The sequence below is a fragment of the Phoenix dactylifera genome, unplaced genomic scaffold, assembly GCF_009389715.1.
Source record: "Phoenix dactylifera cultivar Barhee BC4 unplaced genomic scaffold, palm_55x_up_171113_PBpolish2nd_filt_p 000760F, whole genome shotgun sequence".
Classification (NCBI taxonomy): domain Eukaryota; kingdom Viridiplantae; phylum Streptophyta; class Magnoliopsida; order Arecales; family Arecaceae; genus Phoenix; species Phoenix dactylifera.
In genome coordinates this window covers 133,959-206,047 of record NW_024068131.1, presented here as the reverse complement: position 1 = coordinate 206,047, position 72,089 = coordinate 133,959, and the positions used below count along the sequence as shown (strand labels likewise).

The following is a 72,089-nucleotide window of genomic DNA, read 5'->3' as shown; positions in this document are numbered from 1 at the left end:
ATTTGATTGAATTACACCAATCTTTGGTTTTGGCATATATGTGAATGTTGTACCTTTTAGGCCTTGCATGATCTTTAGGGCACTGTTCTAGGGCTCATGCGGCCGGTCGCGTGCCGGACCCGGGAGTTGGGTTCGGGGCGTGACACATAAACAATATGAATGAAAAGATGCTTTTTATTTATTCAATAATAAATAGTCAAGTACAAAATTATGTCCCTAGAATCAAAAATATGTCAGCCAAATTGGCTTCTAGGGCATACATCTAACAGAAACCCTTTTCTTTCCCTTGCGTTGGATGAAGCAAAGGAGGAGGGAGGAGGCCGCCAAGCTTCTTTCTTCTCCTCTTCTTGCTTGCGGCTGAACCAAGGAAAGGGGAGAGGGAGGCCACTGCACAAAGGGAAGAGGGCTTCTAATCAATACCCTAGGTGCCTCCCATAGCCCTTTATAAGCAAGTGGAGCTCCTAACTTTTAGGAGCTCCTTGATAACCTTCCAAGAGGGGCGCCGACCCCTCTTGTTTGCCGCACCAAGCAAGGAAAAGGAGGAGGGGCATGTGCCCCTCCTTCATGGTTAACCTAATCCTCATTAAGTAAGGATTGGGATGCCCTAATGTGGCTAAGCCCTAATCTAATTAGGCTTAGTCCAAGGGTGAACCAATTTTGGGTTTGATCCATGCAATGTCCTAATCCAATTAGAACTCAATGAATCATGACTCAATTGAACCCTTCAATCCTAATCTAATTAGGAGTCATTAGATTAATAATTAATTGGGACTTAAGAAATTCTATTCCAATTAGGACTTATTTAATTTTAATCCTAATCCAATTAGGACTCTAATTTGAATCCAAAGTCCTAATCCAATTAGGACTTCTAGGAATCTTATTCTAAGTAGGAATCCAAATTGAATTCAAAATTCTAATCTAATTAGGATTGTTGGAATTGTATTCTAAGTAGGACTCCCAGTCCTACTCTAAGTAGGATTTCCAGTCCTAATCCAATTAGGACTCCCGAAATCCTACTCCAAGTAGGATTCGTGTTTAAGTCCAATTAATTATTCCCATTGTTCCTTCTTCAACTGATCATCAATCAAATTGATTACTCGTAATTCATAATCACATTTCAACCATCGGATCGGTCAATACTTCTAGTGTGTGTGACCCCATAGGTTCTATTCTGACTGGTAATGAGATATATTGCGATCTCTATCACAATATCATTGAAAACTCCTTTCAATGGGTTGGAACGATTCCAACTCAACTCATTAGGGTTTATCGATCATCGAGATAATTCCTGTGAGTCTCACCATCCACCAGTGACACCTAGCAGCATGTAGTGGCTACCCAGCAGAATGGAATGATAAACCTCTAGGTGCAGTTATCGTACGATACAGTCCTTCTACCATAGATCCCTACAGGACGGAGGTCATGGACAACTCGTCAAACCCCATCGTCTGTCATATGTCAAGATTTATTCGACTTAAGTTCGAGAGTGGAAAACTCTTTCTCCACTGTGCATACTGCCCCGGCCGAGGTCTTACGAACTCAGTCTTATAAATCACATAGGATCTCTCCTTATCTACCAAGATCGATAGATTCCATATATGTGCATACCCTACTCCTACAGTGAACCTATCACAGCCAATCTATACTGCATGGACCCGTATGTCTAGAGACCATGTATACGTGCAGTCAAACTACAATAACCTCACTGTGAGTAGCCGAAGCACCGCAGGTCAAAGGACCAGTCACACTACCGCAACATCAAGCAAGTCACTGACGAGTGGATAGACATCCAAGTGACTTCTTGTCTTGGTCACGCTCAGTACCCTTGTTCTTAACAAGCACCTGCACTATTACTTCAGTGTCGCCATACTGTGGACTCGAGTCTCGTCCATCCATAAGGAAAGCAATGTGTGCACTGATCGGATCGATCACCGTCCTCGTGATGATCCATTGATTAGGAGCATTCAGAAATTAATCACCAATGATGCATGGCTCAAATTCTTAACTCTTAAGAATATGCATCATCATCTTATTAATTCTTGGACGATTCATAGACACATAAACAATATGAATGAAAAAGATGTCTTTTATTTATTCAATAATAAATAGTCAAGTACAAAATTATGTCCCTAGAATTAACAATGTGTCAGCCAGATTGGCTTGTAGGGCATACATCTAACAGACTCATTGACTATGCCACTTGAAGAAATCGTACTAGAGTCAACTCAAACTTGTCCTTTTTGCTTAGAGGTCAACTCAATTGTCTCAAACAGAATTCTTTAGACTTCATCTTTGATCTCCATGGATTGGATTAAGCTCATTTTTCTTTTAGAACATATCCAATAAAGTGTTTATGAAGAATTAAGGATAAGGATTTTGCAGCGCTTCATTTCTTATGATTTTTCTTGACTTATAGAACTTCACAATTAAGCCAACATCATTAGTATACAACATTAACTCAAGTGTTTTGTAATCATCAAAATTCATCCTTTAGGGTTGACACTTAGGTTTACTTATAGGTGAGATCCTGAATCTTGTAGGATCATATACTAACAAACTTAGAGTCACCTTGGGACGTGCCGTAACCGCCTAGCACATGATAGAATTGTCGGAACCATCTAAGAGGGTGGGCACCAGCTTTAATTCGCATCTCTGGTTGTTATCTGGCGTGAGAGGGCACTGATCATCTTGGAGCCAAGCCGACAAGTCATCTAATAGAGCTAGAGGAGCTCGACCAAGGAGGTCACTTGCTTCTGCTTTGCTTAGCTTAACTATCCAATTGTCGCCAAAGCTGGGTTCGATTTGGTCATATCAAGGAGGTGTCAAAGTTGCCATGTTGGCTGTGAGTTGGTTGAATTTGATCGCGCCATTTTACTATGCTCATTGGACGCCACATCACTTGCCCCCCACTTCCTTGACCAAGCTAAGATCAAAAGCTCCGCTCAAGGAAGTAGTTTGGTCTAATGCTCTCAGATTGGCATCTTCGTTATCTATCCCATTGACATCAGCTTCTAATTGCCGATACACATCTCGTGATTTCAAACATGCTGCCGAAACATGCGACACTTGGAATCCCATGTTTCAATCATGGAGAATTGCTTGAAATCCATGGCAGATCATTTGGAGTTTTAAGGATGTTACCTCATATGCTATACATGGGCCATGTGACATTTCTTATGCGGGGAGCTCAGAGGCGATGATCTGCATAGGAGCTTTGTGAGTAGGGGCTGTCATCGGAGTCGTACACTTGGCAGCATATGGACCATCCACTTCTTTATAAAAGGAGTGCTGGCTTTCTTCCTCTTCTTCTTGATCATTGTCTTGTTTGGCTGTAGCGCCTAAGACTGGCATTTGGAGACATTTTCCCTAGGTAGCCGTTAGGAAGTGCTTCCTTTCTTGTTGTAGGTATGTCTTTTTCATCTCCTGCTTTTGTTAGGTTGTCCTCTAGGCAGCTTGCACCTAAGATGTTGACCCTAAATATTTGATTTTGACGATGCAAAATATTTTAATAAAAGTTACATAAGCAATTGCCTTGAGTACACTTGAATATTTACAGAAAGCCAAGAAGAAAGCCTCCGATAACTCTCAAATTAAGATTAATTATCAAAATCTCTACACAAAGAAACTCAACTCTAAAAAGGCCTTGAAGCAACCCTTGAATACGCACATGCAGATATAGAAAATTTTAACTTGGGCTATCTCAAGAATCGACCCTTAGATTGCAATGAGTTGACCATGACACACTGATACAGACTGATCCACTTTCACGAGTTGATTCCTATATATCACGAGTTGACCTTAGAATAGTCTTATAGAAAAGACAGAGCACTAAAAATTTTACCATTTTGGTAAGTCGGCCCATGAAGAACACGAGTTGACTTCAGTCAAACAAGAGTCGACCTCAGAAGTAAACGAGTAGACCCTGAATGGCCATAAAGAAAATATAGAGAACAATACAATTCAATCTACTGGAGGTCATCCCATGAAGATAATGAGTCGATCCCTAAACCAAAAAAGTCAACTCCATAATGGTCGTAGAAGAAAGACAGAGCGTAGAAAAAATAACAGCAAGTTTAAGTCGACCCTGAAGATCACAAGTCGACTCCTGGAGATCATGAGTCGGCCTCTAAAAATGTCGAATCAATCCCTCTACACCTGACAACAGTAATGGTTAGTTTTTCTGTAAATCAAAATGGTTGTTTTTATCACATAATAGCTCTTTCAACTTGTCTAATGGCTAGGAGAGTCTTCCAACCACTTCTAAGTGCTACAAATGCAAGAGAACACCAAAAGAAAGAAAAAGAGATAAAAAAAAGAATAAATTGAATAGCCAAAGAAAAAAAGAGAGCTTCAAAAAGAAAAATATTCAAGTGCATTCATAAAGGGCTAAAAGATCACATCCTCTACCACTAAGAGAGTTAGTGAAGTGCATTCAAGTTCAATCAAGGCCAACCAACTGATTCAAAGCTTCATTGCATTTATCTTTAAGGAGCCATATTGTTAATTACTCATTGCAGCTCATATACACTCATCGAGTTTTATTCCTCTACATTTCACTTAAGGTTTTTGAAAAGCCCAATTCACACCCCTTTTAAGCTGCATAGCTAGGCCACGTAAGAGAACTAGGGAAGCCGAGTCAGGGGTGGTTGGTCTCTCTGAGGCTAACCTCGACAGGATTAGAAAGAGTTATAGCATCCCAACCTTCATAGGGCTTAGGTCGCCTTTGCCTGATGAGGGGGTCTTCGAGCATAGGGCAGGCCATCTACAATTGCACAAGGATATCCTTAAGGCAAACTCATAATCCATATTCACCCATTCATTGTAAAGGTGCTAGGCACTTATAGTTTAGCTCCCACGTAGCTCGTCCCTAACTGTTGACAAATGATTATGGATTTTATTTGTTTTTGTAGTTTATATAATCTTAGGCTTGGTATAGATATTTTTAGGTCTCATTTTATTTTTAAAAAAACACCTCATTGAGGATGGCTAGTGGCATGTAACCACGAGGAAGAGAATCAGGATTTTATCGGATAACCCTACTTCCATCCATGGATGGAAGGATTGTTATTTCCTGGCCATCTCCTCTTCCGGCCTATGGTCTCTTTCGACCAGCTGGGGGCCTGTTACTAATCCAAGAGAATTTTCAAATTCAATGTGGACCACTTTGGCCACCACGAGCAGAGCTGGATAGGGTTTAGAAATGAAATCAGCCACATTAAAAAACCAAGTCGCAAGCCAAACTTTTGGAGGCCATAACTTGTTCATACGATGTCTGATTGAGATGATTTTTTTTATATAAATTGAATAATTTTTTGAGATATACAATGTGATGCCACACCCATGATGGGGCGATACTCCTAGCGATCGAGCTTAAATTCATCATTTAGGGCCTAATACAGGCCGGTCAAACTAAAAGTTTTTTTTTTGGGTAAAACTTTAATTGGGTGTAGCTTTCTATCCAAGAAGAATCAAGCAAAGTAATAAAAGGTAGAGTTGATGTAGAAGTCAAGATCTACATTCTTAAGAATTTTATCTTTTTTTTACAATATTTTTACTAGCGATGTACATTGTAGAAAAGAGAGTTCTATTAGAATTAGAAAGAAAATTCTAATTCAAATTGTACAAGGACGGACCTCACCAATGAATTAGAATTAGAGGCTATGTATCTCGATTTTTTAATCATCAATGAAAAAAAGAGGGCTTAAGTTCTGCTTTCACAATTCTTCTATCTTTTTCTAGTTTTTCTTTTGAGAGATTCGAGTTTAGGGAATTGAAGAAAATCTTTTTTCTCTCCGACTAGATCAGTTATGGGCATGCACAATAGGATGCACTTATTGGAGCACTAGGAGAGCGCTAAGGTTTGATCAGCACTTCTCGACTGAGAACCGGGTCTGAGTTGGCTTCGTCGACTCTGGGTCTTTAGGTAAACCACCATCAATTTGGTCTTTTTCTTTATTTATCCTTTTTACCTTGGTTTTGTAGTATCTTACCTTCCATGCTCCAAATTTGGGATATAACATGGCCATGCTACCGTGGGGTACCGCTCACGATAATACGAAGCCAATCATAGAAACCTATATTAAAATTCAGCTCTTACAAAATATAATAATAGTGCTCCAATGTCTTTCATTAATGGTATAGAGCTTTTAAACCCAAAATTCTCAAATGTTCAAAAAATCCATAATCTTATCATTTCATAAAATCATCAAATAATCAATAATTAGCTAACAAACTAAAATTCTGCTGCAATGCTTCTTAACACAAACTTCAAGACTAGACCATTCCTCATTTCTAGTGACCCTATTCATCTGAAAAAAATAATAAGAGGATATGTAGCTATATATCTCAGTAAGTAAATCTTACACTACCTTATCAGATCAACCATAATTTTTCACATGAATCAATACATCAGTTAAAGAAATAACTTTTATTGCAAAATAAAATATTTCATAATACGATATGATAAAGCAAGTCATAAAGCTAATCATGCATGCATAAATTTTGAATATTTTTATAAACATGGTTGTAAGCATATTTCACAAATAAAATTTTAAATCTTTTGTCATTTTTTCATATCATAATTTATAATAATTCTCTCAAACTAAATGCTAAGTTTACCTTATACTTGTGACAAGGCCGTAATCAAAATCATGCCAATTACTATAACCCATTGGCAAGGACTGTATGCCAGGCTACTATAACCCACTGGTAAGGATCATATGCCAACTACGAAAATTTGTTAACGAGGGTCGTATGCCAAGCTACTATAACGTGCTGACAAGGGTCATATACCAAGCAACTATAACATGTTGGTAGGGTCATATGCCAGGCTACTATAATTTGCTGGCGAGAGCCATACTAGCTATCTAAAAGCCTATAATCATATTTCTTAAATCATATTTCTTAAATTATATTTTTTTAAATTATATTTTTAAAAATATATGTTCTTAAATCATACATGAAGAAATAAGTTGAAAGACACTCAATGGATTTATAGAGTTTGGAGTCCATAAATTAGTCTTTGATAGTCGAACAACCATGAAATCATTTTTTTAATAACAAAAATATGAATTTCATAAACATGGAGTTCATATTTCATAAACAAGTTATTAATATTAAAATATTCAAGAAATCATTATTTTGAGATAAATCATGAGTTCCATTATATCATATGCTCGATATTTAATTTTAAGAAAAAACATGAAATCATTAATGCCAATATCATCTCATCTTTTATACAATTTTAAGTATAAAAAACAACCAGTAATCAAAAACTAGTAAGGAATATCAGTGTTACTTACAAATTTGAAAACTATTAAGGAGTGTAAAGCTTACTTGCTTCTTTATGCTTTGAATCTTCAAAATTCAATTAAGCGAATCACTCGAACCTATTAAAATTTATACAGAGTGCAATTAATTCCTATTCAATAACTTAGATAGTATTAAAGTTTCAATAGAGAGCATGGGGATGATTGGCCAGTGTTCGACAGCTTTAGTCGATCGGATCTAAGTGACCTGATCAATGAGTCCTAAAGTAGGGACTTGATCAAGGCTAATATTATTCGATAGAGATCATCAATAGTAAGTTTCAGGGATACTCAACAAGGGTCGAGGTGATGGGGCTGACATGCCGCTAGGGTACTAGTGCTGTTCAAGGCTTCCTTCACTGGGTCAACTTGGATCCTTTTAGGAGAAGGAAGACAGGACCCTCTATTGGGAACCATGGATCTACTAGAGAGAGAAAGAGAAAGAAGAGAGAGAAGAAGAAGATAGAAGAAGAGAGAGAAAGAGAGATGCTTTACCATTTCTCTTAGAAGAGGGACGAGAGGTTGAGATTGCTAGAGACTGTTTCAAGGGTCATGGTCGATAGTTGGAGGTGGTGACTTGATGGCAAAAAAACAAGAAAACAAGAAAAAAAAGGGCCTGAAAATAGGAAAACAAGAGTTTCCTACATTTTTTTGAAATAGGGGCTCTACCCCCCTTTTTTTTGATTTGGCCTTTGAGCCTTATTTTAGCTACAAGGCCAAGCTACAGCTGGCCCTTACATTACTGAGATGATTTTTGTTACAAAGACAGAGATGGCCCCATGTAGGGAGGATTTGATGAAGGCTGCCCAGAGGTAAAGAAAAGGGCAGCGAAAGCCCCCTTAGCCAGGCCTTCCTTCAAAAAATTGAAGCTGTTTCTTCTTATGCCTTGGGGGGAGCAACGACTCGAACAATATCCTACACAACCATGGGATGTTTAAATTTTGTTAACTCGTGAGGAGGGTGTGCTAGAGTCCTCCAATTCTAATCTCATCCACTAAGTGAGGAGTGAGGTTCAAGCTTCACAATAGGGGGCCTTTTGAGTCTGAGGCCTGTAGTGAGAGGGCCTTAAGATCTAAGGTTGAGGTCCAAGTTCTGAGGTGCCAGAGTCAAGCTTGAATTTCTTGAAGGCTAGGTGGACCGATTGGTGACCGAGAGGTCCATCACAGATGACCCCAAGATAGATGATGCTATTTTTTAGATGAATTTCTCCCTCCAAGACTAAGCTAAGATAGGGGAGATGCAGACCCTCGAGCTCGGGCTCATGACAATCCATGTGGCCATGATAATGAGTGTCGATCTTCTTTATTGTACTTTTGTTCAAGTGATTGAGGTTGAAGTGATCTGACAATTCCTTTTGCAGGCTGCTTATGACATCAAGGCTCTAAAACACTGCCTATAGAGTATGGATCCTTAGTTGGATGAGGGTTAGGCTGGGACAGAGCAACAAATATAGAGACTGAGAAATCTAGGAAGGAGGATGAGGAGCAAGACTTCCACCTTGGGCACCTTGAGAGGGAGAACTTCTTCCTGAAGCCAGAGTACCCGTCAGGAAAACATAGGGTGTTTGAGTTCTATCGCGAGCAAGCCAAAGTCCTTTTCCTAAGGGAAGACTCAGTCTATTGGATGCTTGCTGCGATCTTGAACATCTGAGGCAGGAGTTTTAGTGGCATTCATTCATCGAGCATCCTCTGGAGGAGCCAATGTTCTCCATGGAAGAGATGGAAGCCATAGTGGGGCCCTTTGTTAGGGAGCCTTTGGTCGAAGAGCCTACCACCGAGATGCTAACTACTGCGGAGCTAGTTGCCAAGGGGCTAGTGCCCGAGGAGCCTTCTACACAGGTGGTGATTGTAGAGCCGATATCAGAACCGACCATCGAGGTGGTGGAGGCACTTGACGAGGGAACCATTGAGGGTTGAAGTTCCTCTTTAGTTTTGTTTTATTTTCGTTAATGTAATCCTTGGCCTTGGATCATCTTCCTACCTTCTTGTAACAAGCCTTTTTCTAAACATTAATGAAGTGTGCTTTTCTCGTGCATGCATTTTGCTTTCCCTTTTTTAATGGATGATAGAAAATCTTTGCTAAGTATAGCAAGTTTCGATGACCAAGCAGGAATACATATGAGTATTTAGGCAAACCTTTGTTTGGGTTGGTCCCTTAGGACAAGCTCGCACTAACAAAGTCTTTGAAATCATCTTGCTTGATGAAGCTTTAAGCTTAGTCATGCTTTGAGTCTTGCTTTGGCCATTGCACTTTTATTCCCACCATGGTGGTCTTCGTACTGCCGTGGTTATCTTATGCCTTTAGGTAGGCCTTCGGTCCTACTCGCTAGGGGATTAGGCTAAGGAGGATCAGGATGGGCAGTCTTGCTTCCACCATGGTTGATGGCTATAATGGAGATGAATCTCCTCAGACACCAAACCCAGAGGGTTGCAAAGTTGGTCCAAACATAGTCCTAAGCTTTGGATAACTAGGTTACCACTCTAGTTGATCGTTGCAATAGAAATGGATCTCCTTGGAATCCAAACTGTCGAGCGGCAAAGTTGGTACAACCACAATTTTTTTTCTTGGGAGGCATAGCTCATGGTTGATGAATGCGATGGAGCTGAATATTCTCGAACCCCATATCTAGAGGAAAGCAAAGTTGGCCCAACCAGAGTGCCACTATGGTCGAAGGTAGCGATAGAGATGTATCTCCTTGGACCCCAAACTCCGAAGGACGACAAAGTTTGCCTAACCATAGCTTTCGACCTTGGGTAGCTTGGTTACCGTTCTGGTTGATGGATGTGATAGAGACATACCTCCTGAGACCCTAAACCTTGGAGCAACAAAGTTTGCCCAACCAAAGATTTGTTCTTCAGGACAGCCGTGCTACCTTGTTTGTTGGTGGTTGCGGAAGGCCGACATTCCTTATTCGCATGCTCCTTACAGTGGAAAAGTTTGCCAGACTTTCTCTACTTCACAAAAATTTTGAACTGCAAGAAATAAGAAAGAATTGTTCTTCCATTAATGGGGTGAAGTGGAGGATGTACATTCTTGAAATAAAGAGCAAGATTTTAGTGATAGTAAATCTTCAAACTTTTAGAGTTTTAGGTCTGAGGTAGTGGCGTTCCTCCAGCTAGGTTCTGGCTATCGATCCAATGGGTCTTTGGAGGGTTCCGTCAGCTAGAGCTTCCCCTTCAAAACCAAGCCCCTAACTAGATTAGTTAGGGCTTGGATTTGCTGTTGAAGCTGGTCAAACTGCTCCGTGGTCACCAGCATTCTAAGGAATGGTTGAGGTGAAGGAGTTGACAACTACAACAGAGGAAGGTGGGATTCTTTTAGGGTGTCCTCTCTCAGTGAATAGATGGGTTCCTCCTTCTTGGTGGCATGGTTTTTTGTTTGCTTTCCCATGGCGCCAAGCTATTGCCGTTGATCTCATATCGCTGACTTAGGATGCCTCTATGGACCTTCAAGATAACAAACAATGTCAGAGGACTCACCAAAGCTTTGCTTCGGTCGGGCCTTTCGATACTTAATTTAAGAGAGAGTGGTTGAGTGGGAAGGAAGGAGGAAAAATAGAGAGACAAAGTCTTGTTTAGTTGAGGATTGGCTAGTTACCATTCATGGAGGGTCCTTAGTTTATTTATAGCTAGGATCTCGAATCTTCAGAGATTATATCCTAACAAACTTGGAATCATACTATAACAGAACCGCCTAGCACGTGATAAGATCATTGGAACCATTTGGGAGTGTGGCGGTAGTTGTAATTTGCAACTTTGAACATTGTTCAAGGTGAGAGGGCCCTGGAGAAATGGGGGAGCTTGACTTTGGAGGTCAGTTGCCTCTACTTTGCTCGGCTTGATAAACTAGTCATTGCCGAAGCTTGGTTCGATCTGGTTACATCGAGGAGGTGTCAAAGTTGCTACATTGGCAGTGAGTTGGCGAATCTGATCATGCTACTTCACTATCCTCATTTGATGCCAATCAGACAGATAAAAGAAATGAAAATATTCAGTACAAACAAGCTACAAAAGACAATAATCAAATTCAAGTAGTAGTTTTGCTATAAACAATTCAATATCTATAAAATAGATCAATTGCAAAATCACTATCCCAAAAACTTGTGAAAGGCAATATCTATGAGAAAGATGAAAAGATGACCAAACATAAACAATGAGAGTATCATATCATATTTACATATAACAACTATATATAAATACCATTAATGTATAATACGAAAAGATAGATAACAAATACACTAAAACACCATAATAGATATAAAAAAAAATTAATGAAATAATTACCTTACACAATCACTGCTAGGTAGAGCTCCAAGCCTATACCTCATAGGTCATCCTTGTCTGCAATCATTATCTTGTATACAAAACAATAAAAATATAGAATAGAAATAACATTTCTTCAGTACATTCTATTAGTTGAACCAATCATAATAAATAAATAAACTATAATGGTTTCTCGAAAAAACCATAGGTTATCCTAACCACAATCGCATGAAAATAATTGATGCATGATATCTATTTTCAAAACTAATGTTGGAATAGAATAAAATGCAAACAATAAATACAAAAAGCATGCAAAACACTCATCAATGAAAATCTTATGAAAAGAAAAATATAGCATTTGGTTTTCTATGATATAATCTAACCATATGTTAATATTAGAACAAATAATCGGAAAAGATGATTGCTTGCATAAACTCGGCATCCAAAATGTTGTTGAGCTTCCAACTTGGATATAGAGAGATAGACTTGGTTACACTTGGTCAAGCCTGGAACCGGTCTCCTCTCCATTGTTGGATCGGCATACATCCTAAATCTGGGTAACTTTGTTAATAGCTACACCTGCCGTTGCATCCAAGAGAGAGAGCATTAATGGGATGGTTTGCGCGCCACCCATGCCCGCACCAATCAATTGAGAAGTGCCCATTCCTAGTTCTTTCTTTTTTTCTCTCTCTCATTAGACGTCCACTCTCTACTCCTTTCTCTCTTAACCCCTTCTCTTTCTCTAGTTTATTCTCCTTCTTCCCTTGCTCTGCCTCCCTCTCTTCCTTCTTCTATCATTTCACTTTCCTCTCTTTTTCTATTTTTCTTGCCTCTCTCTCTTCCTTTTTTCCACAGCTCTGCCTCCCCATCACTCTCCATGGTAAACTCTATTATGAAAGCCTTTAGTTGATTTGGAGTAGCAAAATGGAACTCCATTAGATTAACTTGTGTCCATTACTTCCAATGTAACAAGGAGAGGACTTATGTTTTAAAAGATGAAACTGACCAAAAGAATAATTGTAGGAGGATTGCAGCTTAGTTTTGTCAAAATCCTTCAAGGTTACAAAAAAGGTGACGGATGGGAACATGCATGTACTATAGAAAATTGCATAAGCAAATCAAACTACAGTGAGCTTGATTTGGATCTTGATCTAGAAAACTATACTAGTGAGGATTCTTCCAGTGAACAATAATATGATGATGAGCTTGAAGGATCACCAGAGTATTAGATCATAAGCTTATAATAGATATATGATGAAATGCATAAAATTTTGTTGGATCTTTTCTATATTGGATATCGACACTCTATACTTGTAAATTTTGTTGTAATGGTATCTTTCGAGAAGGCATCAAGTCTTGGATAGTTAATGCACAATTTTTTTCCAAAGTTGTAAATTCATTTTTTTTTCTTAACTTTTGCTCTTGGGTAATTACTTACCATGTAGCAATATAATACAATTTTTATCCTGAATGAGTAAATACTAATTATCCATGATAAATATTAATAGGCTAGGAGTAAACATTAATAGTACCTAAGTGAAAAACTCAAGAATTAGAGTATTGCTATCTACTTGTTTCCTTCCAAACAATGGTAAATACTTCCATTAGAGGAATAAACATGGACACATCTAGGGTGAGCAGTTAGTGATTAGTTGATCTCTTCTCATTGTTCTTAGATTGGAAGGAAGATTGTAGTACAAATAAAAGGTTGAGATGATTGCAGGATGCATTTCTTAGGGTATGTTCTTTTAGAAGGCTAGGCTTGTAAAAAGAGAGAGGGATTAGTTCAATGGCCATGATTTAATTCGATGGGATCTAAGGGTTAGGATGGAATTGAGGTCGTAAGACTCTATTAGTTAATGGATATGAAGAGAGGATTAAAAAGAGGATTAAATACCAAGTTAGTTGAGGTTGTCTTGGGAGTGGTGCCTTTCCCTAGTAATCCCCTTGGCTTTACCCTTCCTCTGGTTTCCTTTTATACCTTTTTTGATTCTTTTAGATTAGAGTTTTCTATTTTTCTCCCTTGTTTAAAATAATAAATGGTAACTCCATTACCGATGGCTAGCCCTCCAAGGGGCATTTATAGATAGAGTGGAGCATATTACTATACTCTCTCTAAATATACAATGCATGTACTTTTGGATTAAATTTAGGCATAAAAGATTCTGAAATTGATGGAGATTGATAATTGATGATCAAAGAGATAAAGCAACAAGAAGATAATATTTCTCATAATAGATTGATAATTAAGGATGTAAAGAATAAAAATTTCCTATTTAAAAGCTACAAGTTCTTCCACGCGAGGAAGTCAAGAAATTTGGTGGTTCAATGTTCAGCAAAATATGCTTAATTCATAGCGCATATTATAGTGTAGATGGAAAAATTTCATCTCCAGTGGATATTTTAAATAAAGAAGCTATAAATGCATTTCCATGTTGTATTCAAACAAAACTTTGTTATTCTACATTAAAAAGTATATATAAATATATGTGGAATATGTATATATGTGTGTATATATTCGAGAGTTTCTATATTCAATTACAAATCAAAGGCTTAATGGAACCTAATGATTAAAAGCTAATGATTCACCAAATGCAGTTTATCTCACTAAAATTGGGTATATATTTCGAGCTAGAACCCTACTCAGGGCCAAAAGAATTTCAAGGATTCAACTTAAGCCTAAGCCCAAAAAATTTTGTTGGGGCCTAACCAAGCCCAAACCCATGCCCAACCCTAAAGCCTAATTGGGCCCACCATGATCTAACTCGAGTGATGACAGAGGGTTGTTGCTGGAGTGGAGGACATGAAGGGAGGAGGGCCACGAGGGTGCTAGTGAGGAGGCCGAAGTTCCAAGCAAGGATAGGGCCTACTAAGCTAAAACTAGGGAACCAATGCCCCATCATGGGGCTGTTATTAGGGAGGTGGGTGAGATTGCTAGCAAGGAAGGACCTCCTAGGAGGATACGAAGGGAGGAGAAGCAACCAAAGATGTTGGTGTTTTTGGGGCCAGGTTGATGCTAGGAGGTGGAGCGCCACCACAAAGGTATTGCTGGTGTTGTAGGGGGTGCCAATGTTATCTATTGTTCTCTTGCCACTTTGGCTATGGTCTGTTCATAGACCACAATGATGGGGAGACCTAAAGAGGAGAGAAGGGTCTAGATTGATGGAGATAGGGCATGTAGTATATTACATTGTGAGTGAAAACTGTAAGAACATGTAGCTAGGCGAAGTGAGGACTTGGATTAAAACTTAACAAGTTAATTAGGTTAGCCACTTACCTAGGATGGGTTATGGGTTTAGAGATAGGATTCGACTAGGGCAAATATTCGATCGGATATGGCTCGGATATTGGTATATCCATATTCTGTTAGAAAACCCCGATCATGCCGCTGAAATTCAAAAATTTCAGATGTAGCGGAAGAGGCATGTGCGGGATCAACCGTTCATTGCATGAACGTTGTTTAAAAACCGTTCGTAGATAGATAAGGATTAAAAACTTTTAAATAACATTAGAAGATCAGATCTTCACCTTTGTGCAGGTAGATGATCACCGCAAACTGATGATCGTGGTTTAGGATGAAGGTTCGCTTGAAGCCGTTCAAGTGCCCGGCCTCTACGGGTATCCACACGAAGCAGAAAACCGATCCAAGCTTTCTATCTCCCCGGGGTGCTAGCTCCCTTGCAGAGATAACTTTGATGGCTGATCTCCTCTCTTTCTTTCAACTCATGAATGTACTTGAGAGGAGGAAGAAGAAGGAAGAAGAAGAGGAAGAAGCAAAGCCCCTGCAGCCTACTTTCTTTTTCCTGCATTGGAAGGAGGAAAGGAGGAAGAGGAGGGCGCCATGGCTTCTTTTTCCCTTCTTCTTGCTGGCGGCTGAACCAAGGGAGGGAGAGGGTGGTCACGTGATGGAGAGGAGGAGGGCTTCACTTATCATTAGGGCACCTCCTTTCAAAGCCTTATAAAGGCATCTAGGGCTCCTATTTGGTTTAGTCCAAATCATGAATCAATTGGATTCAATCTATGCTAGTCCTAATCCAATTAGAACTTGAATGAACCATGACTCAATTGAACTCTTCAATCCTAATCCAATTAGGAGTCATGTTGATTCATTAGATCAATAATTAATTAGGACTTAAGAAATCCTAATCCAATTAGGACTTGTTTAATTCTAGTCCTAATCCAATTAGGACTCTAATTTGAATTCGAAGTCCTAATCCGATTAGGACTCTAGGAATCCTACTCCAAGTAGGAATCCAAATTTAATTCAAAACTCCTAATCTAATTAGGATTGTAGGAATCCTACTCCAAGTAGGAATCCTAGTCCTACTCCAAATAGGATTTCCAGTCCAAGTAGGAATCCCAGTCCAAGTAGGAATCTCAGTCCAAGTAGGATTCCTAGTCCTAATCCAATTAGGACTCTAGGAATCCTACTCCAAGTAGGATTCTTGTTTTAAGTCCAATTAATTAATTCTCTTTGTTCCTTCTTCAGCTTATTATCAATCGAATTGATTACTTGTGATTCCTAATCACGATTCAACCATCGGATCGGTCAATGCCTCTAGTGTGTGTGACCCCATAGGTTCTACTCTGACTGGTAGTGAGATATATTGTGATCTCTATCACAATATCATTGAAAACTCCTTTCAATGGGTCGGAACGATTCCAACTCTACTCATTAGGGCTTATCGATCATCGAGATAATCCCTATGAGTCCCACCATCCACCAGTGACACCTAGCAGCATGTAGTGGCTACCCAGCAGAATAGAATGATGAACCTCTAGGTGCAGTTATCATGTGATACAGTCCTTCTATCGTGGATCCCTACAGGACGGAGGTCATGGATAACTCGTCAAACCCCTTCGTCTGTCATATGTCAAGATTTATTTGACTCGAGTTCGTTAGTGGAAAACTCTTTCTCCACTTTATATTACTGCCCTGGCTAAAGTCTTAGAACTCAGTCTAACAAATCACATAGGATCACTTCTCTTCTATCAAGGTCGATAGATTCCATGTAAGTGCATACCCTACTCCTACAGTGAACTTACTGCAGCTAATCTACACTACAAGGACCCATATGACTAGAGACCATGTATACGTGTAGTCAAACTACAATAACCTCACTGTGAGTAGCCGAAGCACCGCAGGTCAAAAGACCAGTCATACTATTGCAACATCAAGCAAGTCACTGACGAGTGGATAGACGTCCAAGTAACTTCTTGTCTTGGTCACGCTCAGTACCCTTGTTCTCTAACAAGCACCTGTACTATCACTTCAGTGTCCCTACACTGTGGACTCAAGTCTCGTCCATCCAGAAGGAAAGTGATCTGTGCACTGATCGGATCGATCACCGTCCTCGTGATGATCCATTGATCAGGAGCATTTAGAAATTAATCACCAATGATACATTGCTCAAATTCTCAACTCTTGAGAATATGCATCATCATCTTATTAATTTCTTGGACGATTCATAGACACATAATTAATATGAATGAAAAGATGCCTTTTATTTATTCAATAATAAATAGTCAAGTACAAAATTATGTCCCTAGAATTAACAATGTGTCAGCCAGATTGGCTTCTAGGGCATACATCTAACAATCTCCCACTTGCACTAAAGCCAATCAGTCATATATCTAAGCCCCATCTTCTTAAGGTGGGCTTCAGACTTTTGCTGACTTAGCTGCTTAGTGAACGGGTCTGCCACGTTATCCGCGGAGTCTACTCTCTGCACCTTTATATATTTCTTCTCAACATAGTCGCGTATGAGGTGGAAGCGCCGCTCTATATGCTTGGACTTCTGATGAGACCTTAGCTCCATAGCTAGTGCTATGGTGCCAATGTTATCGCAGTAAAGTGTTATGGCATCTAATGACATTACACCTAACTCTGCAATGAACTTTTAACCAGAAGGTTTCCACTGCACCCTTAGATACGGCTTAACATTCAGCTTCTAAGGTAGAATCTATAATGATCGGTTGTTTGGAACTCTTCCAATTTACTGAACCACCATTGCACATATTCTGATGTAGACTTTCTATCATCAATATGTGTGCATCCTTCTACCTTCAACTCTGATCTTCTCCCAAAGACCAAGAACATGTCCTTAGTTCTTCTCAAGTACTTAAGACTGTTCTTCACAGCTATCCAGTGCTTTTTGCCTGGATCTGATTGACATATGCTCGTGACATTCACAGCATGTACTATATCAAGTCATGTACATAGCATGGCATACATGAGGCTCCCTATTGCTGATGCATAGGGGATCTTGCTCATGCGTTGAATCTCTTCAGATGTGTTAGGGCACATCTTCTTGGAGAGATTAATTCCATGCCTTAGGGGTAAGAGACCCTTTTTAGAGTTTTCCATGCTGAACCTTTTCAGCACTTCCTCTATGTATATCTTCTGTGATAGGCCAAGCATCCTTTTAGATCTATCTCTATAGACCTTTATTCCCAAAATATAGGATGCTTCCCCAAGGTCTTTCATGGAGAACCTTTTTGACAACCAGACCTTGACCGAGGTTAGCATGGGAATATCATTCCCTATCAGTAGGATGTCATCCACGTACAGTACGAGAAATACGACAGCGTTCCCACTAACCCTTTTGTAAACACACGGTTCCTCTTCGTTTTTGATGAAATCAAACGTTTTGATTGCGTCATCGAAACGAGTGTTCCACTCCGAGATGCTTGCTTTAGTCCATAGATGGACCTTTGCAGCTTGCAGACCTTGTGATCTCCATCACTGGAAGTGAAACCCAAAGGCTGTTCCATATAGATGTCTTCATCAAGATATCCATTCAGGAAAGCTGTTTTCACATCCATCTGCCAGGTTTCATAATCATGAAATGCTGCAATGGCAAGCAATGTTCGGATGGATTTCAGCATGGCTACAGGTGAAAAGGTCTCTTGATAGTCAATGCCCTCGTGCTGGCTATACCCTTTCGCCACAAGCTTTGCCTTATAGGTCTCTACCTCTCCATCCGAACCTATCTTCCTTTTGTAGATCCATTTGCATCCAATAGGTACAATACCTTCTGGTGGATCTACTAAGGTCCAGACTTGGTTGGAATGCATGGAGTCTAACTCTGACTTCATAGCTTCCAACCATTTCTCGGAATCGACATCAGATATCGCCTCGTTGTAGGTTTTGGGATCCTGTATGTGATCCCTATCTCCCACTAGGAACATTTTCTCGGTATCCTCTTGTAGTATACCTAAGTATCTATCGGGAGGATGGGAGACCCTACTAGATCTGCGAGGTGGTTGAGGGACATCGTGTACTGGCTCTGTATGAATGGGTTTGATAGGATCCATGACTCGTTGCTTTTCAGAGACTTTCTCTTCAAGCTCAATTTTCCTCCCACTGCCTCTATCAAGGATAAACTGTTTTTCCAAGAAGATGGCATGATGGCTCACAAACACATTGTGATCCTCTGAGACGTAAAAATTGTATCCTAATGACTCTTTAGGATATCATATAAAACGAGCACTTATGGTCCTAGCCTCTAGTTTGTCCGCCTGTAGTCTCTTGACGTGGGCCGGACATCTCCAAATCTTGAGATGACCAAGACTTGGTTTCTTACCATGCTATATCTCATACGGTATGGTAGGAACGGTTTTAGAGGGAACTCTATTCAACAAGTAAATAACTGAAAATAGGGCATCTATCTAAAGAAACAAGGGTAAATCGGTGAAGCTCATCATGGATCGGACCATATCCAATAGAGTCCGATTCCTCCTCTCCGACACTCCGTTGAACTGAGGTGTACCAGGAGGAGTCCATTATAAAACTATACCATTCTCCTTGAGATAATCACGGAACTCTCCATTAAGGTATTCACTTCCTCGATCTGATCGAAGAACCTTAATGAGTTTTTGTGCTTTATTTTTCTACTTCATATCTAAGCTTTTTGAACCTTTCAAAAGTTTCATATTTGTGTCTCATACACATATCCATACCGTGAGTAATCATCGGTAAAATGAAGTAAAAATTACAACCCCTAGCCTGCACATCGAATGGGCCACACACATCAGTGTGTACTAGGGTAAGTATTTCAGTGGACCTCCCTGTGTCCTACAAAGGATAATTTGGCCATCTTTCCTTGAAGGCAGAATTCACAAATCAAATATGACTCGGAAGTCAATGAGCCCAAAAGCTCATGTTTCTCCAATTTGTTTATTCTATCTTCTCCTATATGGCCAAGCCTGAGGTGCCACAAATACTTTAGATTTATCTCATTTTTGGATCTATTAGATCCTATGGTATTCACTGTTTGCTCAGATATATTCACAGTTACATCCATATGTATGTGATAGAGACTGTCAATCATAAAACCATGTTGAATCAATCTATTTTTTCAAATAAAAATCTTTCTATGCTAAATAAAATACAGAAATCAAATTTCTGCTAGCAATAGGTAACAGTCCCTAAGTATCCTGAGCATTTCTGACATACCTTCTGAAGGTCTGTCACCCTTTATGTTGTGGAGTGATCGATTAAAACCCCGTTTGATTTTGATGAGCTCAAAGCATTTGAGTATATCTTGTGATTACTAATGAATTCAATTGAGTGTTTCAGTGAAAATCCTGTCCAAGTGTCTCTAGACTTGGTTCATAGCATTTTGGATAAGTTAAGAAGTCTGCATGAACCAATGTCTGAGATACGAGTCGACTCCCGAGTTTCACGAGTCGACTCCAAGCGTATCAAGGTCACTGGCACGAGCTCGAGTCGACTCCTGATCAGTACGAGTCGACTCCGACTGAAAACAGACAGAAGGACAGAAGAGCAGTTTTTCAGGTCTGAGATTCGAGTCGACTCCAGTGGAATGCGAGTCGACTCCCAGCGGTACACACAGAAAAAGTCAGAGAGCGTTTTATGGACTCTGAGATTCGAGTCGACTCCAGTGGAACGTGAGTCGACTCCCAGCGGTACACAAAGAAAAAGTCAGAGAGCGTTTTATGGACTCTGAGATTCGAGTCGACTCCCGCAGTACTCGAGTCGACTCCGAGACTGTGCGACCATCGACAGACAGAAGACCATGTTACTGCCTCTGAGATTCGAGTCGACTCCCAGACAGCTCGAGTCGACTCCAAGACAAGCTTCACGTCAAAAGGCAGAAGACCAACTTTCGAAAACTGAGAGCCGAGTCGACTCCAAGGAAGTTCGAGTCGACTCCAAGACTGGATGAGCCAAAAGACAGAGAATCGGGAGTTCGGGCTCTGAGATTCGAGTCGACTCCCAGGACAGTCGAGTCGACTCGAGTGGACAAAATTCAAATTTGGATCCACGGACTACAGAGGATGAGCCGACTCCAAAATTGCCAGGTCAGCGCCAGAAGTTGGCGAGTCGACTCCGGGTCAAGACGAGTCGACTCCCAGTCAGGACGGCAACTTTAATTCAAACTGGGAACAGTTGCCGAGTCGACTCCGGAAAAGCTCGAGTCGACTCCTGCTACAGCCGAGTCGACTCCTGATCGCGCGAGTCGACTCCAACCCACCAACGGTCACATTGTCAGGCTGCGCAGAGTGTGCAGAACGGCCAGAAAAAGCAGAGTAACGGCTAGTTTCCGTGGGGGTTGACTTAAATAGCCACAGAAGACTGTAGCAAGGTAGAGAACACATATTCCACTCCTAGCATTCAAGTCTTCAAGCTCTCTAAGTGCTCTTCAACGAGAAAAAGGGAAGATCTGCATTTACTGCTCCACCAACATCTTCCCAGCATTCAAAGCTTCCTCCTCCTGCTTTCAAGTCGATCACTCTTTCAAGAGGAGACCGGAGTTCCAGAAGCCACACCTCTTCACCATCTTAAAAGCGTTTGAGGGCTTCTAACTCCTTTACGATTATATTGTTTTAAATCTGCTTTTTGAGAAGCTATTTTCTGTTTTCTTCTATCTCGTGTATTTACTTGATTCAATCGGGGGATTGAATCAAGGGGATTAAGGTTGGTTGGTGAGCCGGTTTAAAACCAACGAGTGTAAGGGTTTGATTGTGAGCCCGGGAAAACAATCGGGGTTGGTTCTAGTCGGTGAGCCTGGGAAAACCGACCGAGTTCGTTGTGAGCTCGTAAAACAACAAGTTCGGTTGTGAGCTTGCAAAACAACCGGCTGTAATCCAAGGGGGTTATAGTGAAATTCCCAAGTGAAACTTGGGGAGTGGACGTAGGAGCAAGGGTTAGCTCCGAACCACTATAAAACTTTGTGTTTGTAGTGCATTGTCTCTCATCTTCTTCCCCACATATTACTCACAGCACTTAGCTTTAATTAAATAACTGGCTATAGTATTTCGTTAATCATCCACAAAGTTTTAATTAGCTAAGTTAATTTAAAAACCCAATTCACCCCCCCCCCCTCTTGGGTTGTCTATCTGGGCAACATATGTTCTTTATGCTTCCCATGTATGTAGGACAGTTCCTCTTCCAATGGCCGTCCATGATGCAATGAAAACACTTTTCCTTGCAATTGGCCTTTTTCTTGAAACTTCCTTACTTGGTGTTTTCTTAGTCTTCTGCTTCTTCGCAGGCTTCTTCTTTTTCCAAATAGACTCTCTCTTGAAAGTAGAAACCAACTTGACAGTAAAAACGATGCCCCTTGAACTTCTTCAAGGTCCCTAAGGTAGTTACCAATTTATTTAACAATTCTATTTTAGTGCATACAACCTTGTTCATATGGTAATTTACTATAAACTGTTCATATGAAGCTAGAAGGAATTGTGGGATCAAATCCGTTTGCAATTCCTTGTGCATGGTCATGCCGAGCTTCTCAAGCTTCTTCAAGTCCTTTATCATGGTCAAACCATGATCGTGGACAGACTGCCCCTCACGCATCTTTGTCTTAAAGAGCCTCTTGGACACTTCAAAACATGCTGCGCGACTCTGATCACCATACAACTCTTGCAGGTGATTTAATATGTCCCTGGCAGTCTTCATGTTCTCATGCTGGCATTGTAATGCATTGGACATGGATGCTATTGTGCAGCACCTAACTTTATTGTCATTGTTCGTCCTCTTAACAAGCGTCTTACGCTGATCAGTGATCGGACGGATTGGTAACATGGGGATTCCATGGTCTAGTATATACCCGAATTTCTCACAATTCAAAACTATTTTTGAAATTTGCTGAGCCAATCTTTATAATTGGGTTTGGTCAAACGGTTGTTCCATAGGATATGAGTTAAGAGTCTAGAAGCTGATTTTATAATCCTCAGAGAGTAAAGATTCTAGTTAGACTTTTATACTTGATCCTAATCTGTTCTAAGGTCTTTTAGAACAAATGTAACTCCCACTATTTTCTCGAATTTCTCACACTCCCCTGGTAGGAAAACGGAAATCCCACACGACTAGGGTTTCTAGTGGGTACTGCGGTCCCATCGATTTACATGCCACCTCACCTAACAGTTATTGGTGACACATAGATTGATGAATGTACAACTCTTGTACAATGCTTCTCAAGCATGTTGCAGTGTAACTTGGTCTCTAAGCCATGAAGACCTCACCTAACAGTTATTGGTCCCATTTCTTAGTTAAGTCAGACCCACCGTATAACCGTAGGAATAAAGTCGTCATTGGGTCCTCACCTAACAGTTATTGGTGCCCAACCCCACCTTTATCCTACAACATCTCATGTCTATAGAGAGGTCCAGCCCCCCGATGCAACTTGACCACTGTATCCAGCCGAGACAAATCAACATCAGAAAGACCTTAGCAGCTCTACTACAGTGGAAGACCTATTGATTTAATATTGGTTAATCAGGTCTTAGTGTTTGCAACTTGAGCTCTTCATAAGAGGTAATCGAACAATTGGCCAGGTAAGCAGGTGGGAGGCTCCCCTCACTCAGAGAGTAAGGTCCTAATTAAGTAACCACCTTTCATGCTTTCCTAGACACCAATTAGATCAATTAATCTAATATGACTTGCTCATGTCGGTTCACTCTCGACTTGATTGAGGAGGTTTTAATTTAGGTCTCAATTGGGTTTGCTACATCACATGTAAACCTATCTACCCAACTCTCATTCACATCACATGCAAACGGCACATTGCAGGCAGTTATAATCGCAGCAATAATTAAAGCTAAACTTTAAATAGGTGATGATCATGGATTCTTGTTAGGTCGTATTACAAGTACATGCACGTCAATCGATCAACTGGTCTTCAACTCTTGAATTGGTTCCAAGCCTCCTTGATTCGATCCTTGACCAACTCTTGATCCAATCGCCATCAACCGCTTAGACCCCTGTTCATCTCATGCCTTGTCTTCGACTTGATCGTTGACGTACATCACATCACAGAAATACAACCAGATATAAAATAAAAATAAAAATAAATTACATCTCACTTTTAGGAGGCACGCAGGCCTCTCAAAACATCAAATAAGATGCATGCAAGCATCTAAAAAATTACATGACATTGCAGATCACATCGCAGGTCTTTATATTTGATACCAAAAGGGTTTGAATCCTATGATCATCACCACATGCAGCAATTATAATTTTCAGATCTGAAAACTAATTGATTATCTTATGACATAGGTTGCTGATCATGCTAATCATGATTCTAAACTTTGTAATCCCATTAACAATTCAATTAGAATCATCTTTTTATCACATAAAAATCAGCATACAAAAATCAGCACCCTAGAAAAATCTGCATGCAGAAAATTTTCAGCATGCATAATCTTTCAATTTTCAGATCTAATAAGCCTATTAATAATTAATCCTTACCTTAATCTACGAAGCCTAAGCTCTGATACCACTGTTAGAAAACCCCGATCATGCCACTGAAATTCAAAAATTTCAGATGTAGCGGAGGAGGCATGTGCGGGATCAACCGTTCATCGCATGAACGTTGTTTAAAAACCGTTCGTAGATAAATAAGGATTAAAAACTTTTAAATAACATTAGAAGATCAGATCTTCACCTTTGTGCGGGTAGATGATCACCGCAAACTGATGATCGTGGTTTAGGATGAAGGTTCGCTTGAAGCCGTTCAAGTGCCCGGCCTCTACGGGTATCCACACGAAGCAGAAAATCGATCCAAGCTTTCTATCTCCCCGGGGTGCTAGCTCCCTTGCAGAGATAACTTTGATGGCTGATCTCCTCTCTTTCTTTCAACTCATGAATGTACTTGAGAGGAGGAAGAAGAAGGAAGAAGAAGAGGAAGAAGCAAAGCCCCTGCAGCCTACTTTCTTTTCCCTGCGTTGGAAGGAGGAAAGGAGGAAGAGGAGGGCGCCATGGCTTCTTTTTCCCTTCTTCTTGCTGGCGGATGAACCAAGGGAGGGAGAGGGTGGCCACGTGATGGAGAGGAGGAGGGCTTCACTTATCATTAGGGCACCTCCTTTCAAAGCCTTATAAAGGCATCTAGGGCTCCTATTTGGTTTAGTCCAAATCATGAATCAATTGGGTTCAATCTATGCTAGTCCTAATCCAATTAGAACTTGAATGAACCATGACTCAATTGAACTCTTCAATCCTAATCCAATTAGGAGTCATGTTGATTCATTAGATCAATAATTAATTAGGACTTAAGAAATCCTAATCCAATTAGGACTTGTTTAATTCTAGTCCTAATCCAATTAGGACTCTAATTTGAATTCGAAGTCCTAATCCGATTAAGACTCTAGGAATCCTACTCCAAGTAGGAATCCAAATTTAATTCAAAACTCCTAATCTAATTAGGATTGTAGGAATCCTACTCCAAGTAGGAATCCTAGTCCTACTCCAAATAGGATTCCCAGTCCAAGTAGGAATCCCAGTCCAAGTAGGAATCTCAGTCCAAGTAGGATTCCTAGTCCTAATCCAATTAGGACTCTAGGAATCCTACTCCAAGTAGGACTCTTGTTTTAAGTCCAATTAATTAATTCTCTTTGTTCCTTCTTCAGCTTATTATCAATCGAATTGATTACTTGTGATTCCTAATCACGATTCAACCATCGGATCGGTCAATGCCTCTAGTGTGTGTGACCCCATAGGTTCTACTCTGACTGGTAGTGAGATATATTGTGATCTCTATCACAATATCATTGAAAACTCCTTTCAATGGGTCGGAACGATTCCAACTCTACTCATTAGGGCTTATCGATCATCGAGATAATCCCTATGAGTCCCACCATCCACCAGTGACACCTAGCAGCATGTAGTGGCTACCCAGTAGAATAGAATGATGAACCTCTAGGTGCAGTTATCATGTGATACAGTCCTTCTATCATGGATCCCTACAGGACGGAGGTCATGGATAACTCGTCAAACCCCTTCGTCTGTCATATGTCAAGATTTATTTGACTCGAGTTCGTTAGTGGAAAACTCTTTCTCCACTTTATATTACTGCCCTGGCCAAGGTCTTAGAACTCAGTCTAACAAATCACATAGGATCACTCCTCTTCTATCAAGGTCGATAGATTCCATGTAAGTGCATACCCTACTCCTACATGGAACTTACTGCAGCCAATCTACACTATAAGGACCCATATGACTAGAGACCATGTATACGTGTAGTCAAACTACAATAACCTCACTGTGAGTAGCCGAAGCACCGCAGGTCAAAAGACCAGTCATACTACTGCAACATCAAGCAAGTCACTGACGAGTGGATAGACGTCCAAGTAACTTCTTGTCTTGGTCACGCTCAGTACCCTTGTTCTCTAACAAGCACCTGCACTATCACTTCAGTGTCCCTACACTGTGGACTCAAGTCTCGTCCATCCAGAAGGAAAGTGATCTGTGCACTGATCGGATCGATCACCGTCCTCGTGATGATCCATTGATCAGGAGCATTTAGAAATTAATCACCAATGATACATGGCTCAAATTCTCAACTCTTGAGAATATGCATCATCATCTTATTAATTTCTTGGACGATTCATAGACACATAATTAATATGAATGAAAAGATGCCTTTTATTTATTCAATAATAAATAGTCAAGTACAAAATTATGTCCCTAGAATTAACAATGTGTCAGCCAGATTGGCTTCTAGGGCATACATCTAACATATTCATATTTATTTTATTTGATAAATACAGATATGGATATGGATATTAGTTGGATGCAAAAATTTATATCCATATTTATTTTAAATGGATACGAATACAAATCAGATACTAAAAATATGGATATACATATGGATATAAGTTAGGTAATTAAACTTTATGACCACAAAATCAAAGAAATTACTAAGTAGATGGTAAATCAAGTTAATAACTTGTTAATATGATTATATATTTCTCTTAAAATTTCATGAGTATTATATAAAGTTAAATAGGGTTACAAATAGAATTGAATATTTGAATATGGATCGGATAGTTTTCTATCCATATTCATATTCATTTTTCTTTGTTAAATATGGATATAGATATGGATATTAATCGGATGTTCAAATTTCTATCTATATTTAGATAGATTTGGATGCAAAAATGAATCTGAACAAATATTATCTAGTCCACTTTAACCCCTAGATTTGACTCTTTAATCCAAGTAGGATATAGGGTTGGGGCTTGGGAGTCGGGGTTCAGGCTTTGGACTGAAACTTAGTAGGCCTTGGCTTCCAAGCTAAAGCCTGATTTGGACTTTCTCAGGCCAAGGTCCCAAGCCAGACTTGAAGGCAGCCCAACCTAATGGGCTTGAGGCTTGCTCAAGACCATTTTTGGCCTTATATTGATCTTGGCAATTCCAACATGAACCAAACCCATTTTTACTAAATGATACATTTAGTAATTTAATATTTGAAATCAACATGTTAATTGGTATTGGAATGGGGGTTGAAAGACCATACATAAATATAGGTGTTTTTTTAAAAGATTTCTATCAGTGTATAAGCTATTTGCCATACTTAATGATCATATTGGCATGTTATATATATATATATATATATATATATATATATTGATCGATCTATCCATCGATCCATCCATTCGATCTATCCATCTATCGATCCATTCGATCCATCCATCGATCCATCCATTCGATCTATCCATCTATCGATCCATTCGATCTATCCATCGATCCATCCATTCGATCTATCCGTAGATCCATCCATTCGATCTATCCATCTACCCATCCATCCACCCATCCATTTATCTGTCTATATATGTATATCTATGTGTGTGTATGTATTTATGTTATGTATGTATGTATGTACACATACACATACAAATATTTGTTTGTAGTAGGTTAAAAAGATATATAAAATTAATTTATTTAAGGAAGCAGGTAGATTTGTAGTGCCTTTGGACTTGTTCCGAAGTCTCTTTTTTTTCTTCCTTTCTTTTAACTTCCCCTTTCTATCAACTATATTATTTTAGAATGATCAGTTATATCACAATGCCAACTACTCCTTATCCCTAACTAAATAAGGTTATTTAGGGAAATATGCCTTTTTCTTATAACACAAGTAATATAAAGAGCATAGTTTATAAGACAATCAAGAAAGCTTGGATATCAAGAGTGCACTAATACTATACGAATGGGCTAAATTGAAAAAACAACATGGTACAAATAGACGCACATTCAAATAAATTGCTAGATTTATACTTGGGATGCTTGCCATCCCACACTCAAACCACCAAATGAATTGTTAGATTGAGCAATGATCGGGGTGCTCGGCCTTATGAGCAGCTTTAGGCACTAGCAAGTTGATATCTAATTCAGCTGCCTTCTGCTAGGACAATAAATTTTAATTGTAAAAATAAAAATTAAAACAGCAAATTAAATATATTATTCAACCATATTTCCTTAAATATGAGATTTGTTATAAAAAACAAATCTAAGTTGAAAAGACTAGAAGGAAGAGATCAACAGATTTACAACTTGTTTAACATAAACATTTAAGAAATTGGTGGACTTGTTTAAGATTATATGTCTATTATTTTTTTCTCGATACCCTAATATTTTATATGATCCATTTTTATGTCAAAATGATGTCATAGGATGGAATGAAGACCATTTCTATCTATCTATCTATCTATCTATCTATCTATCTATATGTGTGTGTGTGTGTCAGAGTGTATTTTTGTGTCTATATGTATACGCAAACATATATACGTATGTATTAGGTTATAAGAAAATATAAAAATAATTTATTTAAGGGAGAAGGTAGATTTGTTGTGCCTTTGAACTTATTTCAAAGTCCTATTTATTTTACCTTTTGCTTTCATTTGACTTCCCACTTCTATCGACTATATTATTTTAAAATGATTAGTTATATCACAATACCAACCACTTCTTGTCCCTGGGTAGATTAGGTAATTTTGGAAAATATTCCCCTATTCTTATAACACAAGTAATATAAAGAACATAGTTATAAGGCAATCATGACAGCTTGGAAATCAAGAGTGCATTGACACTGCATGAATGGGCTAAATCAAAAAAACAACATGTTACAAATGGATGCACATTCAAACAAATTGCTAAACTTACACTTGGAGATGCTTGCCATCCCATACTCAATCCGGCAAATGAATTATTAGATTGAGCAAGGATCGGGATGCTCTGCCTCATGAGCAGCTTTAGACACTAGCAAGATGATGTCTAATGAGCTGCCTTCTGCTCAGACAATAAAGCTTGATTATAAAAATAAAAACTAAAACAGCAAATTAAATATATTATTCAACCATATTTCATCAGATATGAGATTGATTATAAAAAACAACTCTAGGTTGAAAAGAATAGAAGGAAGAAATCAACAGAATTACAAGTCGCTGTTTCACATAAACACTTCAGAAATTGGTGGACTTATTCAATATCATATGCCTATTATTTTTTCCGACACCCTAATATTTTATATTATCCATTTCCAAAAATGATGTCATAGGATGGAATGAAGACAGCTTCTGTTGCTGGTGGTCCAAACCGAGAACGATTGACACAGCGGTGTGAACGGGGTTCCGTCTGAGTTGTCTTGGTTGGTATTGGTTACGCTCCACCTTCCACCGGGAAACCTGCGAGCAAGCCTCGCACCACCACTGGGGTAGTGGGGGCCCTCCGACGATCAAGTCAGAGGAGATTGGAGGAGAAGGAGAGATAATAATCGCAAGCAAGAGAGTGCTCTGGAAGATATTGCTTACCCCCCCTTCTCCCCCCAGCCGCATATATACCTGGCTGGGGGGTCTCTCAGGGGGGTTTGTCATCGTGGGGCGCGATGGAGTGGCCACTGACATGGCCGTTACAGGGCGTCGTGGAGCAGCGCTGGGTACGGCCATGACAGGGCGTAGTGGAGTTCCGCTTTGTACGGCTGATACAGGAGATCGTGGAACAGCATCGGATACAGCCGTTGCAGGAGTAGTGGAGCAGGAGGCCTCGGCGTGCCTCTGGGAAGCAGCCTGTCGTTATCAAAAGATCTCCGACTCGGGGTCGGAGTGCTGGATCAGGGGGCAGCCGACTCGGGGTCGGGCTGTGGAGCCGAAGATGTCCGACTCGGGGTCGGATTGCTGGATCAAAGGACAGCCGTAGTCTTCATGGGCGCGCGTGCCGGTCACGTGGAGCATGGCGGCTTAGTTCCCCCGTAACAGCTTCAAACGACAATAGGCATTTATGATACCTAACACATTTCAGATGCAGCTAAAGTATGGCAAGTTGTGGCCAATTGACGACTAATGTAGGTTCATGGAGACATGGTCGCAAGAACATTTTGGCATGTTTAATCTATCAATAATCAGAGAATTGACAACTAGTTCTAAGATTTGGTCAACTCCATAAAACAGGCAAGAAATCAAATAACATCCTCTTGTAGCCCATCCACAACGACAATAGCTGGTCCGATGGGAACCAGCATCTCCTATTATATCATATACAATAGGGGCTCGTTTGGTTCGCGGGAAGTATTTTCCCTCGTAGGAATATGATTCCTGTGAATCATATTCCTAGAAAGAGGATACCTAGGAAAGTATTTTTGGCATGTTTGGTTAACCATGGGAAAGTGACAAATTTCCAAAGTGCTTATGTTTGGTTGACCATCCACTTTCCTAGAAAAGTTATGTATAATTCCTATTATGCCCTTAATAAAAATTAGTTCTTTAATGCCTCTTTAATGCTTCTTTAATGTTGAAGGGTCTTTTTGGAAAAAAATAAAAAAGGAGTGATTTCCACCTCATAGGAAAGTAACTTTCCCATGTTTCTCATGGGAAAGACTTTCCCATGAAATGTGGGAATCATATTCCCATGGGAATACAACTTTCCCATCTCTCTCCTTTGAAAACTCCAACCAAACAAGAGGCATTTCATTACTTTTCCGTTGACCACACTTTCCCCCCTCCTTTTCCTGCGAACCAAACGAGCCCTAGAAGTAGTATAAATGCAAACTTCAATGATATCATTCCTACATGTCAACTAACTATAATTAACCACTCAGCTGAACAATTCAAACTCTAACAAATCTCTAGACATTTGATAATCGATAAACATGCTGATCATTATTCAGTTACTCTATCTCTTATCTAGGATTACTTCCAGGTTCTGGGAAAGAGTGGAGATGGCGATGCATGGGCCAACCTAGTTTATCTTACAATTTTAATGGGAGAAACTTTATGCAGCTAGAGTCTTTTTTCTTTTTTGGGTAAACAACTTGATTCTTTTTTTTAATATATAACTAACACATTCGTAGGAGACTCCAACAGTGCTGGGAAAGTTTGCTTTTCAATTATTTTTCCTAATTAGACTCTCCTAAGCCATCAAGGTTTTTTAAGATCTTCCAACCGACTCAATATTGCTTTCTCTTTTTTTTTTCATTTCCCCCATTCACGTCCTCACAAGCAACTCTTTGTTCTGATATTATATTGATCATTTTATTCCAGATGCACCCTATTTTTTGGTGTATTTTTCCTTTTTTTTTTAAATTTTTCTTTTTTTTTTTGAATAATGTGCATAGCAAGTGCAATATACTAGTGTGAGAGATGCTGAGCTCAGCCATAAAACAGAAGATGCCAGTTGAGTTAAATCTTTTTGTATCTGAACAAGACTAGAAGTGCAAGACTAGACAATATAATATAATGTACAACTTTTTGATTGCCATGACCTTTTCAGAAGCTATAGAGGAAATGCATCTCAAATACAACAATTAGTAGGTATAAGAGAGGGATTAATGTCAGACCCGAAGGACAAATGATTGATTTACTCATTCAAAGTAATGTACGTGAACGATTTTTTTAACAATATATAATTTACTGCAACGGAGCCCGTAAAGGAGTTGTAGGTACTATTGTACGGACATTAGATACCAAATACCTCACGCGGTGCAGATTATTGGAAAAAGTCAGCACTATCTTGCGTAAGACCATGGATAGCCTTCATCATCTTTAACTAACATTTGGCCACCACTCATTATTTTAAACCAGCATTAATAGAACCTTAAGCTCCATTAATAAAACTTAAGCTCCTCAAAACACATATTGCCTGGTCATTGATATGATAATAGTATCCATTAAACCAACCTCGTCAACCATTAAAGATTGGTTATAAAAGGGATAGGGGCTTCTATGAATCAGCTAGCCTATACTTACAGAGACTTGGAGATTTGCTTGGCTATTGAAGTGCCACAGCCATGACCATGGCGTCTCTGGAGAAGAATAGGCTTAGGCTTTCAGTGTTACTATGTGTCATAATCCGCAGTGTTATGACAGAGGCATTCTACGAACCCAAATCTCCTCCACCACCATCTCCATCTCCGTACTACTATTATTCACCTCCACCACCACCCAATTACTATCACTCTCCATCTCCACCTCCTTACAATTACTCCTCACCTCCTTCGACATCTTACAAGTACTCATCACCGCCTCCGCCACCCTACTATGACCATCCTTATTATTATCACTCTTCATCTCCACCTCCTTATGAGTACTCCTCACCTCCGCCGCCATACAAATACTACTCGCCTCCTCCACCCCCTTACTATTATCACTCTCCACCTCCACCAGCTTACAAATATTCCTCTCCTCCTCCACCCCCCTACTATTATCAATCTTATAAATATCCCTCACCTTCACCACCTTACAAGTACTCCTCACCCCCTCCACCATACCAATATTACTATCACTCTTACAAATATCCCTCTCCTCCACCACCTTATATGTATTCCTCACCTCCTCCGCCTCCCTACTACTATCACTCTTACAAACACTACAACAAATATGAGCTTTGCCGACTCTTTTATCCCGACGCTAGGGGAAAGCGTCGGGAAAGTTTGGCTTAGATCCAGCCTTTGCCGACGCTTTATTGTAGGGCCGGTAAAGGTTTACTTACATACAACGACGCTTGAAAGCGTCGAGAAAAGATTAAAATACGACGACGCATAAAAGCGTCGTCCTCGAGAGCCGACTTCCCACCTCCATCGAGAGCCGGTGCTTCCCCGCTGCCGTCTTCCTCCTTCCGTTCGCCCAGCCCCCTCTAAAATTCGGTCGATGCCCTACTTGTGCGCGCGCCGACTTCCCACGTCCATCGCGAGCCGGTGCTTCCCCGCTGCCGTCTTCCTCCTTCTCCTCTGAGGTAAGCCTCCTCCTCCTCCTCCTCCTCCTCCTGCTGCTCGTCCTCCTCCTCCTCCTCCTGCTGCTGCTGAGCAGATCAAATGATTGCGACCAAGAGATCGTTGCAATGGATGCTGGGAAGGGCGATTGGGGCGAGGAGCATGTGCGCCCTTCCCCACAAATCCGCCCCCTTCTCTTCCGAGGAACTGATGAGAATGGAACACCAGTATAGCGCTCATAAGTAAGCTATGTTGTTGTACCCCACACCACTCCCCTTCTTAGATCTCAAATTCTTGCGGCCTTGATCTAATGCTTTCCTCACTTAGATCCTCTGTTATTTATGTAGATTTATTATATTTGGTTTTGTTGGATGTCGATGCTACCAGGTCTCTGACTCGGTCGATCTTGGTTTTGTTGGGAAGGAAGAAATGTTTGTCAATGTTTCTGTGTTTTGTTTATGGGTTTATCTATGGTTTTGACAAGTCTGGTTGGTGCATGATGATATGCTGATTGAAATTGGAGGGTTGCCATGGCTTTTAAGAGTTAGTGATGCTGATTTTCAGCTGATGCTAATTTTTGATACGATGAGAATTGGTGCTATTCTTGCTTTGTTGTTTGGCTTTTTGCTCAGTAAACTTGGAATTTTTGGGCTTGGTTTGATCTGCTGCTGTAGTTTGTGGTAGTCGTATAAACCGGTGATGAATCAAGGCTTTGCTCTTGTATACAGCAGTACTAATGTTGGAGCTTCTAATACACTTGATACCTGTTTAGAAGCAACAAAATACTTAGTTGGCTTTTTTCTGATCAACTTCATGCTCTGATATGTTGGCTGTCTCTATAGTGGTCGTCTTCTGCTTGTGCGCTTTTAATAGTCCACGCTGCATTGCAAGTTCTAACTTTGTCTCATGAAAAACCATGAAATTAGGTTTACATATAAGGACATTGAAACATGTGTAACTATATATTGAAGAGATTGTAGGAGTCTGTTGATGATAGTGCTGATTCTGCTGAAGAACATTTCCACATTTGATACGCTTGTGAGGAGACAGAGACTTGGATGGATGTTGAAGGGTTAGGGTAGTGGATTCATGGACTTTATATAACGTACATGGAAGTTGTGGAAAGGAATAGAGATGGCATTTTGTTGGATCTAAGCATTATCTTATATGTCTTTGTTGGTTCTAGAGGAAATATATGGCGATGAGGCTGGGCTGGGCTTGGAGCATGGCTTTTTTTTTACCCCTGGTTACCTAATTAGTCAAAAGTTGCTTCCTTAGTTATCAAGACAAATGAGATGACTTGGTTGGGGTCCCCAAACCCCAAGGAGACGATGAACCAAAGCTGACGAGAGGGATCCCTTCAAATTGTGGGAACTGTAGTTGTCTCTGCCAGTTGGATCACTAGTCCGGCAACAACTGTGCATTTCAAAGCTTCAACTGCAAATGAAAAGGTTTGCTTCGGAAATTACAAAAAAAAACCCAGAGAGAGAGAGAGAGAGAGATAGAGAGAGAGGGGCTTTTGTGGGGTGGGGGGTACCTGCAGTCTGAGCTTATTCGCATGGAAGATTTTAAGATACAGATGCAATGCTTGATGAATCAGAAGTCATGGGCACAAGGAATTAAATTAACATCGACGGACATGCATCGCACGTTCTATACACCACAAGAATAAGTACTTCATATTTATTCATGTCGTAGCATGATTTTGCTAAGCCAGCAAGCTACAATTTGTACTTATTTTCTAATCTATCTCGAATTAGTTTACGGAAACATAGATCATCACATTATAATTCCCAAATCCTATTCATAAATTATTTCAATATTATTTCAGGTTCTTTTTGTTGGAAATTTTATTCATGATGCACAGAAGGATCAGCTGCAGAGTAGTTACTCTAATAAAACAACATGTGTGAGTAACTTTCCTCTAAAAGAAAAAAAGAAGAAGATGACTCACTTTGATAGCATCATTCCTCAAGTCTGATTTTGACTTTCGGACATTTATCAACTTGACAGATCATTGGTATGGTGATAGCATAGACATTTTTCACTCGTATTAATCCCTGCTTGTCCTATCTTGGATATGTTCTATTGCTACTTTCAAGGTCAACATTATTTCAATCATATACTTTTGTTATTGTTGCTTAGCATCTACTTTATTTTATGGTTCTGTGAAGTTTACATTGGAGAAGAGGACGGTCACTCTTATGTGGATCTTTTCGAACTAAGATGTTGTGCACGCTAGATGACTTCTTTCCTTGTTTCTTTCACTCTTTAAACATTAAGGGTTCTGCTTCACTACAACTGCACTTGCTCTCAGTTCAGGCTAGTTAGCTTTCAAGGCATTTTGTATTTTGAGCTACAAGTTTATCATGGTTCCAATTGAAGGCTTAATTTTAAAGGGTAGCCATTGGTTGGTCCTTAAATCATGTGTCTTCTTTAAAGTGCGCAACACAAGTTTGTTTCATGTTTGACTGTTTATATATATGAGCTCAGGGGAGATCATGCACCTGGATATCTGATATCTGGTCATTACGCTATTGATTAACTTCAAATCAATTTTTCCTGCAGGCACTAGGGCCTAACATCTTTTGTTGGTTATGCCCTGTATCAAAGTTCAAAGGCTCTGGTCTCCGATTTCCCACTGCATTTGACCTTCCAATATCTACAACACTAACTTGACGTATCAGGTGGCAAAGATAAGAGTAATTTGTCTATAGAAGATGGAAACCATGTAAATTTTTGTGGTTGAGCCTCGCTTGGGAGTGGCACTTACAATCGTGAAGTGCTTGCCCTACGTTTTTGGACTGACACGAGGGCTTCAAGTTACTTCTGTGGGCTGCTTATAAACTACAGGAAGGGTAAGCAGATGGAGTGCCCTTTGCAGGGGGGGGTATCCTAGGGTCTGTAAGTCCCACCATAATAGTCCGGTGAAATCTATTGGGAAGTTATGTGCCTGCCTTCAGGTGATTTATTTTGATATGGAACCTCATAAGCCTTTGACATGTGCTCGATGTTTCCTGTGTTCCACCTGGTGTAGGTTCTGAGAGGCCTGTCTCCTATCCATATTCCTTCTTCCACCTCATTTTCTCCCTTGCCAGCATGTATGCCAAATGTTGGAATCAGACCGAAGTTGGAATATCAATTCCATTCTAGCCTTTATTATTCCAAACAAACATTGCATTAGGCTTACAAAATATCTATTACAGATCTTGTGCTACTTGGTGGATAAGTATTTTATAAACTCAAAATGAGCATAAGGTGCTCTTGTAGGTGCTCTTGTATGCATTTTGAATTCCGTCATATTAACTTTGGCATCTGTATCCAACACTTTGTTGTGGAAAAGAAATAGATAAGCTAAACAATTGTTATTTTTTTTTCCAGATCCAAATACACATATATTATGGATAGAGAATGCAAATGCAAAATTGAAGGCTGTCCATGACATCGAAGCAGGTCTGTTAAGGCACAATCTTTGTTCCAGTTACCTTATGAACTATTTGCATTATACTATCCTTTTCTTTTCTACTATGAATGGAAGCTAATTGTCTTGATAATTAATTAATATTTTAACTGGTTTAGGTGAGGAACTGCGGATCTGCTATATTGATGTTAGCATGGGTTATGAGGCTCGGCAGAAAATTCTTGCTGAAGGTTTTGGTTTCAAGTGTAGCTGTCTTCGGTGCTTATCTGGCGAATAACAAGCATTTTTCTTATATTTTAATAGGGATGATCTTACACTCCAAGAGGATTAAAAGTACTGAAGGCGGCTAACAGCAAAGCCCAGGACTCCTGAAGGTAACTAACAGCAAATCCTATTTCAGGGCAGCAGATGGCCCTGCCTCCATTTACACTATGCTGTTGGTAGAGATGCCAACTGGCATTGAAACCAACAAGACTGATGCCAATTCAGTTGTTTCAACCATCATGCAGGGATCACTGGATGAAACAGAGCATGCATTTTCTTTATCTCCAATAGCTCTTTTTTGTTAATGCTTCTCTGAAGCCTAGGACTCTTAACCAGCCCAGTTTTCATGCTCACGTGTTTCTAAGGTTAGTTTTCATGATTATGCTTTTATATGTTCACCTTTGGTTGTAGTTAATTGTGCTCATGTATTAATTCTTTATTGTTGGTCAAACAGGGTGGTACAGTGCAAGTTAGGTTTCAGCCTTACATTGGACAGTATTTAGCAGCAGCAGCGGAAAATGTGGTGACTATTTTTGATGTTGAGACTGACAGAAAGATATACACAGCGGAAAATGATGGGGGCTTCTACTCGGCCATCATTAAAGTTAATTGTTTAATGTGCAATAGAATTATTGAAGCCTTCTGTTTGTTATAATTATTATATTGCTATATTGTATTTGAAGAATAGTTGGAAGAAGGAACAAAAATTGTACCTTATGCATCATGCAGGTTATATACTAGTATTAACTTTAAAATATAGCCCCCATATCGTAGATTGTGTACTTAGGAATTTGAGATGTATATTTTTAGAATGTTTTTGAAGTACAATGTAATCAAATATTATAATATGAATGTAATCAAAGTTCTTGTTTGTGACGTGTATTTTGTTATATATGTGATTTAGTGTATTTGTTTTGTTAGAATATAATGTGTACAGGGTATTAAAAATTACTTTTATAATTTTTTTTTTAAAAAAAATCATTTGCCGACGCTTTTAAGCGTCGGCAAAAGCGACCGGCACAACACGGAAAAACTGGCACGCCTTTGAAGTTTGCTGCCGACGCTTTAAGCGTCGGCACAATACTGAGTAACTGGCACGCCTTTGAAGTTTGCCGACGCTTAAAAGCGTCGGCACAACACTGGAAAACTGGCACGCCTTTGAAGCTTGCCGACGCTTAAAAGCGTCGGCATATGCCACCTTAGCCGACGCTTAAAAGCGTCGGCATAGACCGCCGACGCTTTCTTCACGCGTCGGCCTAAACCGGCCCCACGCCCACCTGCCCGACGTCGGAGCCACGCTTTGGGGAGCGTGGGTGAGAAATTCGCCGACGCTTAAAAGCGTCGGTATAGGCCAAATATAGCGCCGGGAGATATCAATTATTTTGTAGTGAAATATCCCTCTCCTCCACCACCTTATAAGTATTCCTCACCTCCTCCGCCTCCCTACTACTATCACTCTTACAAATATCCCTCTCCTCCACCACCTTATAAGTATTCCTCACCTCCTCCGCCTCCCTACTATTATTATTATTCTCCTCCTCCACCACCAACTAATTATAAATCACCACCTCCACCATACTAATAGAAGTGTCCACCTCCACCACCTTTGTACCATTATTATCTTTCTTATCATCATCCAAGTCACCGCCTACACTACACGAGTCTCACCACCAGCAGCAGCATATACCATTAGTCACCATGCCCACCATCTCAATCCTCTCATCAATCGACTACCCAACATCCCACACCATCATCTCCTTCTCCTTGCTAGTTTAAGCCTCCACCTACACCATCTCCATCCCCTGCCCCACCTTTCACATAAAAATTGTTACCACCTACGCGACACCATCTCCTCATCCACGCAATAATTATCTCCCTGTTGTTGCCATTATCACTATTATCACCACTAGCGTCACGCTAGTATATATTCTCCTACAGCATACATATTTAGAAATCTACTATGGTCTGCTACTCCATCAGGCCTCTATAATATTGTACTGGATATTGTGTAATTCTGAAAACCAGCATGGAGTTCTGATTCCAATATTGTTAACAGCTCCTGTCGATGAATGTTTGTTTTGCCATTATTTTGAGTCTTGGAGCGATTTCCTTGGAGATCTCCATGTTGTACTAGCCCCGTGGTATTCTAATATGGATTGTTTATGTGAGACATATTTATATATATTATTGCTTTTAAAAAAAAGTGAGATGCTTGTGAATTCTCGTTGCAACGGTGCCAGTTCTACGTACATTTGGTTAGGCGACTAAAGCCGACCCACTTTGCTAGGGCTGTCTGTAACCTCTTCTTCTATACTAAACACACTATCAGTTCATTAATAAAAGAAATTAAAAAGAATAAAGGCAATCCAATGACACAAACCTGAAACCGGGAGAGGTCATCGTCGATATATAGGACTTCTAGTTAATATAATAGCATATGATGATTTAAGACGAGAAGAATGCAAAGCCTGCTTTCACTGTAGGGAGAGGCGCATGCTTGGATGGCTACCACGTAATCATCTCGAAAACAAAGAGGATCCCTTCCTCCTTATTTTCCTTTCCAACTTTCTCCATTCCATTTTTGTTCACCAAATGAGGAGGGTCTAGCGATCTTGGCTCTGCCTTCCAAACTCGACCGGAATTCCTTCTTTTACTCTATGAATTGGAGAGGCCGGTGTTGCCTCCTCTTCCTTTTACTCTCCCCATCCCCTTTTTGAGACACCAATGGACCCTCTCTCTCCCTCTCCATTTTCTCTTCTGTCACTAATTTTCTGACCGTGCCATGCCTCCCTTGTTTTGTAGACCTCATAGCTCACTGTATCTTCAACATATTCAGAATTAGAAAAATCACTGTTCTTTCTGCCTGCCACGATCTCTAAAACCAGAATACCAAAACTATATACATCTGACTTGATAGAAAACTGCCCATGCATGACATACTCCGGTGCCATATACCCACTGTAATAAGTTGAGTATATTATTTAAAATACTCTTTAATCAACCAGTGAATGCATTGGTAATTCTTTCAGATAGAGAATGCATAGGTTGTTCAAGATTTCTACTTACAATGTTCCAACGACTTGGTTCGTGGTGCACTGAGTTTGGTCTCCACCAAAAAGCCTAGCCAAACCAAAGTCTGAAATCTTTGAGTTCAAATCTGCATCTAATAAAATATTGCTAGCTTTTAAATCCCGATGTATAATTTTTAATTGAGATTCTTCGTGCAGGTATTGTAGGCCTCGAGCAATCCCACCAATGATCTTGTTCCTTTTTCCCCAGTTTAGCTGTTCGCGCTTTCATGATCTATGTCATACAAACTTGATAATCAATTAAGGATGATCAATTAAGGCAATACATATGAGAGTACATCCAAAGAGGGCTTAAACATAAGATGGTCAGACATTTGTTTCTTCTGCACTAACAAAAGAGTTACACTAGAAACACAACTATATTAAGTTGGTAGAGGAGAGCCTACATTTAAACAAACACCAAAGTTGGAGGTTCAGTATTAAGTTATAGTTCAACAATATTATGCTGGCTGCATACGTTTAATAGTCAGTTTTGAGTGGATGAAGAAATTATACCAAAAAGAATGGTGTCCAGGCTTCTGTTAGGCACATATTCATAAACAAGCAACTTCTCTTGTTCTTCTAAGCAAACACCCAGAAGCCTTACAAGATTCCTGTGCTGGAGTTTTGCAACTAAAACTAGCTCATTTCTCAGCTCTCTGAATCCTTGTGATGAACTAGCTGATAACCTCTTCACTGCTATTTCTCGTCCATCAGTTAGTAGTCCCTATACAGAATTATAAGTTTAACAGGAGTTATATAGAACCTGAAGAAATTAAAGATAAATATAGAACTGATTTGGATCAAGAAGATTACGTATGATAAAGTTTTTTTATTGGAGTACAATTCTATTAAGATTAGATATAAAGAAGTTGATGCAATAGGCTACCATGATACCTTGTAAACTGCACCAAAGCCGCCTTCTCCAAGTTTGTTCTCTTCAGAAAAGTTAGATGTTGCAAATCGTAGTGTAGATATATCAAGTAATAGGGACTCGACACTTGCGATTTCCTCCAGGCTACTCCCATGTACTGAAAGTGCACGGAATTTTGAAACTATTGTCAAAAATTTCTTTTGAATCTTACAAATAATGATAAGAAGATGAGATAATTGGACCCAGAAAAAAATTCAGAAAATGATGTTGCTTAATTAAACCAAGTCAGCTCTAAATCAAGACCAATATATAGATCGTTGCCTCTCAAGGCGGCAACTTGTGGACCGTTGGACCTCGTTTTAACAGACTTATTAAAGGCTATTGAAATAAATAATCAAGCAATGCACACTTTTTTTTGCTTATAGTAAACCTTTCTGGTCATAACTTCTATAGTAACTTCACCTAAGATTTCATCCTTTTTTCCTCTTGGTAGAACTTTGGTCAAGCCCCAAAAAAAATGTAAAGAAAAGAGCTGGATATTTTGTGAAACAATAGAAAGCATTTAATTCATGGGTTACTTACATGGTAACTTTACAAATGGCTTCCTCCTCCTCGAGATGCAAATGCAAATTATGCAGATCAGCACGAATGCAGTTACTAGAGGTATAGCAATAGCAAGGACCATACCGATGGCCATTTTCTTCTTTCCTGCATTTGATAAATGACCACTTTCATTTGCATTTCTGTATCAACATGGCACATTGACGATAACAAGACATGGAGCCATTGGTTAAGACATACATCATATTAGTGCATCTTTATTGTCTGTTACAAATGTTTGTGGCATGTATGGCAATTGAGGCCGGTCATATTGTGGGAAAGCTTTTATTTATTGTCTTTCCTGCATTTGATAAATGACCACTTTCATTTGCATTTCTGTATCAACATGGCACATTGACGATAACAAGACATGGAGCCATTGGTTAAGACATACATCATATTAGTGCATCTTTATTGTCTGTTACAAATGTTTGTGGCATGTATGGCAATTGAGGCCGGTCATATTGTGGGAAAGCTTTTATTAGTATTTACTCTATAAACCTTATGATTCTTATCTGGCAGGCTTGTTGAATAGAGTGTCTCGGATAAGTGGATTGAGTTTGGATACTTTGTGGTGAATGTTTTACACCATAGAGGGTTGTATAGTCCTTGATCATTGCCATGTCATCTGATCGTGGAAGATAGACAACTGTCAAATACGGCATCATGTTGCGTTCCAAATGTTGTACATCACTATTGGATGTTAAATAGCCGTCCGTCTCCATGATTGGATGACATGGCGGTGATTGCAGGTTGTACAATTCTTCCTGGTGCAAAACATGTACTGCAGAGGATCCCTACTCAAGTGAATTAGGTGTGAAGCAGAACTAGGGTCCAAAATGGACTGCCATTCAAAAGGAATCCATGTGCAATCTTTTCATGCTCCTAGGTTAGTAATAAAAATGTGATCCTATGGAATGTTAATTTGGTGCAATTATGATAGTGCGAACTACCTTTGATCGAACAATAATATACTGGTGCTAGCCAGCAAACCCTTAAATTAAAGAAAAGGTTCTCTACTTTGGCTGGTTTGTGGAAATAACCCTCGTATATTACAGTGTCCTAGATGACTGAATAAATTCATTTCATGCAGGTCTGGAAGCAGTGGGTCAAAGGAACAATTTTGGAGATATTGGACCCATCTTTAGGCAACCATTGCCCAAGAGGCGAAGTGTTAAGATGTGTTCGGATTGGCCTATTGTGTGTCCAGGAAAATCCATCTGATAGACCCAACATGTTACAAGTTGTTGTGATGCTCAGCAGTATCTCTGTGTCTCTCCCGGCTCCTTCTAGACCAGCATTTTGCATTGGAAAGAGTGGTATTGATTCAGATGCTTATTCAAATGAAGTTGATTTATCTAGAGGTACGTATGACAAATCTTCAAGCAAGTTAATACCAAAGTCACCAAATAAGGTGTCGATTACAGAACTTGAAGCTAGATAAATGTATGAAGCTAAGTAGAAGAAGGTTGATGAATATCTTGAACAATTATGGTCTTTCTTCAAAATTATAAAGATTTTTCATCATGGATGTAACACCTGCATTTTTTATCAGACCCTCATAAACACTGGAAATCCAGTGTGCGCGCCTCATGTCTGCCCATTCTCTTACAAGACAATCTATTACTTGATTTCCTTTATTTCCATGTTTACTGATCTTCCAGAATTTAAATAAAGTTCAAGAAAATGATGCATAGAGAACAAGGACATAAACCTAACCTCAAGCAAAATTACCAAAGAATGGTTGTGGATACACAATTGCAAATCCAAATAGACAAGAGAAGGAAAGTGCATAAAAGCAAAGATGATATTTGCTCTAATTAGGTTGGGCGATTAAAAGTATGAACTGCAGCAACCTAAGAGCCGAGGAAAGAGACCAGAGAAAAATGTCTTTTGTCCTGATAGAAGTGGTATTATACTAATAACTAGGCATGATAAGAGGACTTGAAGAAACTCGGACACTCTGTTTTAGAAGAACTAACAATCCCTCATAATTTTATAGCATTTTGTCACCTTGTTAGCACCAAAAAATAGAGGTACCAAGACAAATTTTACTACCACATAATAAACATCTTAAAAGTTAGCAAATTTAAGAAACTGTAATCTAATGGGAAAAATTATAGACATCATAAGCAATTCAGTCATATTGGCCTTTGTCAACAATCAAGTTATGAAGTCAAAGGAGTAATCTGTAAGGTGTACCAGGAAGCAAGCACATTATTTTTGCAAGAAGTTTATGATTTTGTTCTGTATTCCGATGATTCCATTATGAGAAGCTCATCCTTTGACACCATGTCTCTAGGTATGTCATGCTTTAAACCTTAGTTGCCAAAACTGGGAGCAGATGCAGAAATGGATACAAGGAAATGAATTTAAAAAAAAATTGAAGGAAATACTTAGGAAGTGAGTACCCAATCGAGTTTCTGGGGAATTTATGAAGCTGGGAAGTAACCCTCAGTAGAAATTTCCCATGACCAAGTCTTAGTCTATGTTTACATCACTCAACCTCCTCAAACAAGTGCAATTACCCAATATGCATATCTGCAGCAATCGAAAGCTAGTGGCTACATGTAAACGTGAATTCACCAGCTTCTTCCTCAATTGAATGGTCATCCAATGCACTCATTCCAGTTCCACCGGTAATGAGGGTATTTATTCTATCTCAACATTGTCATATAAGCATGGCTAATCTAGAAGTACACAACATATATTATGAGATGAAATGCAGCAGATAAAGCAACCACCTAAAGTAAATAAGATGAAATATTGTTTCATCAACATTACTGTAATGGCTGTGCATCCTCAGACTGCTAATCAAGTTTCAGCAAATGTGAATATAAGGGCTAACCTTTTATGTTATTATTCCAATACTAATTAAGAGGTCTTCTGCTCTAGTCATGAGCATATTGGTAGTCGCACTGCCAGAATTTTCCAAATAACAAAATTGGGTGCCTCCCCTCCCCTGTTAATCACGATCACTGTATTAAATTTTTGACCCACTCTTAAAATATCAGTGTCGCTATGTCTTTTATCTGACTTCTTCCAAGGATTAGAAAGGCTGTCACATCATTGGTTGTGCCCTGTAAGATATAGAAGTCATCAGTCAAAGCAAAGAATTGCAGTTCTAGCAACATTTAAAATCTAATATTCATGACTTGATGGGTTCAAAGGCAATGTTGCTAATGCTTCTTTCTTTGAAAGTTCTTTCAACTACTTTATGCTGTCTTTCTTTGAACTTTTCTATTGCAGATGCTAAGGCATAAACTGCTAGACCACCAACAGAACTTCCAAGTTAACCTCGATCCTTTGCTCTCCTCCTAATCCTTCAACAAAACCTAGGTGAAATCCTGGACTGGGTCTATGGCCTTGCTCTCTGTCGAGGCAGTATCGGCCTCCTAGCATGTTCAACGTGCCTCAAAACCACATCTCAGGATCCCATGCGACTATGCCCACATGGAAAAAGTGCAATTTATCACGTATGATGATCGCCACCTGTACTAACTACATGATCACAATTTATTACAAAAATTGGATGATCCCAAATATGTTTGCAAGTGAGGCTGCAGTCAAGCAAAACGATTAGATCAGGAACTGGGAAAGATAATAATTGCGATTTCTCAATAAGCAGTAATTGTTTATGTGTTTCTATTTTGTCAAAATTCCTTCTACCGAAAGCAACAAAGAACTCATCTGGGCAACCCCAGCCTTTTGCAAGTTTGAATATATGCATGAGAGCACAATGATGGTCGGTTGGCACCTTAAAGTAATTACAAACCCAGCAAATTTCCTGTCCAGAGTATGCTCCACCCATGTTTTAGATTCCATTACACGCGTATGTTCCAACTGGAACATAGGATTCCGGTGGCCAAGCAACAAACAACACTAAGCATTACCCATGATAAATTTTGGGCATATCTCCTTGCTACTTAACCATTCATGAAAAGAACAATCATGTAGTTAACAAGCAAAAAAGAAACATGTCTTCAATGAATGAGAGCCAACGAAAATGAAATCTTGAATCTTTGACTTTACTAACATGATGAAGAAATAAATTGTACCTGGTAAAGAATAACCGTGTGGTGCAGTGCATTTTCATGTGGCAAAGATTTTCTTCGCAACTGCATTGCTTCTGAGCATCGCTGTCTCTGAGAACAGGATCTCTTCCTGGCTGTTGACATGCTACTTCTTCCCTTAACGCGGGCAAAGCTAAGATTTCAAGAGACGCTTTCCATAATCAAAGAAATGCGACTTCTTTAATTCAAAAAGGTCTGGCTGTTGAGATGCCCCTTCTTCCCTTAACGCAGGCAAAGCTAAGATTTCAAGAAACGCTTCCCATAATCAAAGAAATGCAACTTCCTTTAATTCAAGAAGGTCTGATGCCAAAGACAACGCAAAATATCAGGGCTAATGAAGCATATCTATCATGTTCCTCAGACCAACAATATGTCGTACCAAAAGGGGTTTAGAAAAGATAATTGCTTCACAACCCTAATCGAAATCGGAGAAAGACAAAGAGGTTGGATTACCAACAGAAAAAATAAAATAAAATAAAATAAAGAAATCGGGGTCAACAGTGTGAAGGAGGAGAACAATAAATCCAAATTTTGAGAAAATCAAGAATCCAGGAAAAAGGGGAAGGTGAAGAAAAAAACAGAAGAACAATATGAGAGAAGAAGCCGGTACCATCACCTGCCGCAAGGACCTCTGGTCGTTGGTCACTAGTGCCCTGCCGGACCACCACCTCTTCCCTTCCCTCTTCCCTAGGAGACCATGAGGACCTCCCTCTCCCTTCTCTATTTTTCTAACAAAAAAAACACCTGCTTCTCTCCCTCTCCCTCTCCCTCTCCCTGTTTCCCTCTCTCTTACATTTGGGTGGACCCTGGAAGAATCTCTCTCTCTCTCTCTCTCTCTGCGTGTGTGCATGTGCCCCGGTCGAACCCACTAGAGGGTCCTAAACTAATATTTCAACTGTCAATCGTGTTGACCTCTGCTCTTCGCCAGGCATCACTGGATCCACCATTGACAACCCCCATCGAGTTGCCTTTGCTCTGATCGAAATCTCGTTTTCCAATTCGGAAGATCATTACCTAGAATCAGACGAATTCTGGCGCCGGACGCCGACCACCCAACCAGTCTAGTTTTTCTTCCATCTCTCCATCATATTTTTCACCATTTCCCTCGTTCCATCTATAAGTCTCTTATAACTGATGGTCTTAGTTTTGTGTAGGAGTGCATCATCCGAATAAGGAGAAATTAAAGTAGGGTTGTACACTCTAGACCTTTTTATTTATTAATTTTGAGGAATGACTTAGAGTAGGAGAAAGAATTTCTAGGTGATGGGCTATAGATCAAGGGCGCGTGCCTAAATTGGGACTCTACCATCTAGAGCTATGACCGCTAATACTGATACGCAGATTTAGGGTCATCACCCCTAATACCGAAGGATCCAAGTTTGTAGAATCCTGAGAATGTCTGGAAACCCAATGAAGACACTTCCTATGCCCAAACGTAAAACTTTATTGTACTTTAGGAACTTTTTAGAAAACCTACAATTGGTGTGTTCTGTTGCAGTCACGTCTAGCCTCGTTGAAAACTAATATGTAGGTATCGCTATATTCTAGGTTTTTTAGAGATGGATTCATGTCACATTTTTACTTAGAAAAATCATTTTGCAGTTGTTATCTTGATCAATTTGTTTTTGTTTTTGTACAGACATTCGGAACACAATTTTCCATAAGTTTATATATGTGTATGAAAAAACGGGTATAGTTTACAAAGCACAAAAAAAAAATTTGACAATGTAGACCAAGCATAGGAGACTACATTGTGTATGATGGTTGGATTTTTATGATAAAATTGTGCTTCAAGAAAATTGTTAGAATGACATAGCATGTTGTGAAGCATTTCATGTCAATTTATTTAAAGTTTATACATGTTTGTGTCTGTACCACATCCAGACTGATTGTGCTCTAAAGGTTGGTGTAGGCCCAATAAAATCGGTTTAGATCCAAGAGAGCAAGAGTTATCGATCCATGATGAAGCCTTAGTGTAGTGAAATCCACGTAGGATAGCTGCACCCATCTTTCGAATATTCATAATAGGAAGGAGTGCCGTAGTTATAGCTATTTTTCCACTATCCATAATATGAGAGGAAGGGTAGCACTACTCATCATATATGGTACTAGTGGTCCATGTGACAAATACTAGTGAGGACAAGTATCCAAGAGGAGTAGTGGCACCCATCTTACAGTTAGGAGGAGCCACCTATAAATATCAGAGTATAATGTTGATAAAGAACCTTTTGACATCCAACATATCAATTAATTGTATTTTATCTTTACTTATCTTAACATTAGCTTTATATTATACTATACTCACTGCAAATAAAATAGTCTTTTTCAACGCTTTTTAAAGCCTATACCGATGCTATAAGCGTCGGTAATTTTAGCGTCAATGCTTTCAAAAGCGTCGCATAGGTGGGGATGGAAACATTTTTTACTGATGCTTTTTCAAAACGTCGGCAAAAACTGATGCTATGTTGACGCTTTTAAGCATCGTCCTAATTTGCAGTCCGCAGATGTTTATAAGCATCGGCATAATTATTTTAAAAAAAAAAATTGAAAACCCTAAACCTAGAGACCTGAGGATGGCTATTCCGGTCTCCGGCGGTCACCTTCGGAGAAACCCTAGCAAGAAGATCTCGGGATTCTTCTTCGCGAAGGAAGGGGAACACGCTGAGGACCCCCTCCTCCTCGGTCCACGGCACGGCCTCTAGAGCTTTCCTCACCTCCAATTTCTCGAATCCTCACAGATTCACGCAAGACAGCGACCGCATAAGTTAGATGAACCCCCTTCGATCTCTCGAAACTCACAAATTCACGCAAGACAGTATGAAAACATTAAAAATTAAGAAACTGAAAAATGACATATGTATTTTTTTAGAGAATATTCTGAATCCCTAACCTCCATTAGGTTGATCAGAAGATGTCGGCCAGCATCCCGGACGGGCTGCCTCCCATCACCAAGCCTCTTGATGACGGCGGGTATGAGACCATTAAAATGGAGCTTGAAGTGCTCCCCGGAGAGCACAGTAGTGAAGGACAGTGCCTGAAGTGCGCCCTAGGAGACCCGAAAATTGTTGTCTTTGAGGAGATCCGTGCAACAATCGACGAGGGCCGTGACCTCGGCTGACAACAGGCTCTTCGTAGACGCCTCCAATAGCTGGGGAAGCTGCTCCACCCTCCATCCGCTCTTTCGTGTCCGTCACCCGCGCCATCTCCATCGCCTCCTCCATCTCCCCCCAGGGAGGAGAACCTAAAAATATTCTCCCTAGGGTTAGTGCTTCGGATCTGGAAGGGCCCTCTACGATCGAATCTAGCAAAAAAAAAATTAAGGAGAAATCAAAAGAAATCAAGCCAAGCGAGCGAGAGAACAAGAGGGGTTAGGGATCAGGAAGGGATTAGGATCGGGACAGGGGGAGGGTGGGATTTATGTGGGTGGGTTTTGGGGGCCTCCGATGATGCTGTAGAGAAAGCATTGTGGGGGTGGGGGCTAGGTTCATTTGGACTCCGACAATGTTTTAGAGAGAGCGTCGTTGGGGGTAGAGATGGGCACTGGCAAGCGGGCCGTGCCAGGCACGGCCCCTTTGATAGGGCCGTGCTGGGCTAGAGGTTCCTGGCCAGCGGGCCGTGCCAGGCACGGCCCGCTTCGGGCCTGGGCCGGCACGGCCCGGTCTAGGCCCGCGGGCCAAGCACGGCACGGCCCATAAGGGCCTGGGCCGGGCTGGCACGCGAGCCTGGCACGGTCCGGGCCTGGGCCCGGCTCGGCCCGATAAAATTTTTTTAATAAATTAATAAATATTGAACACTAAGAAATCTTGATTTATGAATATAAAGCCACCTTAATGGTGGAGGGTTTGGCATAGACCCCTACCAGTTTATTAATTTAAATCAAAATGGTACATGAAGGGAGGTTTGGACCTTGGTCTGACCTCTAGATTCTAGAATACAATAAGAAACTAAGAAAGGGCCGAGGTTTGTACCTTGGTCTGACCTCCAGAATACAATAAAAATGTACAATTATAAAAAATTAAGAAATCTTACTAATCATCAGTGATTCAGTGAATCAGTATTCACTCTTCAGTCTTCAGTCTTCAGTAGTGTTTGTATCATCATCATCAGAGGATGTTGTATTATGTCCACCTTTATCTTGAAGTCTTGCCTCAGCATCCAGCCAATCCTTGAAGCAGAGAAGCATCTCCACCGTTTCGCCCGTCATCCTACTTCTCTTTTCGTCAAGAACACGCCGACCTGCACTAAAAGCGGATTCCGATGCTACCGTGGACATCGGCACAGCTAAAATATCGCGTGCAATTGCAGACATAACAGGATATTGATTTCTAACACTCTTCCACCAAGATAATACATCTAGATTCTCTATTTGATTTTCATCATATGCAGACTGAAGATCATTTCGTAAATAAAATTCTATTTCACTACTTAAAGATGAAGAAGATGAAGAGGAACTTGAAGCATGTGTGTGTCTTCTCTGTGCAATGAATGAAAAAATAGATGACGAACGAGAACTACTAGAAGGAGGAATAGAGGTTTGTATTTGTGTTCTAGATCCACGAATTTTTTCATCATATATAGCATAAATATCATAAAGAAGTTGTCTTACCTCATCTTTAGCAGATTCAGCATCTTGATTCATATTTTCAGCGTATGCATCAAGTAAAATTAGCACGCCATTTAATTTAACTCTAGGATCAAATACAGCAGCTAAGTTATGCATAGGACATATCCTGTCCCAATACTCATTCCATTTAGATTCCATTAGGTGAATAATAGGCATTAAAACATCATCATATCTATGTTCTGCAAATTTTTGACTAATTATATATGCTTGTTGTAAAAATGAACATGAAGTAGGGTAATAAATACCAGAAAGAACATTGGTAGCATTATAAAAACTAAGCAAAAAATCTTCCAAAATTTTTCCTTTATTCCAATCAGTTTCAGTCAATGTAAATCCTAATCCACGATCATTAATATATGCACTTAATAAATTTTTATATGGGTATGCATCATGTATCATGCTATATGTGGAGTTCCAACGAGTAATTACATCAAGTTTAAATTTTTTAAAACGTTTACCATGATTTATGCATAATTCCTTAAATTCTTGAAGTCTTGATCTAGAAGCATGAATAAAAGAAACTGCATTTCTAATTTTTGAAATCACATCTTGAATCATGCCCATGCCAGCTTGAACAGAAAGATTTAAGATATGACATGCACATCTAATATGCAGTAAATTTCCATCTAATATGGGATGCAATGAGTCTTTTAATAATACAACAGCAGAATTATTATTAGATGCATTATCAAAAGTAATAGACATAATTTTATCATTAATATTATATGAACATGCAGTTTGTTAAATTATATTTGAAATTTGTTGCCCAGAATGTGGAAAATCAAAAGCACGAAAAGCAAGAATACGTTTATTTAATTGCCAATCATTATCAATATAATGAGCAGTAATGGTAATAAAACAATTACTACCTACAGATGCTGACCAAATATCAGAAGTTAATGAAATTTTTACATTGAAAGTAGAAAGTGTTTCAATTAAATTTTGTTTCATTGCTAAAAAATTGGTCATAGCTACTCTTCTAAATGTACGCCTACTAGTTCTTTTGTAAGCAGGTTGTAGGTTTAATTGAACATATTCTTCAAAATTAAAAGATTCACATAAACTAAAAGGTAATTCATCCTTAACTATCCATTTTACAAGTGCTTTTCTTTGATTTTCATGATTATATGCAAAATTACCTACAAGTAATCCCCCTTGTATATTAAGGCTACTTTGAGTTTGAGCATGAGAATCATGCATCCTATGACTCTCTTGATGTCTTTTTAAATGCCCTGTTCCCCCACTACTACTACAACTATAAAGTTTGGCACATTTTTTACATTTAGCTTTCCAGACTCCCTCAACCATAACTCTATCAAATTCATTCCATACAGTACTAGTCCTCTTACGAGAAGAGGTTTGACCTTCACTCGGTTCACCAGTTCTAGAGGAACTAGGAACAGGGGGTTGGGGATTAGTTTCTTCTCCCTCAGAAACAGGAATGCCAAACTGACTTTCCTCAAAAGATGACATATCTATGATTAATTCAAAAAATAAAAACTAACCGCAAGGAGGAATTGAGTAGAGGGTCGGAGGGCAGAGGCAGAGCCGAGATTCCGAGCTTCCTCTTGTGCTCTCAACAGAAGCGACCTTCTCTTCTCAACAGGAACCTCCTCTTGTGTAGCACTTGAACAAACTAAAAATTAAATTGCTAGAAGAGCACTTTAGAGGAGAGAAATAATAGCAGTAGAGAAGGAGAGAATGAGAGGTTTGGTGTGGTGAGAATGAGGAAGGAATGGGCTATTTATAGAAGCCCAAAAAATTTTTTTTCCCAAAATACCCCTCCATTCAGCCGTTATTGGACTGTTGGGAGGGGTAAAATCGACTTTTTCCCGAAAATAGCCGTTGGAAACGGCTATTTTCCCTCCCCCTCTCTAGACGGGCCGTGCCAGGCACGGCCCGTCTGGAGCCGTTACGGGCCGTGCCAGGCACGGCCCGTTTAGAGACGTTGCGGGCCGTGCCTGGCACGGCCCGTTTGCGCCCGTTACGGGCCGTGCCTGGCACGGCCCGTGCCGTGCCGTGCCCGGCCCGGCCCACCAATAGAGGGGCCGGGGGCCGGGCCGGGCTGGCCTTCCGTGCCTCACAGGCCGTGCCAGGCACGGCCCGCTTAGAATTTGGGCCCGGGGGGCCTGGGCCGGGCCGGCCCGGCACGGCCCGTTGCCCAACTCTAGTTGGGGGTGGGGGCTGGATGTGGACTCCGACAACTCTTTTTTCAAAGTGTCATTTGGGGAGAGGTTCGTTTGGCCTTCGACGATGCTTTTAAGCATCATCTAATTCTTTTTCTTTTCTTTCGCCTTCGACGACCCTATCTAGCGTCGTCATAGTATTATGATTGCCGATGCTATTTAAAAGTGTCGGTAAATTTTAGCGCTAGACCAAAATTACCGACATTTCTATCTAGCGTCGACATGTAAATGTTGGGATAGCCAACTTTTTCTATAGTGACTTTATTTACTAGTAGGGCTCTACTTGAAGAGTAGTGTTAACTTAAATCTCTACTACCGTAGCTCAGGCTACACCTTAACACTATTTGGATCTATTTTTTTTTAATGATGGTATGATGGTGGTAAAAGTTCTTGAATGTTAAGGCATCTAGACCCATACTACTCTCACATCCTTTCTTTAATCATCATCTTTTTGGTAGCTCAAACACTGATGGCATGCTTGCATATCTATTTACTCTTGTTATCAGACTTGTCATCCTTTTTATTAGCCAACAAGTTTTTTGGCACACTCAGAGAGAACAAAAGGAGCAAATAAGTTTTTTGGTAGTACTAGTGGGACATTTGTATAGCTATCATTACGTTGTTATAGAAATAGATTGAAAAAATAGTTAAGATTAAAGTAATCGCCGTACTAAGACCACTTACAAAGCGATATATAGCATTTTCAGCTTTCGTGGCAGATCAAGTCAAGAGAGTTATTCTCTGACTAGGCTAGGATAAGTAGAAAGGTTAAGTGAACACATAAAGTCCCAACCCATCTCTCTCGACATGCTTCCAATTGAGAAGTTATCTCACTCCAAGAAATCAAAATCAACTTTTTGTCCAATCATAACCACTCTAGTGGAGAGAGGTACCTGAGTTGGAGCGGTCTGAGGAGTAGGTGATGTTTTTTCAGTTTGAGAAGGCATTATGTCCATTTGAGCTTTTGTTCTTCTCGCAGACGAAACTTGGGTTTCCGTTCTATTCAACCGTTGTGCAACTTGCTTCTTAGGACCCATTGAGAATCCAAAGGAGGAAAAACAAGATCGAGGATGGATGGATTTTGGAGGAGGAACAAGCAAAGCAAGGTATCGAATGGAATAAAGAAGAGATGAGATGAAATAGAGTAGAGAATATTCGGATTTATCATCCATCTTCTGACATAAGGGTTAGCTCGAACTTATTTTCGAGTCAACTCTTGAGTGGTGGGATCGTCCCCTCATTTCTGAGAGTCGACTACTCCCCTCCCACAGAACTTCGTGTCAATTCGAAGCTCCCACTTACTCGTAAGGGTCGGCTCCTCATTATTTGGTGTCAACTCCTCTGGTTAAGGACTGACACACAGAGAAAAAAATTCAGGATTTTCAATGGAATGTAGTTGAAATAGAATAGATTTAAAGTGATAATCTGGAGCTCAATAGAAAGGAGTAAACACAAGGGATTATAAATTCTCAAATCATCTTTAATCACAAAAATTATTTTTTTATTTAGAGGTTTTGCAAAGATGTCGGTCAAATACTTTTTAGAATGTACAAATTTAATTATTTTGCACACGGTGTTTTAAGAAATGATGTCTTATTCTAGTGTGCTCGATTTTTGAGTGCTGATTTGGATTCTTAGTTAAATTTATAGCACTTGTTATATTTTATGTGATGGCCAAATACATATGTTCTACATTTAAATGTGATTTTTTAGAATTAGATACATAGGTAAACATTCAACACAATATCAGGTCTACAAAGAATCTATCAAGCCTCTATAATGTTTTAAATCAATACTTTTATCATGCTCAACTTTGTTTAATTTACAAGAGGGGCTTAAAGGAGTATCGAAATGTTTTGCATTCTTTAGACCAATTTTTTTCATGATTTCTCCTGCATGCTTCTATTGGTTGATGAAGATCCCATCTCTTATTTGTTTGATTTGGAGATCAAGTTAATAATATGAGTTCACCTATTATGTTCATCTTGAATTTTTCTTGCATGAGCGTAGTCAAATCTTGACATAGCATTTCATTAGTAGCACCTTATCAACATAATTATGTGCAAATAATGTATCATAATCCTTTCAACTTATGAACAGGGGTTATATCAAAAGGTACCTTTGAAAGATCATATTCTAACAAGAATTCGCTTAATTCTTCGCCTAGTTGATTTTCACAGGCAATATACCAAAACCTACACTATCCAATTCAGGGTTTGGATAGACCTATCCCCAAGTTTTAGTCCCTAAAACTTGTTACAATAGAATATACATAGAATAAAGTATAGCTCCTGAACAATAAATACAAAATAAAAAATAGAGATTGACTCTATTGGGTTGGCTTTGATTGATCTTGAATGCGCTTCATTAACTCTCAATTGCAGAAGATGTGATCTTTCAGCTCTCAATATATGCACTTGAATAATTTTTTCTTTGAAGCTGTCTTTTCTCATTCTTTTTATCTATTTTTCTTCTCTTTTCAAGTTCTCTTCTTTTTTCTTAGTGTTTCCATGTATTTATATTATTTGGAAGTGGTTGGAATACTCTTCTAGCCAATAGATAGGTTAAAAGAGCCATTATGATATGAAAACAACATTTTTTATTTATAGAAAAGTAGATGTTACTATTGTAAGGCGCAGAGAAGTCGACTCGATATTTTTAAGGGTCGACTTATGATATCCAAGAGTTGACTTATGATCTTCAGAAATCATCTTGAGCTTGCTGTTGCTTTTGTTATGCTCAGTCTTTCTTTTGTGACTATTGTGGAGTTGGCTTTCTTAGTTCAGAGGTCGACTCATCTGATGACAGGGATGGACTCGATATTTTCAAGGGTTTACTTTTCAATGGGCTGAGTTTTGTTGCTTTTTTATCTTTTCATTATAGTCGTTTAGGGGCCGACTTGCTTGTTTCTAGGGTCAACTCTTGTCTGACTAGAGTCAGCTCATGTTTTTCATGCGTCGACTTGCCAAAGCGATAAAATTTCTAGTTCTCTGTTTATTCTCAATGGCCATTCAGAGGTCGACTCATTTGTCTCTAGGGTCGACTGTTGTTAGACTAGAGTCTCCTTGTATTTTTCATGTGTCGACTCGCCAATTTGATGAATTTTGCAGCATTTTGTCCATCTTCTGAGACTGATCTGGGGTTGACTCGTATTTTGCTGAAGTCGGCTCATGAAACCATATCAGCTAGTGATAATGTGCTAGGGTCAACTCATTGCAAACTGAGGATCAACTCTGAGATAGCTTAGAACAAAATTTTCTATATTTGCATGTGAGCTTCCTAGAATTGCTTCAAGGCCTTTTGGGAGGTTTGTTTCTCGATATAGAGCTTCATATAGATGATCTTCATTAGAGAATTACTAAAGGCTTTTTTCTTGGTTTTCTGAAATTAATCAACCAAACTTAAAGCAATAGATTAGTCATCTTTTTACTCAAATATTTTGCATCATCAAAATCAAACCTTTAGGGTTAACAATCTTTCCCATTTTGATGATGACAAAATCTTTGATTTCCAAAAGAGAATAGTATAAAATTCAGATAGTAGTATAAGCAAGATTAACATCTAAGGAAAAACACTTAAACCTACAAGCTAAAATATCCATTTATTAAATAGAATTGCAACATTGAATCATATCACAAAAATAGATAGATAAGCACATGTCACTTGAACTTAAACTATAGATATCCATTCATTAAAGAAATTGTCATAGATAAATGCATGTCGGATGAATTTAATCAGTATCTTTTTATAAAGTAAAAGAGTTTAAATACAAATATGACTCATTCAAACTATAGGTATGGAATAGGAGTTAGTTACAATTCAAGAAAACTTAGGAGTCTCTACAAATAAGAGAAAAAGAAAGGTTCCTAAGTCCTAGACTCATTTGAGGAAGTAGATGAAGATGAGGATGAGGATAAGCCATGATAAAGATGATAAATAGTTAATCTTCTAGTTCTAAACCCTGGTGGAGAAGGATGAGGTGGATGAGATGGACCAGGTTGTTGGGTTTGAATGGATCTCAACTCCTACGTGAAGTGTCCGATCATCTCAACAAAAGTAGAGGCCAATGCAATAAGAGATTCTATTAGATGTCTTGATTCATCTTGAACTTCTTTAAGTATTCCAAGAATATGCTCACTAATCTTTTGAGCACTTGTCTCCCCCTCAATATCTATAGTCCTCCTAAACTAGCTAATCACCAATATCCGAATGTCAAAGATGTCATGCCTCAACTCAGCAACCATCTGGGTCAACAAAGAAAATGATGCTACAATCTCTAATCCGTGGGAAGTGCACCATGTGGTGATGTAGGGGTTTGCTGTCCCCCCTATCCAAGAAGTCTAGAAGCCATCACTCTAGCAAGCACTCGCTCAATAATGGACTTCATCTACGCCTCATCCATCCTAATAGTGTGACTCAAGCTGCTCTCTAGATATGGAGGCTAAAAGTCAAAAAATGTCATAAAGTCTTTACACTATGCTCCTCAGCTGAATACATCTCCATGGGGGCAGGTGGCTTAGTATGCTCATCAATAGAGGCTATAGTTTCGCTAGGTCTAGTCTCTATAGGCTCATCTTGTCTCCTAGTAGCATCATGTCGCACCCAATGACCATCAATCTTGGAATAACCTATTCAATGTAGGGAGCGGTCATCCTAGGTGTTGGTGTGCAGCAATGCTCTCGAAGTTTCTCTTTCAAGCACAACACCATGTTTCTAAGCACCAAGCTTAGAATCATGCCATAAAATAGAGATACCTTCGACTTGCTTGCTGCCTTGTACATGTGGCGGAATATGAGTGAGGGTAGATTTAGAGGACTCACCTTGAGCACATAAATTTCCAACACATCTGCTTTAGTTTACTTCTAATTGAGAAACCCTCTCGTTGCAAAAACTCAAAATCTATCTTGCGATCAATAGTCAAAACCCTTGTAGAGAGGGGTACCTAACTTGGAATAGCATTGGGAGGGGAAGCAGTTGTCTCTTTAGCCTACGGAGGCACTCAATCCATCTGAGCTTTGGTTCTTCTTTCTAATAGAACTAGGGTTTCCGTCCACTTCATCCGTTGAGCAATCTCCTTCTTAGGAGCCATGAGGGACCAATCCACCCAAAAGAAAAGAATTCTCTATCATGGTTGAACTTATTTTGGAGGAGAAAATGGTAGGTGAGAGATTCAAATAGAAGGAGGGAGTAGATAAAATGAAACAGAATTGGGATCGTTCGGATATAACATCCGTCTCCCGACATAAGGGTCGGCTCGAACTCACTTTCGAGTCGGCTCCTGAGTGGTGAGGTCGCCCCTCAATTTCTAATAGTCGACTCCTTCACTGCCAGTAGAACTTCGAGTTAACTCTTGAGTCGACTTGAAGCTTCTCCTTACTCCAAGAAGTCGACTCCTTATGATCCAGAGTCGACTTCTCAGATTCAGAGTCGACTCACAAAAAAAAAGGATTCAACATTTTCATCAAAATGAAATTGAAATTGAGTTAATTAACTATAGTAAACAAGCGTTTAACTGATAGATTTTAGTAGAAGGATAATAGTAGAAAGGATTGCAAATTCTAAGTTCACTCTTAATCAAACATGTTTGTCTTCACTAACAGGTTTAGTAAAAATATTAGCTAATTGTTTTTCAGAATAAACAAAATCAGTAATTACATCATTGTTTTGAACATGATCTCTTATGAATTGATGTCATATCGCAATGTGTGTAGTTCTTAATTTTTGTATGAAATTTTTAGTTAAGATGATAGCTCTTATATTATCACATTGTATGGGTATTTTATCAAATTTTATGCTATAATCCTCAAGTTGTTGCTTAATCCACAAGATTTGAGCCCCACAACTTTTGATTGTAATGTATCCAGTCTCAACTGTAAACAAGGTTACCAAATTTTATTTCTTTGTAAATAGGAAGATTAAGTTAAATCCTAAAAATTAGCAAGTTCCACTAGTACTTTTTTTATCAATTTTTCAACTAGTAAAATCTGTACCTATTTATCCAACTAAGTTGATTGAGAATTGATTAGAGTACTATAAACTTAGATTTTGTGTTCCTTTTAAATATTTTAAGATTCTTTTAATAATAATTAAATATGAACCTTTAGGATCAAATTGATATTTTGTACACAAACAAATACTAAACATGATATCAATTCTACTAACAGTAAGATATAACAAAGAAACTATCATGCCTCTATAAAGCATTAAATCAATGCTTTTACCATGCTCATTTTTGTCTAATATACAAGAGGGACTCATAAGAGTACCAATGCGCTTTGCTTTCTCCATGCTAAATTTCTTCAAAATTTCTCTTGTATATTTGCTTTGGCTAATAAAGAACCCTTCTCGTGTTTGTTTGATTTGAAATTTGAGAAAAAATGTGAATTCACTTATCATGCTCATCTTGAATTCTTCCTGCATGAGCTTAACAAATTCTTAACATAAAGCTTCATTAGTAGCACCAAAAATAATATCATTAATATATTTTTATATAATTAAGGTATTATCATCTTTTCTTTTTATAAAAAGAGTTTTATCAATGTTTTCTTTTAAAAAATTATTTTCTAAAAAAAATTTACTTAATCTATCATACCAAGCTCTAAGAGCTAGCTCTAAACCAAATAATTCCTTGTTTAATTTAAAGACATGATTTTCAAATTCTAGCGGTTGTTCTATATAAACTTTCTTAGCAATAAATCTATTTAGAAAGGTATTTTTAACATCCATTTGAAATATTTTAAAATTCATGTAGCAAGCAAATACAAGTAACTATCTAATAGCTTCTAATCTTTCTACGGAACTAGAAGTTTCATCAAAATCAATGCCTTCTTCTTGATTATATCCTTTAACAACTAGTCTATCTTTGTTTCTTACAACATTTTCATCTTTATTTAGTTTGTTTTTGTATACCCATTTAGTTCTTATTATAAGATAGTCCTTGGGTCTACTAACAAGTTTCCAAACTTTGTTTCTTTCAAATTAGTTTAGTTCTTCTTGCATGATAATTAACCAATATGATCTTATTCAGCTTCTTCTATAGATTTAGATTCAATTTGAGAAATAAAAGTTAAATGATTACATGCATCTCTAACAGAAGACCTAGTTCTCACCCTAAGTGATGGATCACCAATTATAAGTTCTTTAGGATGATTTAACATATCTCCATTCTCTAGGTAAGTCATGTCTATCTTAAGATTATTGTTGTGGTTGATCCTATTCTTCTTGATCATCACCATTATTTTTTTTTTTATGTTTTCTTACACCTTGTATAGACATATCTTTTATGGTAAAGTCTTGTATTTCTTTGCCCAAAGAATTTGCATCATCATCAAAAGCCTTCTCCTTTCTTGTAGAAAATCATTAGTTCATCAAAAACAATATGAATGGACCCTTCTACTACTAGAATTCTCTTATTAAACACTCTATATGTCTTGCTAGAAGAAAATTATCGAAGAAAGATAACTTCATCAGATTTAGCATTAAATCTTTTTAGTTTGTCTTTTCCATCCAAAGGCTACTTACTCCTCAATTTCAATGCAGCTGAGGTCAAAAATCATTGATTCCTGAGGCTACTTGGTAGCCTAATGAACAAGCGATTGAGTGGCATCACTCCAACTATTTTTAATTATTTTGAATAATTTTCCTCAGTCCCACCATCCAAAGGAAGCATTTTATCGAATCCCAGGGCAGCTTTATGAGGGCTACGATTCCATGATGATGGTCTCCAAAGATCAAGCCTTAGAGATCATTTCCTAAAGGAAGCCTTAAAAGAAATTTCATCCTCAAAATTTAACATACCTTCGCTTATTAATATATAAGGATACTTAGTCTTTCCTACTCCACCAAACTTTTGCCGTGCAACTCTGATCTTACCAACTCTTCTAAGTTCTAAAACCCTAGACTAGTTTGTATTAACCCTAACTTCCTTATCTAAGTGATAATTTTTTTAAAAAACAAAATATCTATAATAAAATAACTTTCTTAAGAGAAATGATAACACATAAAGGTTGGCCTAGTTCTTCGAATATGCGTTCTAAAGGGGTAGAAAGTTAGAAGATGCAAGGGAATTGAAGAATTAATTTGTGCATAAACATTTATAAAGTTGTCTAGGATGATACTTGTCACTACTTGATCACTTGCACTAGCATTCTGCTGGATTAATGCAAAAATCCGAGCATTAGATTTAGCAGATCCATAGTCATTCTTCCTTTTATTCGAGCAGTCTCGTGCTAAATGTCCTGACTGACCGCATGCATAGCAAGCTCCCAACTTCTTGAGGCAAGGTCCAGCATGAAGCTTGCCACAATACTCGCAAGTGTCTAATCTGTTCTTTTTGTTAGAGTTATTTTCTAAATCTTCGCGTTGGTCATTTTGAGTTCCTACAGGTTTGGGCCTCTTCTTGTTACCCCTTTCCTTCTCTGATCTCTTCAATTCTAACTCAACCTTTAGTACTCTTTCCAGCACATCTTTATAACTACTGAAGATGTGAGATGACAAACGAGATCGAATTGAATATCTCAGACCTTGTTTGAACCTATTAGTCTTCTCCTTTCGGACACCAAGAGTTGGGGACAAAAGCGGCCTAACTCATTATATTTATTTGCATACTCCAATACTATCACGTCATCCATCTACCTCAAAGACAAGAATTCGTTCTCTTTTGCTAACTTTTCTAACTTGGAAAAATACTGATCATAAAATATTTTCTTGAACTCATCCCATGTCAAGTGATCATCTTCATTCTCATTTGCAGCTTTCATGGCCGTCCACCAGAATTCTGCATTTTCTCTCAATATTGGCATAGCCAATCTGACCTTCACACTCTCGGATACTGCAGTACATCGAACATCTTCTCCATCTCCCGAATTCAGGTCTCAGTAGCTAGAGGATCAGGTCCACAATCAAACATGGGTGGGTTAAGCCTCCAGAATCTATAGTAATAAGACTCCATAGGCAGTGCAGGTCCGGAAACGGCCTGCAACTTCTGTTGTTGCTGAAGAAGCTGAGCTACCATCCAGCATACTCCACCAATGTCAGCCTGGGTCGTTGTCGAGTTAGGAGCTTGCCCAACTGGCTGGCTGGCAACTCCTTTCGTAGTTGCTCTTGCTCCTCTCTTTCTAAAATTTGCCAACACTTCCTTCTCTTTATTGTCCATTGTCACCCATCAAAATATTAATATTAATTAATTTTCATGGTTGACCATCAGTACAATTTAAAAAATCTATCCTTTCTTTTCAACCATGCGGAATCTAACTGAACGAGACCTAACTACCCATTTTCATTATTAAACTTAAAGTTTTACTCATGATCAAACCTATTGCTTCGATACCATTAAATGTCATTCATAGCCTTGGGACCACAAAGGGCATTGATGGCATGCTTGAGAGAGTCGGAGGTGTTGAGACAAATACTGGGTCTTCTTCTAGGGTTTCTCGATCTCTGCTGCAAACTGCCCCCATGGCTACTTCCTTGTAGTGTGGAATTGGGTCTTTTCTCTAGTTGGCATCGACTGCAGCCACGATCACTGTCATCAAGGTCGTTGCCGCCCACCCCTTCTGCATTATCGATCAAGATTCTAAGGATGGAAGCCAGCATAGATAACGGAAGGAAGAGGAACAGAGGAGAGAAAGAAGATCGAGGTTGTAGGTAGTTGCGAGGTTGGGGAGGGCACAGAGGTAGGAGGCAATAGTGGACTTGCCAATAAGAGAGATAAAACAAGATAAAAGATAAGAGGGAACAACTCAAAAAGGATAGGATTTTAGATTTAATTACAATAAAAATCAAATATGGTAATCTATACTATTGGCATCCAGTCATCCATCTAAAGTTATTCAATTTTAAATAAAAAATTAGGATTTTGTACTAGTACGGAAAGAAAAATGCATTGTAACAAGATTTTATATTATACTTATACTATACTATACAATACCATATAATTTTTTTTGTTGTCTTTTTATCATGCTAAAAATATTTTTTTAATTTAATTACTAAATAGATATATAAAATGTACATCATTTGAAAATATAATTATCAAACAGTAAAAAAAAAATAACAGAACTCTACTTTCAAAGTCCTGCTGCCAACAATAATCCTAAATAAGATTTTAGTACGGCCTACAAAGGCCGATCCATTGTCCATTCAGACACGGTTTTCGCAAATGGCCCAGAAACCTTTCCACAGTTTGGAAGGCATCTAGATAGCAGAATTTCCGGACTTAATGTGACTCGGAAGGTCAGAATCCACTGGTTATGCAGCCAAACCGGAAAAACAACCAATGCGCACCCGTCGGACCTTGGCATGGCGACAAAGTCGTAGAGCTAGATTTGCCTTTAGTCAAGATGAGTGGATTGTTTTTGACAAAGTTTACGTCAGTTAGCCAAGCAAGGTTTTCATTAAACGCGAATATCCGTGGGCACGTAGCCTAGATACCTACCAGTCCCTAGCATGTCGGCAAAATCATGCAACTGGATTTGTCTTTTAAGCGAAGACCGGCGAATTGTATTTGACGGAGTTTAGATAAGTATCCAAAATATCTCCATCATTCCAGTGGGTAGCCCCCGGGTTCTGATTTATCTAAACCGGCATAGAAGAATAAAAAAACTAAAAAAGAAAAACAGAATAATTTGAGCAATTAAAATAGTATTTACTAAGAACTGTGAAAAATGAACAAGCAGGCTCAAGAAATTTTTTGGCGTGCACTAGCAAGAGCCTCCTTCCAAAATATTTATATACACAAAAATAATTTGATTAGAAATTTGATTGCCTATCAAATAATCCAAAATTGAGATGGTAAGCATGCAAGGTGTAACTGTGTACAGCATCATCGCACATTAAATGAATGATATATTGTTTCCATCGAAGCCTCTCCTCACCCATTGCATCATCACACATTAAATTATGATACATGGTTTCCATGGAAGCCAACCCATCGCCAATCCATCACCAATCTCTTATTTATTACACCACCACATATCATATAAAGACTCGCAGTAATGGGCTGGTGCTAGGTCCACCTTCCAGGTACCCACTGTCCCCATAAAGCGCTATCCACGCGACAAAACAAAACCAAAGCTCTCCCTGTTTTAATGCACTCTAATCATCCACAGCTCCTCCCAGCCACCGTAATAAAAGCCCCCACCCGCCCATCCTTACCCCCCACCGCAGCCTCCTCTCGCCTCACCCCAGGACAAAAAATCGCCACCGTGATGGTTACCCTGCGATCCCTTCGTCTTCTTCTCCTCCCTCTTCTTCTCATAGCCATTCATTCACCTCCGAGAGCCCTGGCAGCCCGTAAAGCTGCAAGCAAGGTTCTTGTTGGGGGCTGGAAGCCGATCAAGGATATCAGTGATCCCCATGTCCAAGAGATTGCAGAATTCGCGGTGTCGGAGCACAACAAGCTGGCGAACACCAACCTTACTTTGAGTAAAGTGGTGAAGGGTGAGACCCAGGTGGTGGCTGGAATTAATTATAGGCTTGTTGTAGAGACCAAAGATGGCGAAGCCATGGCGAACTATGTGGCCGTGGTGTGGGAGAAGACATGGGAGGGGTTTAGGAACCTCACATCATTTACACCAGTCGGGAGTTAAAAATGCAAACAAACTGCAGTTGTTTGAGAAATATTATGAGAAAAAAATATAAACAAGATATCATCTGTTTCATGACGAGGTCATATTGATAAATAATTAGTGCCTCTCGTTATTGTTGTTCAAATAAAGGATAAAGACAGATGAGATGTGGAAGTAAGTGCTGGATCAGCTGTTCTTTTATCATTGTTTTCTTTTGCGTCCCCATCAGTTTATTTTTCTTCCTGTCATGCATATCAAATCATGGATTATATTGATTATCATACTTGATCGGTTCTAATCCTAACATTGGATCTTCTTTCGGTCAATCTTGTAGTAGTTTATATTCACCTTTTCTATCTAGCATAATACCTTTTAATAGAGTCGATCAGCTTATTTATGAAGTCTATTACTTTGGCTTTAGTTATTTTTGGGATAGCCATCTTAAACTCTATTATACCAATAATGTTTTTACCCCCATCATTAAGGCTACAAATGGGTCGGGTTGATCCATGACCTGACCGCACCTGCTTAGACCTAACTCAACCCATTTTGGAGGACCCGTGGGGCCGAATCGGGTCTTAAACTTGGACTCGTTCCATTTTTCAGATCGAGTATGGGTTTACTGAATTCAGACCCGACTCGATCCGACCCGACCCAGTTTAAAATTTGCATAATTTTGGTGTTTTCAATCTTACGACCTGCTCCGATCCGACCCGACCCAAATTTATAAAATTATTTGGGCCCGTAGGGGTGCAAACAAGTTATGAAGCTATGGATGGGTTGACTTGAACTGGACTCGACTCAATTTGGATCCAAATTTTTTGGGTGGGTCCGGGTTATACATGGATCCAACCAGACCTGAATGACCCGTTGGGTCAAAAATTATAATGGTGGACCCAACCGACCTATTTCGATCTTCTATTGGATTAGGTTTAGGTCCAATATTAGAACCCAAATAAAATATCAGATTAGGCTGAGTCACTCATGGCTCGACCTATTGGCGCCCCTAGCCATCATATGGTTGAACAAGCACGTCTCTCATGGGCCATCTTGAATATGGCATAAGAATGCAGCACAAACAGTTACAATAATATTTTTAAAATGATAAATAATGATTATATGCCTGTCATTCTATCTTAACTCAAACTCAAGCCAATCCACACATCTATTCATTAAATTTAATATAATTTATTCTTTAGCCAACACATATGTAATCTACTCCGTGGCACAAGTAATAGCTCTTACAAAACCATAATCATTGTACCATGATGGTTTTAACAAAACAACATAATATTTTAAGTATAATTTGTTACAGTGCTATATTACAATTATGGAGCAATCCAAAACTAAATAAAAATTCATATCCATTCGTCATGTTGGTTACATTCTAGTATGCAAGGAAAATGGAGGCTTATTTTGTGCTTGAGCTCTTCATTAGCCAGATAGACACCCGTATTAATGACACCATTAATATGATTCTTTTTTTCTGAATAATAAGTATATATATATATCTACATCTATATATATATATTGGCTGGCTGCTAGAAGAGCGAATCTGAACTTCCTTCTCTACTTCGACTTGCCTTATGAGTTATCTCAGATTCTATTGCGAGATGTTCGGGGAATGTTTTATACTCGTAAATCTTGATAGTTTTCCTTTTTGATGTCCTTTACTTTGTTGTATTTCTTTCCTACTCAGGTTACCAGAAAAAACGTATGGAAAGCAGCTGGACAAATTTTTCCCAGCGGTCGTAACAACTGCGGCCAAGTCACTGCCAAATGTACCATCGTTGTTTTAAAACTTAGATAATCACTGGGGAAAGTATACTTTCAGAAACGGTTTTAATAAGGATTTAACGGCATTTTCCAACCGCAAGAGAAACTTTATCCATTGGTCATAACTACTACCAACATATTGTAACAGACATCTTATTTAAATTGTTTTTACTAGTACTAAACTTTTAGCAACAATTCCGACTACTGCTACTAAAAGTTGTGTAAACTTTTAGCAGTGGCTCTATTTGCTACTAAAAGTAATGCGTAAACTTTTGGTAGCGATCCTGACTACTGATAATGATACTTTTAGCGGCGGTTTAGTGTGTAAACTTGGGCAGCAATTCTAGCCGCTGGAATATTTTATTTTTTTAAAAAAATAAATAGATAACCTGGTAACATTGTTATGGGCATGACACAATAATCACATTTTCATTTGCATATTGAAACTACTTGATATACTAGTTTTCACCATTTGTATTCAAATTTAGCATCAATAAGTAATAGAGAAATGTCTATGTTAGATTCTCTGGTAGAACTACGGAAAAACCCTATTGCTGGGGTTGAAATTCGGCCTGAGAGTGAACACGCTGGAGGAAGCCGAGAAGACGCCGGCCGGGACGGAGAAGAGGGCCACCACCGTTGCTCCAGGGTGCTTCCGAGAAGACGGCGGCCGGGATGGGAAAAGGGTGCCACCTCCTTGCAATCTGGGATACCTGCACAAAGCCTTTGCTGGGGATTCCGGCGAAGGCCTTCCGCTAGCTAAGTCAACAAAGTTTTTTGGAGGGTCCTCCTTTTGGGAGCCAGCGTCCCCTTATCTCCGTTGGGGGGAGGAGGAGGAGTCCGGAGAGTCCTCCTTGAGTACCTTTTCATGGTCTCTTTTATTTCTTACCAGAGTCCCCGATGGTGAAGGTATGGCTCCAGCAGGCAGGGTATGGCCTCTAGCAGGTGTAACAGGGTATAACCCCTGGCAATTGTAACAGGGTATGGCCCTGGTTGACACGTCATAGCATGGCCAACAAGCAAAGTACGACACGGTGAGGCTGTTGCAGGTGATAGCTACGACATATATTTGGCGAGGTCGGCTCGGGCCTTTGGTGGACTGAGGTCGGCCTGGCTCTTGGCGGGGCCGAGATCAGCCTGGCTCTTGGCAGGGCTAAGGTCTGCCTGGCTCTTGGCAGGGCTCAGATCAGCTCGGTTCTTAGCGAGGCTGAGGTCAGCCTGGCTCTTAGCGAGGCTGAGGTCTGCCTTCAGCGGAGGTCGCCTTGGACCCAGGCAGAGGTCAGCCCGCTCTCTGGCCGTGGTCGACTCGCCCTCTGGCCGTGGTCGGCTTGCTCGGCAGGGTTTGGGTGGTTCTATGCCGGAGTAGGACGATCCATTTTACCTTCCATCCCCCATAAAATTTTTGATGGAAATGGAGTTTTGCGAATTCTCCCAAAAACTGGAAGATCATTTTGAGATCTTTGAGCATATTTGAGAGTTCAATGTTACTATTATCACCTCGGCGTCTGGTCCCCTCCAGTCGATGTCGCATCCGTGCGGGCATGGTGATGAGGTAGCGTTCGTTGGTTCGGTGGATCTCCCTCTGATGCATGGGACTCTTGCTGCATCGAGCCTGATTTCCCTCTCCCTCCTCCATCCCACCGCTACCCCGACAGTGCAACACAGTTTCGTGCATCTGTCTACCCTCGGTCTTTGTAGTATCTTGTGCTCAACAGTGCTCTGCTGTTGGCACCCTGATGACGACCCCTCCATACGTGGCCGGGCCGAAAGGCTCCATGCTTAGGGGATGGGACCACGGGGCGCGACATGGCTACGATCGTGTTGGCGCGTGAGCGGTCTCGGATATGCAACCAGCGGCAGCATCCCTGCCTTGTTGCAGCCAACCATTCCTAGGTGTGTCCCTTCACTCCTGCTCGAAGGACCCCTATTGTGTCCTGTTGCGTTTCGTTAGTTGTCCGTGCGGCCAACCATAATTTTGTACTTGACTTTATTATTATTGAATAATAAATGGTCATCTTTTTCATTCATATTGTGTATGTGTCTATGAATCGTTTAAGGAATTAATAAGATGATGATGCATATTCTTAAGAGTTGAGAATTTGAACCATGTGTCATTGGTGATTAATTTCTAAATGCTCCTGATCGATGGATAATCACGAGGACGGTGATTGATCCGATGAGATTAGTGTACAGATCACTTTTCTTTTGGATAGACGAGTCTCGAGTCCACAGTGTAGGAACACTGGAGTGACAGTGCAGGTGCTTGTTAGAGAACAAGGGTACCGAGCATGACCAAAGCAAGAGTCACTTAGATGTCTATCCACTTGTCAGTGACTTACTTGATATTGCAATAGTGTGACTGGTCCTTTGACTTACGGTGCTTTAGCTATTCACAGTAAGGTTGTTGTAGTTTGACTGCACGTATATATAGTCTCTAGCCATATGGGTTCTTATGGTGTAGATTGGCTGCAGTAGGTTCACTATAGGAGTAGGATCTGCACCTACATGGAATCTATCGACCTTGGTTGATAAGGAGTGATCATATGTAATTTATAAAACTAAGTTTGTAAGACCTCGGCCAGAGCAGTATGTATAGTGAAAAAAGAGTTTTTCATTCTCGAACTTAAGTCGAATAAATCTTGACATATGACAGACGATGGAGTTTGACGAGTTATCCATAACCTCCATCTTGTAAGGATCCACGATAGAAGGACTATATCATACGGTAACTGCACCTAGAGGTTCATTATTTCATTCTGCTAGGTTGCTACTATATGCTGTTAGGTGTCACTGGTGGATGGTGAGACTCACAGGGATTATTTTGATAGTCGATGATCCCTGGTGAAAAGAGTTGGAATTGTTTCAACCCATTGAAAGGAGTTTTCAATGATATTGTGATAGGAATCATAATATATCTCACTACCAGATAGAATAGAATCTATGGGGTCACACACATTAGAGGTATTAACCGATCCGATGGTTGAATTATGATTTGAAATCATAATTATTCAAGATTGTCAATTTGATTGATAATTGGTTTAACCCACTAAGAATTAGTGAGTTGAAGAAGGAATAATTGCAATTGGATTGCAATTTAATTGAATCAATTAAACTTAATTAATTGAGTTTGATCTTATTAAATTAGAATCCTTCTTGGAGTAGGATTTCTAAAGTCCTAATTGGATTAGGATTAAAATTATATGAGTCCTAATTGGATTAGGATTCCTTAAGTCCTAATTAATTTTGATCTAATAAATAAGATGATTCCTAATTGGATTAGAACTGAAGAGTTCAATTGAGTCATAATCCAATTGGGTCCTAACTAGATTAGGATTCTTATGGATAAATCTTGAAAGCCACCTAATCCTCTTTAGAAGAGGATTAGAGACCCATGAAAGAGGCCCCACACCCCACTTAATTTGATTAAGTGGGGGCGTGCGTGAACGGGAGAAAAAGAGGTATGCCCCTCCCCTTGCTAATTCATGATAGAAAAAGGGAGGGGCGTACCCCTCCTCTTTTGGCTAAGAGATAAACATGAGCTCCTAAATTGTAGGAGCTCACATCTAGGGTTAAAAAAAAAAAATAAGAGGAGGGCTTGTAGCCCCCCTCCAATAATCCCTTATCACATACGGCTGCCTCCCTTTCTCCCCTCTAGGTTTTTCAGCCGCAAGCAAAAGAAAAAAAAAAAAGAGAGGCGTGTGGTTCATCCTCTCTCCCTTCTTCCACCGCAAAAAGAAAAGGCAGCAAGGGCACTTCCTTTTCTTCTTCCCTCTCCTCTTCCTCTTCCTCTTCCTGAAGAGAGAGCAATCAAAGGGTTGGTTGCTAAAAGGAGAGAGAGATTCAGCCATTATAACAAATCTCTGTAAGGAAGCTAGCACCCCGGGGAGATTCAGGCATTTGGATTAGTCCTCTGCCTCGTCTAGATACTCGTAGAGGCTGGACGCGGGTGCGGCTTCAAGCAAACCTTTCCTACAATACCACGATCATCAGATTACGGTGATCATCTACCTGCACAAGGTAAAGATCTGATCTTCCTAATCTTATGTAAAGCAATTAATCCTAATCTATCTACGAACGGTTTTAAAATATGTTCATGCGATGAATGCGGATCCGTGCATACCTCTTCCGTTGCATTCTGATTTTTCTGCGGTGTGCACGGCATCCCAACAGTCCTGCCGCAGCCTCCCGTTCCATCTGGCCGCTCTTGTCTCCTTACCAAACACGTGATGGAAATTTATAAATAGCTTCCATAAATGAATGTAATCATTTCATCCTTGATAAAAAGGTTATAGAATAAGAGTACTTCATCTCAGACATTAATATTAATAAAGATTTAGCCTCCATTTGAGGAAGCTTTTGGAGGGCCAAAAAGTACTTTCTGATCCTTCTAAAGGCACTTTTAGATAAAAAAGATATTTAATAAAAATTTTGGAAAGCTGTTTTAGTTTTTCCAGAAAGCTAAAAATAGTTTTTTGGGAGAAGCTCCATTTTGGAGCTTTCCGAAAAAACCGTTTTGAGTTTTGTTGGAAAGTTTTTTTTTTTGACCAAAATATTCATAATAAAATATAACAATTACATACTTTATCACTTTATAAACTTAAAAATTTATTGGAGCCCTAACAAAGAATTCTAGCCGTAGATCACACTCCATATTATATTACATTATATCATAAAATATTAATATGTTATGTTAAATAATTTAATATTATGTTATAGTATGAAAAATTAATTTATGCTAATAATTATAATATTTTATACCTTTATTATTGTATTATACTATAAATAAAATATTATATTATATTATATCATAATGCATTAATATGTTATGTTAAATAATTTAATATTATGTTATATTATGAAAAATTAATTTATGCTAATAATTATAATATTTTATACCTTTATTTTTGTATTATACTATAAATATAATATTTATATTACATTATATCATAATACATTAATATATTATGTTAAATAATTTAATATTATGTTATATTATGGAAAATTAATTTTCTCTTGAAACTCCCACTTTGATGGATAGTGGAGAGTCTTATGGTATGTAAAAGGTTGGAAATATGGTCCTCTCTCTACCCTATAAATGAACACTATCTCCATCATTTTGGTGTATCTGAATTGAGGGCTAAGTGAGAGAAATCATTTTTCTGAAAAGTGTCTACTCTAAAGATTTCAACAACAACAAGAAGACTTACTCTCATGGATTCTGGTATGTCTTCTAAATTACTTGAGCCTTATGTTTATATTGGTGAAAATCATGATAGCTGAAGGTCTTGGGGTTTATGTTTATTAAATCGCTTATGTGTGTAGATCTATCTTATTGATTAATAGTGGAAGTTAAGCCACTATCTTGGCATGTGATGTCTATAGATAGTGTTGCGGTTCAAATTTGGCCCGAGAGTGACCATGCCGGAGGAGTCAAGGGAGCTGCCGGAGTGTCGAAGAAGAGGATGAGAGCCACCTCCCGCGCGGCAGTGAACCTGCATAAAGTCTCACCGGTGCTTCCGGTGAGGGCCCTCCGACGATCAAATTAGAGTGGAGCTCAGTTGGTCTAGTCCAAAAGTTCCTTAAGCGTTACCTGATGGGGCTATTTATAGTCTCTGTGGATATGCCCAGGTGGTGGTGGTATGGCCTGTTCTCATCATAAGAGGGAATGGCTCTAAGCCAGATGGCGTGTAGCTAGAGTTTGCTGGTGGCGCGCAGTGCAGTCCGTTCTTGAAAACGGTAAGGCATTGACAGTCATAGCAGGATATGGCTGGGATAGCATGGCGCTGTCCTTGACTGTCGTAGGCCAGCAAGCAAAGCATGGCATGGTGGTGTCGTAATGTACGGCCACGTAGGAGGGTGTGGGCACGCACATGGGTGCGGCTGTTGGCAAGGTCGAGCTTGTCGAGAGGTCGCATCATGCATTTGGCGAGAGTCAGCTTGACGGGTGTTAAGGCTACCCTAGCATTCCGGATTCCGAGGTGTGCTCGGTAGAGCGCCCCGAGCTCAAGAGTCGGAGCGTATTATTGGAAGGGCGCCCCGAGCTCGATCGGAGCATGTTGGCGAATAAGAAAGGTGCCCTGAGCTTGGTCGGGGCGGGTCGTCGATCGTAGAAGGTGCCCCGAGCTTGGTTGGGGCGAGTCGACGAACGTGGATGGCGCCTTGAGCATGGTCGGGGCGAGTCGCCAACCATAGAAGGTGCCCCGAGCTTGGTCGGGGCGAGTCGACAAACGTGGATGGTGTCCCGAGCTTGGTCGGGATGGGTCGGCGAATATTCCTGAGGTCGAAGGAGCTTTCAGCGGAATCTGAGGTCGGGCTGGTTCTAGGTCGGACCGAGATTCCGTCTGGTCGGCATTGGTGTCTATTGGGCGAAATTTGGTGGACCTTTTGTTGTAGACAAGACGATCTATTTCGCCCCCCATCATTTGCCCCCGAATTCTAAGGTCGAGTCGCTCTTTGGCTTGGGCGAAGGAAGTAGTTGGACTATTGGTCGTCCTGCATTTCAGCTAAGTGCTCATGAAGACGCGCACATCGAGCTGAGCATACATGTCTTATCAAGGGTGTATTGCTTCTGGCCGTACTTTGTAAGGCGAGCTGGAATAAGTTAGGTCGTCACGTCAATCGAAG

At 39.6% G+C, this 72,089-nt stretch overlaps 2 protein-coding genes and 1 long non-coding RNA gene across 12 annotated transcripts; 2 read left to right on the top strand and 1 right to left on the bottom strand.

The window, feature by feature from the left end:
* The first annotated feature begins 32,842 nt into the window (after positions 1-32,842).
* LOC120107088 lies at positions 32,843-37,576 on the top strand. 10 transcript variants are annotated; one of them, XR_005509041.1, is made up of 6 exons: positions 32,843-33,038; positions 33,113-35,873; positions 36,397-36,468; positions 36,595-36,810; positions 36,946-37,065; positions 37,155-37,576. It is a non-coding gene; the product is annotated as an uncharacterized LOC120107088 (long non-coding RNA). The 10 variants fall into 10 exon arrangements; XR_005509043.1 differs by having other exon boundaries at positions 33,113-36,468; positions 36,595-36,666; positions 36,740-36,810; XR_005509042.1 differs by having other exon boundaries at positions 33,113-36,468; positions 36,595-36,666; positions 36,740-36,810; positions 36,926-37,065.
* Positions 37,577-38,990: 1,414 nt separating this feature from the next.
* On the bottom strand, positions 38,991-48,842 carry LOC103722509 (cysteine-rich receptor-like protein kinase 6). Its single transcript, XM_039120239.1, has 7 exons — positions 48,206-48,842; positions 45,301-45,615; positions 41,225-41,350; positions 40,666-40,799; positions 40,259-40,495; positions 39,767-39,984; positions 38,991-39,658 (listed from the first exon to the last, which is right to left on the bottom strand). Exons 3-7 carry the CDS (start codon positions 41,337-41,339, stop codon positions 39,394-39,396), a joined length of 969 nt encoding a protein of 322 aa, XP_038976167.1. The 5' UTR covers positions 41,340-41,350; positions 45,301-45,615; positions 48,206-48,842; the 3' UTR covers positions 38,991-39,393.
* Positions 48,843-63,253: 14,411 nt separating this feature from the next.
* LOC120107087 (cysteine proteinase inhibitor 1-like) lies at positions 63,254-63,972 on the top strand. Its single transcript, XM_039120238.1, has one exon. The coding sequence runs from the start codon at positions 63,330-63,332 to the stop codon at positions 63,708-63,710; it is 381 nt and encodes a 126-aa protein (XP_038976166.1). The 5' UTR covers positions 63,254-63,329; the 3' UTR covers positions 63,711-63,972.
* The last annotated feature ends 8,117 nt before the right edge of the window (positions 63,973-72,089 follow it).

What these genes read in the sequence shown, in the direction of transcription:
- LOC120107087 (XM_039120238.1), top strand. Translation starts at nt 63,330, where the DNA reads ATGGTTACCCTGCGATCCCTTCGTCTTCTTCTCCTCCCTCTTCTTCTC.
- LOC103722509 (XM_039120239.1), bottom strand. Translation starts at nt 41,339, where the DNA reads ATGGCCATCGGTATGGTCCTTGCTATTGCTATACCTCTAGTAACTGCA. An exon ending in GCTTTGGTGCAGTTTACAAG is followed by an intron (nt 40,496 to 40,665) that starts GTATCATGGTAG and finishes AATTCTGTATAG; the next exon opens with GGACTACTAACTGATGGACG. An exon ending in TTTCTTCATCCACTCAAAAC is followed by an intron (nt 39,985 to 40,258) that starts TGACTATTAAAC and finishes AAGCGCGAACAG; the next exon opens with CTAAACTGGGGAAAAAGGAA.